The following is a 72089-nucleotide window of genomic DNA, read 5'->3' as shown; positions in this document are numbered from 1 at the left end:
ATATTCTTGCTTTGTTTGAAATAGTTTCTTTTGATGTTAGTCAACTCCCATGGGTTCGACCTCGTACTTACATGAACATTATATTCCGAAACGATTCGTGCACTTGCGAGTTTAAATATTAAAACACCCTCTTTTGGGATCAACATTTTCTTTTCAATTTTAGACAACTCATTTGGGTTCGACCTCGTGCTTACACGAATACTATTCTATAAATACGATTCGTGCGCTTGCGAGTATAAATATTTAAAACATACCCGTTTGGGTTCCATCAGGCGAACGGTGGTGGTGCTCGGACTGAGAGGAAAAAAAAATTACAGAGAAGAGGAGAAATGGCAGGGACAGACGATTCAATTGAATATATAGCATTATCACCGGCGGGACCAGTGTAATCCGCCGGCATAAGTGTTAGTACCGGCGGTTAGTCCCGCCGGTAATAACAAAAAACCCGCCTCTTCTGATTTTGAAACGGCCCCTTCTTCGTTTCCCGGGCATTTTATTAGCGGTGGACTACCCGCCGTTAATAAAATAAATTAATTTTTTTTAATTTAATTTCCCTATTATTAGCGGCGGACCCAGTACTCCGCCGCTAATAATATGTAAATTACCGGCAGACAAAGTTCGCCGGTAATATTTTCGCCTCTAAAAACGTTTTTTCTTGTAGTGTACCAAACCCCCAGCCACCCCATGCGACCCCAATCCCCTTGTACCTAGTCCCAAGCTAGCCACCTCTCATCCCCCCAACCCCAGCCACCCCCCACGATCCCCGCGACCGAACAACCTATTAGGAAACTTATATAGGATCTTGTTTATTTTCATGCTGATCTAATATTAAACAAGTTAATATGAGATAACCTAGAACATGTTTCTAAAAATGAATTCAAACAGAAATAATGATAAGAACACTTACATTATACGCAACATAATAATAGGGTCATTCCTTCAATTTCTCTAACCCTTGTATCATTTCTATGAGTTACCAAGAAACTGAACTGTTCTTCAATTTTCTTCACAACTTTCCAAAGTATCCTTAGAATCACCTAGACTAGAGTAGGCAATTCTCAACACATGAGATAGATACAGAGAGAAGAATAGAAAAGAACAATGAGTCGTAGAAAATGACTTATGTAGTAAAGAGAATCTAAAACCTATCAGAAACTTATGATTCAACTTATGTTTTCAACTCTCTCTTAGCATTCCTTTTATAGGCTCAATTAGGTCACTCATTTAATTAAAAAAATCAATAAAATAATAGCCAATAATCAACCCCAGGTTGAAATTATCATGAGCTTTAGGTCCGTGAAATTTTCCATCTGATTATAAGTCTGTTGGACTTAAAATCAAGATAAGTATTATTTTCTATTGATTTAATTAATTAAATCATTATTCAAATATTTTATCAAATTAATTATTTATAATTTGAACATTGATTTAAACTTATTTATTAATTTAGATACTAATTTATCTTAATTAATTAATCTGCCCTAATTTCTTTTTTCTTCTCTAAATTGTATAACTCTGTGAAACTATCCAAAATTGACCTGGTCAACTTTGATAATTCTAATTGATAATTAAATCAATTAATTGAAACTATCTAGATGATTTTATCCAAGGTATAGTAGGGATCATGGGCCTATGAAATCAAACTCTAACTTATTAATTCCTCGTGACTCCACTAAAGACTCGGAATTAAACTCTTGTATTCAGAGAACGTTCTATAAGCAATATAGATACGTTATTAATTATCCATTTTTACAACCATAATTTTCACTCAATCCTCTATAGACGGTCTACAATGAGATGGAACTAAAATGTCGTTTTACCCCTCATTGTATTTTATCCTTAAAACACTTAGTTTATTGTAAATGATATTTTAGTAAACAAATATTAATTATTGAAATAAGATCTCTATCATTTAGAACCTTGAACCAAACTAAAAGGAAACCATCGTTTCACTTATTCATCAGAAGCTGTAGATGTTCATATCTATGATTATTACTCTCACTCAATTATACTACCGAGTTCCCAAGATGTAAGTATGGGCTATTCCGTAGGGTAAGCTAGTAACGAACAAGTCAAAAAACTCAAATAATACAATCAGTAAGAATACTAACCACTCAGAATTGAGATTGAATTGACCTATAGTCAACTATATGATATTGTAGATTGGCAAGTCAGTGTAAATCCTGTGCACTGACTAATATTAGAACTAACTTATATTTGAACATGTAATCATATTTATATTCTACTGTGATTATGTCACTATAAATATGATTAGCTATATGCTCGGTATTTAATAGAAGTTTATATTAAACAAATAATCATGAAAATAAAACATGTGAGCAAAGTGATTGACCAAGTTAAAAAATGATTTCTATTCTTTTATTGATAATAAATGAGATTAAAAAGAAATTGAGTCTTAATTAGGGCATAAAACCCAACACCGCCTACATGACCCCTACGAACCTAGTCAGAGAAAAAAAATCAAGAGGGGGTTTTTGGGTTTTGGTTTTTCAGACAATAATCTTCAAAATAAAAAGTCTATACAAAAAATTTAAAAAAAAAACTATTTATAAGGTTCATAAACATGTTATATTCATAAATTTAACCTTAAAATAAAAAAACTGAAAAAAAACTCACCAAAATGGGTCTAGGAAGTCGGAGGCGCTGCTGGTTGTTGGGAAAAAACCTAAGTTTCGAATTTGGGAGAATGAGGGGCTCGAGGTCGATGGCTGGGATTTAATACTGGGTGCACTGTTTGCGTCAGTGGGAAAATGACGCTAACAGCGTGTTTGCGTCAGTGGGGCACTGACGCAAATAGTTAGGCAAAATGCGCGTTTTGCTTAACCGTTTGCGTCAGTACCCCACTAACGCAAACACACTGTTAGTGTCAGTTGCCCACTGACACAAACAATGTGTTAATGGCGTCGGTTGGTCACTGACGCAAACTTCACCAATTAACAGCGTCGGTGTTATCACTGCCACAAATGTTGATTCTCAGTCAACGGTGTCAGTCAACTGCGTTGACTGGCGCGTTTGACTGACACAAAATGGGTATTTTGGTGTAGTGTCGATCAAGTGTTGAGTACTTGACAAGCTATTCAGTTATTACATATATATTTCTTGTTGGGTCTATCAAATTGTATTGTCTTTTATGATTTTTGCTAGCTTTTAATTGTGATTTGTTATGGCTTGTTTTGATATTATATAGGATGGGTTTGTAACAACATGTTTCAAATTTGTTAACAAATATCATGGTTTGATATAAGTCTATTACAATATTGTTAATGTTTGTTATTACATTTGCTCTATATTATTTATTGCATATCATTTTGGTTTTTCCATTGCATCATTTAAGTATGATGGTAAGCTTTATTGTGTTTTTGCATTATTGTAATTTAGGGATGCTCATGCTGTATTTTTTGTGATTTTGGATTCTTTGTGCAAGTGTTATGGTTATTTAGAGAATAGGCGTTACTCTCTGTTTCAATCTTGTTAACACATGTTATGGTTATATAGAATCTATGTACTATTTGTTTCAAGTTTAACACGTTTTATGACTTTTTTAAAATGTGTTACAAGTTTGTTAATGTATTGACTCAAGCTGCTAAATCATGGTTCTATAGATACTAGGTACTTTTCATTTCAATCTTGTTAACACATGTTATAATTATGTAAAGATATGTAGGAAGGGGCACAGTTAGCCAATCACCTGGCATTACAAGCTTGTTAACACATTTTCTGGTTCTGTAAAGATATGTTACAAGTTTGTTATTATGTTTTGTACAGTTTTGTTGTTACAATATATTAAGTATTACCAAATCTCTTTATAATTGTTTCAATATTGTTCTGTAACAATCTGTTTAAAGTTTGTTAATACTTATTCTGAATGTGTAACGATCAATTACAAGTTTGTTAATGTGTTTGTAGTTTTTATTTTTATTTTTTGAGAGATAATGTGTTTGTAGTTGTAGTATGTTTGTAGTTGCAGTATTTGCAATAGTTACATATTTGTTTAATATAGAATTTAGTTACATTTTAACAATAGCAAAGTTTTGTTTTAAAAAAATTATATAATTAACAAAGTGAAAGTTTTCTCAAATATTTATGAGTATAAACATTTTTTCTAAACTTTTATAGTTTAATATGTGTACAATTAAACTGAAGCAAGACCAATACATAAATCTTGATCAAACCTAGTACACAAAACAAATTATGTAAATGATGGTTATAATATCATAACAGTTTGTTTCAAGTAGAGAACTTTGATGTAGCTTCATGATTTTCAATTGCAAGCATGCTTTTTCAAACTAGCATTGGTTACTATAAATTCAAAGATTTTATTTTTTCGACAGCCTTCATTGGGGCATGTTCATCTTGTAGTTGGTGTGGGTTTGTGGTTATTAGTTTTAGGAATATGGATTTAGGATGGATGGTCTTTACCGTGTAGTTTGTGTGATTTTAGGGTGGACTTTAATATATAATGGGTAGAGATGATTCTGCCATAAAAAATGTAATTAATTGTAGTTACCGTATATTTAGATTTTTTTTTCTTTAATTTACGGTATATTTGAAAATTTATGTTCTTTTTAATATCAATTAGCTTGTTGGGTCCATATTTATATTCCTTCAGAGAAAGTTGGTATATATGCACACACACGGATCATAGATCAATAAACATATTGGCAAACTTGTTCCTAATAGATCCAAGTATACAGATTTTAAAAAAATATATATATATACAAGTAAACAAAAAAAAAAATCATAAAATTAAAAATATTGCAAAAAAAGAGATACTTAAAATTTATCATTTGGTCAACAAAAAAGTTTTGGATTAAATTGTAACAATCCTCATCAAGCAAGTGATCATGATTTGGCTTCTTGAAAAGGGTGCTATGACTTGTTTTTTAGTACTTAACTAATAATGCATGTAAAAGAAAAGTATTCGAGTGTACAAAGAATTTCACTATTTAACATATATCAAGTTACACAAGATAGTGAAACTTTGATAGGGTAAATAAATTTCAAATAGTATATAATAGCATGTATATTAATATACATATATATTTGTATATTAATATGCATATATATATTTATATTTCTCCACTATTCAAAATTTAGGATAAAATGACCTTTTTGTCTGTGGCTGCACTCATGTGGCGCCGAAAGAGGCCACTAATTATTAGGGTATGTTTACAAATTGATCTCTCAAGAAAGTCAAAATTCAATGCAATAACCATTCAAATTCATCCCAACCGTGCAATCTTAATTATGGTTGTAACTTGTAGTAATCTGTAATTAACAGAGTTAGAAAACAAGAGAGAATTGATAAAGAAATGGCTCTAATGAAACTGTTCTGAGCTTAATTTGTCTCATTAAATATTTATATTATAAGTAACCATCTCACTTAATTTGTCTCATTATACAAGAATAATCATATAGGAGTCTATAATCTCACTTAATAATTAACCATCTCAGCAACCAGCTTAATTATCAAACTTGCCGAATTCTTTATGGCTGACCAACTGTCATTGATCATTACTATAAAAATTCTGCTGCACAACAACAGAATTTTGCCTTCTTTGGTTTCTCGGGTTCAGATTTTATAAGTTTTCGTTAAAGTAGAATGGATATTAAATTTGTACGATTTGTTTAGGATTGTTTTGGGATTAGGGTATTGGATTTGCCGATTGGATCGGGCAGATCACTTTAGATTTTGGGCTTTGTTGGACCGACAATTGGGTTTTGAGCCTTATGCTCTATTTTTTTTTTTAAAAAATACTATTTTTTGGCTTCACTTGACTTTTACCAATTTTTAAGGAAAAAAACAAATAAATTTTTAAAACTATCAGTTTATTTTGTTTTAGTTTTTTTTTACTAAACTTGTAAATATTTATTTTATAATATTATATGAAACAAAAATTATAAAAATTTCATTTTAATTCGTACAAACTACATAGTTAGTTATAGAGAGAGTCCACAATGTTCAATTGTGGATAAGTCCAAATACAAAATATAAAAGATCTATAAAGTCCAAATATAATCATAAAAACTTTTATATTTATATATATATACTAACAGGGAATGACTACATATATCCACTTTTTTAATAATATGGGTGTATCTTTTCTATTTTCGGTACCTGAATAAGTATAATCCTAATTTTTTTTATATGACGGTGTACATTGTAGTTATCTAGAATATCCTACAAATTTTCAAGAAATTTTGAATAAATTATGGTACCAAAAACATAGATTAAATTATTTGTTGCACGCATGCATGTTTTTTTGTATACCCATGTAAAATTTGACAGTTTGAGCCATGTTATCGGATTTGTAAACTATTCAGAATTTTTTGAAAATTTATGAGATGTTCTAAATAACTACAATGTATATTGTCATATAAAATAATTAAGATTATATCTATCTAGGTATCATAAATAGAAAAATGATGCACCAATGTTGTCAAAAAAATACATGCGTTGTAATCGCTCACTACATATATCCATAAAGTATTTATAAACATAAAGTCCAATTACTAACTATAAAAACATAAAACAAATAAGGAAGTTTACAAAAATACCTAAAACTATTACTAAAATATAGAGGACATAATCGTAAATTCAGAATTTTTTAAATAAAGTTTGCAAACTTGTAACAATATAGTTTTTATTTTGTAACCACAGTTTATAAAGTTATAACTAATGTTAACAAGTTTGTAACTTTGTGTTATAATTTTGTAAACAACATTTCCGACTAAATACAAAATTGTAATAAGTAGGAATTAAGAAGTATATATATATGTATAAATATTATTAGAGTTTACAATTATTTAAGCATGAAAATCAAATTAATTAATATATTTTAATTTTTTTTAGCTTGCAAGTCATGCTACATATATTCAACCACAAATAGATGATATGATGGCAATAATGGGCGGGGGCATTACTACCGACCATCCAAAATCATCGCTATTAAGTTTTTTATTATATTTTAAATTAGTTTGAAGTACTAAAAATAATATATAATCCAACAAATATTGTAACTTTTGCTTTTATTAATGGATATTTTTAATTTAGAATCATAATTTAAATTAAATATTGAAATTTCAAATCAAAATCTAAAAAATAAATTAATAATTAATTATTTTTTAAAAAAAAAAATTCATTGCGAGACATAATAAACCTATGTGACTTGTAATGTCTTGCACGAACATGTTACATCTCACCTGGTGAGATATAACATGTCTTGCTTGTACGTTACGTCTTGCTAGGTGATACGTAACAAATATATTGCATCAAATAATATCAGAAGTAATAAATTACTTACTTTTACGTCTGTGGCTATTGTCTCATATTCAATGGGGGTGCAATAAATTTTTTATATCTTGGGGTGTCATAATAGGGCAATTCCTTAGTCTCTCACTTGTTTTTGAGGGACTAAATCCATCATAAATTTTTAACCATTTAGATTAAGCTATAAAGATTGTCAACCATCAAATTAAATTATTTTGTAAAAATTTGTTAAAATACCACACTACCCTTAAAAACTTGTAACTGGTTAGATTTTTTTTTTGGTAGGGTCTATTACACTTTATCAATTAATTGCTTTAAAAAAAAAAAGTAAACTTTCGTCTCTCTTCTTCCCTCCCTTCCATCATCCATGCATGTCCTTCCTACTCACTTCAAAAGACCATATTTGTCTTCCCGTCTCAATATTTGTCAGCATGACTGCTGTAACCTCAAGAATGCAACTCTAATTTAGTGGATCCAGTTGATTTTCTACTCCACCCAACTGCTAAGTCGACTCTAACTTCGAATCTCCCTTTCCTATTATATCTATTATTTGTTTGTATATTTTTGGTTGGGCGTTAGATATATGTTGATTCTTGTTTTGGATATACTCCATGAATCAGTAATCTCTACTGGTTGTAAAATATCTCCATCTCTTTCATTCTCCTGGGTTGGCGGTGACAAGGCGTAGAGCACAGGCACAGGACTAGAAACGGTAGCTCAACTTTTCCATTACGATGGGTCGAGTTCTTCGCTAATGGTGGCTAACGGAGCTCTTCGCATGTGATGTTGGCCTTTAGTCAGTTTAAAATAAGGTTTTGTGTGCATTTTTATAATTTGTTTCTATGAATAATGTTTAAATTTTTTGTATATGTTGTTGAAAATGATATATATATTTATGCATATATATATTTATGCTTGATGGGGGAGAGTTAGGATTGTTGGGGAATAAATGAAACATCTCCAGGGAAAAAACTTTAAAAAATCTTATAAAACAACTACAAAATATATATAATTTTTACTTACGTGGTTATTGTTGCCTCTTACTCAACATAACATATAAATCACTTAGCGGAAGCACAATGTTTACGTTACCAAAATCGTAAATATCTCTCAAGTTTATATTAAGTTTACGATCAAGCTCTCAACTATACATATTTTTGGAGAGGGAATTATTTTTTTGCTCATAATTTTTATACCCACATCACCAACAACTTTTCAACCGGTTCACACAACTGGTGATTACGAGTCAAAAGCAAATGTGAAAAAGAGACAAACTCCTATAAAATTTTGACACTCGGCAAAAAATGGGCCCCAAACTAAAAGACTCAGTCCTGTGAGGGACTAAAGAATTCGCCGTCATAATATATATATATTTTAGTACTGGTATAACTACTACAAATATTAATCAATAATTTTATATATTTATCTCATCAATATAAAAAGTATGTATTTAATAGAATATTATAAATATTTAATGAAATATATTTTTAAATATTTATTAATTATATTAAAATAAATTTAGATATTATAAAATATAATTATTATAATGTATAATAAAAGAATAAATATTTAAAAATTATATTAATATAAAATTAAATATTATAAAATATTATTATAATAATATATAATATATAATCTCAATTTTTATAAAATTTTGGTTGAGTAAATATTTACTAATTATTTTAATATAAATTTAAATATTATAAAATATCATTACTATAATAATATTTAATACAAAATTAGATAATAATAATTATATTAATATAAATTCAAATGTTATAAAATATTATTATTATTATTATTATTATTATTATTATTATATATAATACACAATCTTAATTTTTATTATAAATTTTATCATTTATATTTAAAAAATATGTTATTTTTTATTACTTAATCTAAAAAATATTCATATTGAATGACAACGAAAATTATACATACATTATATATAATTGTCGTATGTGTACAAATAGTTAGAATAACTTTTCTCTTCATTCAATAATAAACAAGCTCGTTCTCCAATTATTAAGATGTGATTTGAATAATATCATAAATGTTTTGAACTTCAAATATGATAGTTTGTGATCTAAAAAGTTATCACATTATTTTTCTTTTAGAAGAAAACCATTAACAATGGTTTGGTTTAATTTTTCTTTTAATATGTTATGTAATTCTTTTATACATAACATTGTTTATTTATTTAAAATTTATATACAAATTAATAAAATTTAATAAAAATAACGTTTTCTTTTGTTAACTTCAACAGAATATTCCAAATATTTAACTGAATATACTTTTCAAATCAATTAAAAAAATATTTATTAATTATATTAATATAAATTAAAATATCATTAAATATTTCTTAATTATATTAATATAAATTCAAATATTATAAAATATTATTATTACAGTAATATATATAATACAAAACTAGATATTTAATTATTATATCAATGTAAATTTAAATGTTATAAAATATTACTAAAATAAATATTTAGTAATTATATTAATATAAATTTAAATATTATAAATATTTTTATTATAATAATATTTAATAAAAACCAGATATTTAATAATGATATTAATATACATATTATAAAATATTATTATTATAATAATATGTAATATATAATAAATATATTATATAAGTGTGGTGCGTGTACAAAATAGTATGATAGGGTTAGCTATTTATTAATTATATTAATATAAATTCAAATGTTATAAAATATCATTATTATAATAATATATAATACGAAACTAGATATGTAATAATTATATCAATATAAATTTAAATGTTATAAAATATTATTATTTTAATAATATATAATCCTAATTTTTATAAAAAATTTCTAGAATAAAGATTTTGTAATTTGATTACGATTTTGGCCAAAGACGAGTAGACGTCAAAACTACAGTAAGCCTTGAATAGAAAATAATGACACCAATTATTTTATAGTGGTTCAGCCCCAATTTTTTGGTAATAGCCTAATCCACTTGGAGTTGGGATATATGTGGCCTACACTTAAGATCAGATGGACCTGAGCCAATTGAGTTTCTCAAGTGTAAGTACAAAAATACAAAGTTTCTCTCTCTAAGGAATTCAAGCTTTCTCTGTCTAAGCACTCTTAGAAAATGCCCCAAGTAACAGCCCCCAAGCTTCTAAAAAGATCAAATCCCTTTAAATGATGCCATGAGCCATTTATTTATAGGCTCATGGATTGTACATGAGAAATATCCCGTCTGACGGGGTCCCTAGTTGTTCCAATCAACTTAATTAATAAAATATAAATAAATTCAAATTACAACAATATAGTTATTACTCCGGAATATCTGAGAGATTCCCGCGGCGGTTACAAGTGATTCGGGTTGAAGTTGATACTGAGATTCTGACATAACTAGTCGGATGAAACCCATTTCTGAGATGACTGGTCGGCCAACCGTATGTCTGGTCGGGCATGACACTCCACTGGTCAACCATGACAAATCACACCACTGGTTAGGCATGGCCAAAGCACACCACTGGTCGGCTATATCCTTTTTTCTGATCAGATAAAACATCTTCATAAGCTGATTGGCAAGATAAACCTGATTCCTAAAGTGACTGGTTGGCCAAAACACTTTACTGGTCGGATAACACTATTTTCTAAAGTGACTGGTCGCACATAATTCTTTACTGGTCGGCCAAGAACCTTACTGGTCGGACAAAAACCTTACATGGTCAGTCAAATTACTTTCTGACCAGATAAATCAATTCCTTGACCATTAATATCACAACTCTGAAGATTAATTTCAAACATTTGCACTTCTTGGTCAACCCATTTATTGACTATTAATGTGCCATTCACTACCATGCATTGCCACTTGTCACTTTTGATTGCCACGTCATTGAACAAAATTTTGGGGATAACCTTTGCCCCCCAAGTTTATTATATGATTTTCTCATATGATACTTTTTCTCTAGCTGATAGTTATTCACGTCGTCCAAAAGCTTCCACCCGGTCGGCAACTTTCACTTTTGTAGTAAACCCACGATTGGACTTTTCTGTTCATGAAAACGGTAGTTATCAGTTTCCCATTTCCATTGCTCCTTTCGGTTCATGGGTATAGGATGATCATTGAAGTTATCTTGAAGCTTATTGAACCCTTGAAATTCAACTTGTTTGTATGCCCCTTGAATAGGAAAACGTGTTTATGCTTCACGTTATGCCCCATACTTTTTAGCAGAACGGTTTCGTATTTAGCCATCCCCTTTTGACGTTTTAACTACTCGGATTCCACTAAACCGATCAGACCACCAAGCAAATACCTAGCCAACCAAACTCCTTTTGGCCCTCGGAACCCAAATAGCTCCTCGGGTCTTTTGCCTCCTCGGGCCCCTAGCCGCTCAGACTCTGTTAGCAGATCAGGTCTTCGACTTCCTTGGTTCTTCAAAACTCTTGCAAGCTACTCAGATACCTCCTTGCTCCTCAGACACCACTCCTCATATATGCAGCCTCGGATGTGCCCAGCTCCACGGCATGTAATCTCTTCGAAAAGCAGCTCTCAGCATGCCTGGCCCCTTGGCACGCGGCTACTTGGATGCTTGGACACGGAGCTCCTCGGGTATGCCTCCACACCTCGAGCACGTCCCAAGCTCCCTGGACATACGCTTCCGCTCGGACACGTACCCTGCTCCTCGGACACACGCTTCCGCTCGGACACGCACCCTGCTGCTCTAACACGCACACTGTCATTCGGACGCACGCACCTAGACGCTCGAACGCATGCACCTAAGCTCCTCGGACACGCCCAGTACCTCGGACACGCCAGCTCCTCGGACATGCTCCTAGTCGCTTGGGCACCACACAACATTCGAAAATTTTGCTTGTCTTTTCTGTGAATCTCTCAAAATTATTATTATTTCCCAAAAAGTATCTTTATCTGGGGTAAGTTTATTTCTATTCTCAAAGAAATTTTTTTCATTGTGTAGTGAATATTTTTACTTTGCACTCATTTTCTGCTTGGTCTACTCTAAGGACTCATCACTGTTAGTCATGCTCAACGGCGAGCAGTAGACTATAAGGAGCTGGTCAAAATCTTGAATGATCAATTGGTGGAAGCCTAGGAAAAAATTGAAAGTCTAACTTAGTCTAAGAAAGATCTCCGAGAAAAGACTGGGTAGGCTGAGAAAATAATTGCTGACTGAGGTAGATCGTTGAAGGAGTTGGTTGATGAGAACAACAAGCAAGTCCAGGCCAATTAGACATTGACCGACCAGTTGAAGGAGAAGACTCAAGAAAATGAAAAGCTGAGACAGGAGAAAGAAATTGATCTGGCTCGTTATGAAGAAATCTGCTTCAATTGCATCAAATGCGAAGCCAAGGCCGCTGAGGAGGCAGCTCTTCCAGCTCTATACCAGAGGAGGTCCCTGATGCTGAGGACGATGTTCCAACCAGGAAACAGTCTACTTGACCAGTGAGCATTTTTGGCCGACCAGAGAGCATGCGTGGCCGACCAAAGGCCATGCTCAACTTGAATAGTGAAAACTTTGTTCCCAGAGCCAGTAGTTTACTTTTTCTTTTTTTTTTTGTACTCTTGTGAAAACAATTGCTACTTAGCAACTTTTATATTTTTCTCGTACGGCCAAGTTGTTGGCATTTATACTTTAATTTTCTTTGCTAACTTGAAACATTCTAAGTCTTTTTTAGACTTAAAACATTATAAGTTTTTTGTGAATAGTAAAGTCACTCTGATGTATGCCTTATATTTTAGCATGAGTACTTATTACATTAGACTCCATGTCTAATATTCTATAAGCTTTGCTATTTTGGGCTTAACCCACAAATTCACATCTTATAGCCCTTGGACCCAACTTGGTCCTTTAGGACCAGCGCTTTTGCAATAAGAAACACACCCGCACACTTTAAGATAACCAATGTTTGGTTTTTTTCCTTTCCATAACTCATATGGAGAGATGTTATTTTTCTTCATGGGAATACGATTCAAAATATGACAAGCGGATAGCAAGGCTTCATCCCACAAACTAAAATTCAATTTAGAATGTAATAGCATAACATTAATCATCTCAATACATGTTCTATTTTTCCTTTCCGCTATACCATTTTGTTGTGGAGTATAAGGGGTTGTGCATGTTGGAAAAAGCTTATACAGGATCTTTATTTATTTTCATGTATATCTAATATTAAACAAATTAATACGAGATAGCCTAAAACATGTTTCTAAAATTGAATTCAAAGAGAAACAAATAATATCATACTTACAGTATACCCAGCGGAATTAAAGAGTCCTTCCTTCAGTTTCTCTAACTCTTGTATCCTCTCTGTCGCAGAGTATTACCAAGAAACTGAACCGATCTTCTATTTTCTTCACGATCTTCCAATGTATCCTTAGAACCACCTAGACTAGTGTGGGTAATTCTCAACACATGAGAAAGATATAGAGAAAAGAAGAGAAAATAACAAAGTGGCTTAGAAAAGGACTTGTGTTTAGAGAGAATATAAAACTATCAGAAAATCTGACTTATCAAAAACTCTTGTTTTGACTTCTCTATAAGCACTCCTTTTATAGACTCAATTAGGCCATTTAATTTAATTAAAAAATCAATAAAATAACAGCCATTTTGAAGCCCTAGGTCGAAATTATCATGGGCTATAGGCCCGTGAAATTTCCCCGTTTGATTATAAGCCCATTGGACTTAAAATCAAGGCCTGTATTATTTTCTATTGATTTAATTATTTAAATACTTTATCAAATTAATTATTTATAATTTGAACATTGATTTAAACTTATTTATTAATTTAGATACCAATTTATCTTAATTAATAAATCTGCCATAATTTCTCTTTTCTTCTCAAAATTACACAACTCTGTGAAACTATCCAAAATTGACCTGGTCAACTTTGATAATTCTAATTGATGATTAAATCAATTAATTGAGACTATCTAGATGATTTTATCCAAGGTACAATGGGGACCATGGGCCTATGAAATCAAGCTCCAATAAGTTATCATAAATCTAACAAATAAATTTACTAACTTATTAATTCCTCGTGACTCCACTATAGACTTGAAATTGCACTCTTGAATTCATAGAACGCTCTATAACAAATATAGATACGCTATTAATTATCCATTGTTACAACCATAATTTTCACTCAATCCTCTATAGATGGTCTACAATGAGATAGGACTAAAATACCGTTTTACCCCTCATTGTATTTTATCCTTAAAACACTTAGTTCCTTGTAAATGATATTTCAGTAAACTAATTTAATTACTGAAATGAGATCTCTATCATTTAACACCTTGAACCAAACTAAAAGGAAACCATCGTTTCACTTCTTCATCAGAAGCTATAGATGTTCATATCTATGATTAACACTCCCACTCAATTATACTACCGAGTTCCCAAGATGTAAGTATGGGCTAGTCCGTAGGGTAAGCTGGTAACGAACAAGTCAAAGAACTCAAATAATACAATCAGTTAGAATACTAACCACTCAGAATTGAGATTGAATTGACCTATGGTCAACTATATGATATGACTAGAATAGATAATAACGGTATGTTTACTTATCTTATCAACTGCCAATATCGGTCCTTTCCGATGTAACAAATACATCCGATCTTATCTACTTTGCTAATGTTCTGGAAAGAACATAACACTGTAATGTGTAAGTAGATCATATCGTAGATTGGCAAGTCAGTGTAAATCCGGTGCACTGACTAATCTTATGACTAACTTATTTTTGAACATATAATCATATTTATATTCCACTGTGATTACGTCACTATAAATAAGATTAGCTATATGCTCGGGATTTAATAGAAGTTTATATTAAACAAATAATCATGAAAATAAAACATGTGAGCAAAGTGATTGACCAAGTCAAAAAATGATTTCTATTCTTTTATTGATAATAAAATGAGATTACAAAGAATTTGGGTTTTAATTAGGGCATAAAACCCCAACAGTGCATTCATGAATTATTCCATGCTCTTCACAAAACAATTTAAATTCATTTGAAAAATATTCACCACCCCTGTCACGTCTAAGCACTTTAATTTTCCTTTCAAGTTGATTTTCAACTTCTCTTTTATAAACTTTAAACACATGAAATGTGTCATCTTTACTCTTAAGCAAATATACATATGTGAACCTAGAGCAATCATCAATGAAAGCAATAAAATATATACTTCCTCCTCTAGTCAACATTCCATTGAGTTCACATAAGTTACTATGTATCAAATCTAACAACTTAGAGTTTCTTTCAACACTTGGAAAATGTTTCTTTACCATTTAAGATTTAACACATAGTTCACATTTATCATGCTCAACATTATCACAATCAATTAATCCACATTTGATAGCCCTTTTGATTGTGCTAAAGTCTATATGTGCAAGTCTAACATGTCACAAATCAATAGAATTTTAGTTAAGCATATAACAATGATAAGAAGAAACTTTATTGTTCATATTGTCAATTGAAGTAAAAAGTCTGAGCATTCCATCACAAGCATATCCCTTTCCCACAAAGACATTATCCTTAGACAAAATAAGCTTGCCAGAATCTATCACAACCTTGATTCTCGGTTTGCCAGAAAAATTGTCTCTCACAAGGTTTCTACTCAATTCTAGTACATATGAAGCATTGGAGAGTAGAACCTTCTTTCTGGATGTGAAGAACAAATCAATAGTTCCCTTACCTTCAACCTTGGACCTTTTATCATTGCTCATTTGTATCTCATGACCTTACTTTGAAGATTCAAAGGTCTTGAAAAGAGTTATATCATAGTTAACATGAATGGTGGCACAAGTATCATACCACCATCCACTCACCTTTCCATGAATGGCTTAACTTCGCTTAGTGTTGCCACTAGCTCATCTTGGGTTGAAATGACTTTTTCCTCATTGTTTTGGTTCCTCTTGAACCTACAATCTCTAGCAAAGTGGCCATTGTTGCAACACACAAAGCAAGGTCCCTTAGAACTTTTGTATTGCCCCTCATTCTTCTTGGGCCCTAAGGGATTTTGACCTTTGTCCTTGTTCTTACCAAATCCTTTGCCCTTGTCAGGAGGGTTAGCCACTGCATTGGCCTTGGAAGTCTCTTCAATGGACTCCTCCTCCTTCTTATCTCCAGAACAAGATTCCTCCTCAATTCTCAAGTGTTTGAGAATTTCCTCCAATGAAACCTCCTCAGTCCTATGGAGAATTTTCTTCATATAGCCTCTCCAAGAAGGAGGTAATTTGGATATAATGGCACCAATAATGAATTGTTCCAGAAATACAATATTGGGTGTAGACAATTTATTCACAACAATTTGTAACTCATGAATTAGAAGGATAAAAGGTTTATTATCATGAAACTTAAATTCCATATATTGAGTTTTGACCCAAAAACACATTTTTAAAGTGCCTACAATTGAAGCTCAAATTTCACATTTTCGCTATGTGAAATTTACTAATTTTTTATACCTAACTTGTATTTTAACACTTATCTTTTTGTATTTTAACCAATCATAACAAGTACTACTTCGAGGACGTCCCTTAGTCCGCCGTGGCGTTGCCTGCAATTCCGCAGCCTTCCTCATCATTTTTTCGTTCAGTCGCATGACTTCAGTCAAACTTTCTCGTTGTCTTCGATTCTCCAACTTCACCATTGGCACATATCTCTTAGGATTATAATAATAATCCTCTTTAGGTTGCCTAGACCCCTGACTAGGTTCTCGTGGGGCCGCCGATGCACTACCTTCAGAAGGATTTTCCTCATTCTTCGACTATTTTCCAGGCTATTGGGGATGGTCTTCCATTTCAAGAGTGCTATTCTAAAGGATTCTTGGCAATGGTTAACCATTTCCATGGATGCTGCCAACATGTGCAACCATTGTTTTTTTGATAGAAGGTTTGAAAGAACAAGAATGCTTAATGCTCTTAATGAAAGCACCAGACTGTTGACAACGTTTTTTCGTCAACTTAATGCAAGAGCAATTAAGCAAATGTATAATTTAGCAAGAAAACAAGAATAGAGATTTTTTACGTGATTCAGCAATTAAAATCTGCCAATGTTAACGAGTCACTTTTATTAAGGTATGTGTTAAAGCATTGAGAGCAATTTCACAGAGCATTCTACAATACAAAATTGTGTGTCAATACAAATGACTAAACCCAAGCTATTTATAGATCCGGTTACCAGACTTGTCCCTTAATCTTGGGGATATTACAATATTCATATCAGGCTCAAATTTGAAATACAAATATGTTACTTAAAATACAATCAATTGCATTAATTGTAGATAAATATCCCTAAACAATAAGGTTGAATACATTGTTTGAATTAAATCTCCATGATTATAGGGATTTCCATACACGCTGCTTCAGCGTGCTTTCAAGATCATATGTTACTTTGAGCTCATTGTTCCAGTTGTTGCTACCTCCTTGCTTGATTGATCTTTCGAACTCATCTTTCGGAGGAGACTCTTATTGTCTTCGAGCTTGCAACTCATGCTCAAGTGTAAGCGATATGGCTCATTGAAACTTCATGTTTATTTGTACAAGTATAATGTTAATACTTATTAATTCTGAGAATACATCATACGAGCCTACATTTCGAGGCTATTTATTTATTATCAAAATTTGAGTGTAACAAAAATTATATAAATTGTTATAACAACACGATAATATAAAAAAATTATATAATATATATATAAAAAGCAAATTTATTGTATTTTTCTTAATTAATTTTTATTAAAGTATTAATATATATTATTTTTTATTTAATTATATATTTCATCAAGAAAAATTCAAAATATATCATTTAAAAACATTAATCCCCATAGTGGCCCATACAATGTCAAAAATTAGTGTTCGAGATGATTTCGATTGTCTTTTTTGGATGTAATTGTGCAATGTGTTAATCCTTATTTGCATTTTTATAGAAATATCTTTTTCTTAAAAGATAAAATTGGTTGAATTAGTTGTTTTCCTTTATTATAATATTCGGAAATGTTTGTTTCCCTTTATTATAATTTTCGGAATTGTTTGGTTTCCTTTATTGATATTTTCGGAAAACCACTTTCCTTTTGTGTGAATTTTGGACAATAATGTGCTTCCTTATTTAGCCTATATTGTCTCATTTTGTTTATAAAGGAAACAAAGTTTATTGCAAATATTCGGTACTTACCCAAAGTTGTTTTTGGATTATTTGCTAATATATTTTCGCGCAGCTCAAGGATTGCAATCAGGAAACTGGTTCTTAATGTCATTAATTATTGTTTCCTTTTTGAGCTTGTTTTGATCCGACACAGGTTTGAGCTGTCCCCACCGATATCGCATCTGTCGGATCAGCATTTTCTAAAAAAGGCAACTCTTCATCAATCAAGAATAACTACTGTGATTCTTGCCTTTATTAGAAGAATTCTTTCTCTGCCTTTGTGAGCACGAAAAAGACTCTATAAATAGGGCTCTAAAGGCAGTGAAAAAAGGTGAACTCTTTGGTGCATTATTCGTGAGCTTTATTGTAATATTTGTGAGAGTTCCTTTTTGTATTCAAAATCATAAGTATTCATGTGATCTTGTATAATTATGTGTGTTTAGTTTTTAGTGGTGAGTTTATACCATGTTCATGAGTGAATACACATTGTAATTTGAACACAACGTTTATAGTCTTCGGGAGAAGATTTTTACAAGACTTGCGTCGGGAGGATGCAAGCACTCGCTGGCCATTGAAGGGAGTTCAAGTGGTTGAGCGTTTCAATCAAGATCAGATTAGTGAAGAGAAGTACAACAAGTTGCGGCAAATCTCAAGAGGGAGTCTTGTTTTGTTTAAGTCAATGTTTTTGTACTTGTGATTCTTTATTAATTGGTTTTATTCTCTGGGCGTGGCCCCAAGGAGTAGGTTATCCGAAAGAGTTTTTGAACCTTGTAAAAATTCGTTGTGTTCTTTATTGTTTTGCATTGTCTTTTTATTGTGTTCAGTTTCTGTCGTGACAAATTTGGTTTCTGTCCCGACAGAACTGTATTCTGTGTAACACAGTTAATTACCATTCCGCACTTTAATTAATTCACTTGGTTTAATTAATTTGATAATTACTAAAAACGGAATTTCACAATGTTTTACTCATCTAGTTGATAAAGATTATTATTTATTATATTGAAGTATATTCTCAAAAAAAAAAAAAAATCGTGAATAGGTTATTCTCCATTTGGTAAAAAAAAAGTGATTCTCCATATATGAATTATTGACCATAACAAACACAAGGAGAAATAAATAGATTTTATACATTTTTGTCATATTATTTATTTAGACTTTATGATGTAACAAATTATTTTTAAAATTTTGTGTTTTGTAAAATGGTTTAAATAGACCGTAAACTTAATTTTGATGAACAAAAAAAATTGAATATGACAACATTGTTATTAAGCACAATAATAGTGCTTTTGTTTTGAGTTAGTTTGGTGAATAATTTCTTATTTTAGTTCAATTTTTTTTGACCAAAATCAGCTTTAGTGGTTTATTTGAATCATTTTACTAAACACAATGTCCAAAAAGTAATTTGTGGAAACACAAAATTCAAATAGGTAATGAGACAAAACACAAAATCCAAAAAAATATAAACCTAATAATTAAGATTTCCTAAAGTAAAAAAGTACAACACAAGGAAACTATTAGTTGTATAAATACGCATCTAAGATCCAAAAACTTGACAATGTTAGGTTTTTCCATAGAAACAATAAACTGAATTCTTATCTTCAAAACAAAATCTCTGTCCAATTCATTGTTTGAATCCAAAAAAAATGAAATCTCTTAGAATCTATTTATTTTCCTTCCTAAAATATGAATTCCAAATTAACACATATATAGGATTAATATATGAATGATTAAATCTCGCCATCCCAAAGATCCTCAACAGTTTTAAAAGGGCCATCTTCGAAGATGAATTCGAGCGCCGGAAATCCTCTGCGTTGTGGAATTTGGCTAATCTTTTGGACCTCTTCATTGGTTAGCTTCCAATCAAATATGTCTAAGTTGGCTTTCATTCTTTCCTTGTTAAAGCTCTTTACTAGCACACTAACTCCTTTCTCGTACGCCCATCTCAAACACACCTTTAATTAATTCAAATGCAACCACATTAATTATAATTATATATCCAACAAAAAAGATATACATTAATTTGTTATTATGTTTGATTTATGATCCTATATAGTGCACAAAATTATATAAATATATATGTACCATGTGCAAGCAATGTGTAATGCACATTTACTTATGCCCCGTTTGTGACAGCTTTTAAAAAAATAAAAAGCTGTTTTCTGAAAAAGTTACGTAATAATGGTGTTTGCTAAAGAGTAAGGAAAACAGCTAATTGAAGAATTTTTTTTCAGAATCTACAGCTAGAAGCTAAAACTAGCATAACCTAACATTTAGATTTTTTTAAAGTTAGTTTTTTTCTATATGACATACTGATATGAGTTTTCCAACTCACATCACCTTAAAATTTGTAATTTACTAAACACTAAACATTTTTTCCCCATAGAACAGTTGCAACTACTTTTCTTTAGAGCACAGCTACAACTATTTTTCCCCACAACACAGTTATATCAAATTGACCCGTAGTCTTATTTAAAAAATTATTAAATATATTTATTAAGTTTGTAGGATTGTCATATAACTTTTAAATAAATAATATTATTAAACATATAAAAAGAATAATATAAACATATTAAAAGAAAAACTAAATCTAAATGTTGTTTATGTTTTTTTAAATAAATATATATATATAAGATAATATTTTAGATCATAAACTACATTATTTAAAGTATAAAAATATTTATGATATTATTCAAATCACACATTTATGATTGGAGAAGAAACTTGTTTATTTTTTTATAGAAGATAAATATTATTTAAATTTCTTATATAGTTACATAGTCATACTATTTGTATACACATGACACATATATAATGTATTTATAATATTTGTTGTTATTTAATATGAATATATATATAGTTAAGTTACATTAAGTAATAAAAAAATATGTTTTATAATTTTTTTAATAAAATATAAGATTATATATTATATATTATATATTATTATAATAATGATATTTTATAATATTTGAATTTAAATTAATATAATTATTAAATATTTATTTTTGTATTAAATATTATTATAAAAAGTCTTGACTTTTGTCATGGTACAAGGTTAATAGTTTCTCTGTTTTAGCTCTTTGTTCTTTGGCATATTGTTCTTTGGCTTTTTGTACACTCGTTTCTTCATGGCGACGGTCAACAACATTAACCTAGGCATGAATGAAATAAGTCTAGCAGATGAGGAGACTGGTGGTTTGGCGTTGCAGGATTTCTCAGGGGAACAGGAGGAGGAAACTATCTTTGATTGGCATCTTTGTATTGTAGGCAGATTCATTGCTCCTGGGGCCATTGACTTTTCTGCAATGCAGCAAACTCTGGCTGCAATATGGCGACCAGGGAAGGGAGTTTTCATTAAGGAACTGGAAACCAACAAGTATCTTTTCCAGTTTTATCATGAAATAGATATCAAGAGAGTGCTGGATGGTCGTCCATGGTACTTCAATCGGAAAGTCTTGGTAATCTCTAGGATGCACTGTAAGATCAATCCTCGAATCATTCCTTTGAATACATTAGATCTATGGGTGCAGATTCACGATCTACCCATTGGTTTTATGTCAGCCCGAATATTGGAAGCCATCGGGGGTTATATTGGCGTCTTTAGAGAATCTTGCTCCAAAAATTTCCTGGGAACATGGCGTGATTATATGCGCATCAGAGTTTCTGTCGACTTGAACATTCCTTTGAAAAGGAGAATGCGACTCCGTACGGGCATTGACGATTGGATATGGGCAAACTTTAAGTATGAAAATGTCCCGACATTTTGTTTCATCTGTGGTCTCATTGGCCACTCTGAGAAGTTTTGTCCAAGCAGATTTGAGATCCCAGAGGAAGATATAAAACAACCATACGGGGAGTGGATGAGAGCCCCATTCCGCCGACCAACTAGGCTCATCGGAGCTCAGTGGCTTCGTAGCAGTCCGAAGCAGGAAGACTTCCCCTCAACCTCTTCCAGTTCGCCGACGTCAGCCTCAGTCACGGCGTCCGGTGCTCACTTTCATGCTGAGATTCGTGTTCCATCACAGCCTATAAACTCGGGATCTATAGTAATGGCCCCGAATCGTGGTCATCAATATCAGGAAGTTATAGCCAAAGATATGGGTCGTGGTCAACCCTCTCCTTCAACTTTGGTCCATCATGCTGAGCTGGCAGTCACTAATTTAAACCCCCAGAGTACAACTATTGTGATTGAGTCCAAAAAAAGAAGAACATCACATTTCGAAGGCCCTATTGCGCCTGATGCTATTTGTGCTGAATTGGGCCCAGACCTGATTGAGGAAGACCAAGCCCAAGATAATGTTGAAGAAAATTACCACCCAAAAAACTTGTCACAGGCGGGCCCCGAATCGCGGTCCCGCCAGGAATTATGAGTATTCTCAGCTGGAATTGCCGCGGGCTTGGGACCCCGTGGACTGTTCAATTCCTAAAGGAGTTAGTACTCCGTAAGAAACCCAACTTTATATTTCTTTGTGAGATTTTTTGCAAAAAAGACAAGGTTGACAGGATTAAGTTCAGTTTGGGCTTTGAGGGTTTATTTGTTGTTGATTCCCAGGGCCATAAAGGTGGGCTGGCTTTTCTTTGGAGGCATAAAGATGAGGCCCAACTTATTAACTACAGCTCCTCTCATATTGACCTAATTATTACCACACGTGGGACACCTCACTATCGGCTTACTGGGGTGTACGGTGAACCCAATCGATCGAGATGTCAACAAACATGGAGGCTTCTTGAATCGTTAGTGGATATCTCTACTCTTCCATGGTGCCTTGTTGGAGATATGAACAACACACTGAGTCATCAAGATAAAAGAGGTGGGCAACCTTACCCGCAGTGGTTAATAGAGGGATTTCGTAACACTTTACAAGCCTGTGGATTGAATGATTTAGAATTACATGGTTATCCTTTCACATGGGAGAGAGGCCGCACTAATGGGAACTTGGTTGAGGTTCGTCTGGATAGAGCCCTTGCAACTTCTGGGTGGCTTGCTTTGTTTCCTGAAGCTAAACTCAGTAATCACGAGGTTACTACCTCAGATCACTGCCCGATCTTCCTCTCACCCATTCCAATCTCTTGTGCTCCTAGAATCAGACGGTTTAAATTTGAGAACGCATGGTTGCGTGAACCCATGTGCCTCAAGATTATTGAAGAGGTATGGGCTGCTAATTCCAGCTGTTCCCTTCAAGAGAAAATCGATATCTGTGCAGTCACTTTGGGTCCGTGGGGTAGTGAGATTACAGGCAGCTTTCAGAATCGTCTCGCTCAGTGTAAACGTACCATTAGTTTGCTGAAGCCGCATCACGACCATCTCTCAGCTTTGAAAATGCAGGAGGCATCTTCTTCCATGTTCGAAATCCTCACTCAACAGGAGATTTTTTGGAAGCAAAGGTGTAAACAGTTATGGCTTAGAGAGGGGGACAACAATTCAAAATATTTTCATGCTAGTACCAGAATTCGTAGACGCCATAATCAGATTGATAGTCTCTGTAATGATGCAGGTGTTTTGGTGGATTGGAATTCGGGTCTGGAGCAACTCATGGTGGAATACTTTCAAACTTTGTTCAAGTCTTCTGTTGATAATTGGGCAGATGTAATTGATTGCCTTACACCGACTATCACTCAGGAACAGAATGAATTGATGGTTAGGCCTATTGATGATGTTGAAGTAAAATCGGCTCTTTTCCAGATGCATCCCGATAAGTCCCCGGGGCCCGACGGGATGACTCCTGGGTTCTACTAGAGGTTCTGGCCGATTGTAGGTAGTGATGTAGTGAAGGTGGTGCAGGATTTCTACAGTACAGAGAAATTTGATGATAAGCTCCCTTTCACTAATATTGTTCTGGTTCCTAAAAAGAAGAGACCCTTGTCTATGCTAGATCTTCGGCCTATTTCTCTGTGTAATGTATTATACAAAATATTGTCAAAGGTCCTTGCCAATCGCCTGAAACTGGTTATTGACTGTATCATCTCTGAAGCTCAATCAGCGTTCATTCCGAGTCGCCTTATTACAGACAACATCATGATCTCTTATGAGATTATGCATTATATGAAGAGGAAGACTAAGGGCAAACAAGGGTTTATGGCCCTAAAGCTGGACATGAGTAAAGCATACGATCGGGTCGAATGGGGTTACTTAAGAGCAGTTCTGGGCAGATTGGGATTTAGTCAGAAACTAATCGCTCTCTTAATGAAGTGTGTTACCTCAGCCCGATACCAGATTTCACATGCAGGGAAGGAGTTTGGGCATATTGTTCCTGAAAGAGGTCTTCGTCAGGGTGATCCTCTTTCTTCGTATTTGTTTATCATTTGCACTGAAGGTTTCTCTGCGCTTCTTCGTACCTATGAACGCCAGAAGTTGATTCGTGGCATTCAAGTGGCTCGGGGAGCCCCTGTCATCTCTCATATGTTCTTTGCGGACGACAGTTATATTTTCTGTAAAGCAACTAGCGAAAATGCTGCACATGTCTCGCATCTACTTACTGTCTTTGAGGGCGCTTCTGGCCAAAAGGTGAACTATGAAAAGTCATCGGTCTTCTTCAGTCGTAATACAGAAGTGAGCATGCGAGATACCATTTGTGGAGATTTAGGCATACATGAGGCAGATGAGAATAGTACTTACCTGGGTCTCCCCAATATATTGGGTCGGCGAAAATCTGTCATATTGGGTTATTTAAAGGATCGCATTCTTCAACGTATTCACGGTTGGGAAGGCAGATTTTTATCTCGTGCGGGGAAAGAGATATTGCTAAAAACTGTCGCTCAAGCGCTCCCTAACTATGCAATGAGCGTCTTTTTACTCCCTATTGGCTTGAGCAGGGACATTGAGCGTTTAATGTGCAAATATTGGTGGAGGTCCTCCTTAAATAAGCCTAAAATACACTGGATGAGCTGGGAAAGGATGAGTAAACCTAAGGTAATGGGGGGGCTCGGTTTTAGGTCCCTTCATGATTTCAATGTCGCTCTCCTAGGTAAGCAAGGTTGGCGTTTATTAATGTATCCAAATACTTTGGTGAGTAGGGTGTATAAGTCGAGATACTTCCCTCAAGGCAATTTTCTCTCCGCTAAATTAGGCGGTTCTCCAAGTTTTATTGGGCGGAGTATTATGGAAGCGCACCATGTTGTCAAGAAAGGTGCGGCGGTGAGGATTGGGTCAGGCGAGACAGTCTCTATACTCTCAGATCCTTGGTTGCCTGATATTGCAAACTCTTTCATTCAGACCACACATCCAGCTTTGAATGATAAAAAAGTCTCACAGTTAATGGTAAGGGGGTCTAATATGTGGGATAATGATATTTTGTTGGACATTTTTTCAGATAGAGACATCAACTTGATCACCACCATTCCTATTAATGAAGAAGACGCAGATGCTTGGTATTGGAAGATTGATCATCGTGGGATTTATACTGTTAAAAGCGCCTATGCGTTATTACAATCTGAGAAGGCAGTCGCAAATTCTAGTGATAACTCCGGTTTCTGGCGACTATTATGGCAGCTCAAAATTCCTCCGAAAGTCAAAAACTTCCTGTGGCTGGTTTCTAGAGACTGTCTCCCTACAAAAGATCTATTGCGGAATAAGGGAGTGTCTGTTAATCCCTTATGTCCATTCTGTAATTTGGTCAGCGAATCACCCTGTCATTTATTTGTATCCTGCTTATTTTCTCAAGATTGTTGGAACCATCTGCGCATTGGTTTTATCCCAGAGGCTACTGGCTCATTTGCTAGCTGGTTATCAGCTGTGTTTGAATTGTATTCAGGTGAGAAAAGACACAAGGCAGCTATGCTATGCTGGGCTTTGTGGAAGTGTCGAAATGATCTAGTCTGGAATAAAAAGGGTATTGAAGCAGCTGAGGTTGTTGCATTATCAAGAACCGTCCTTAATCAATGGAGTTGTGCTCAGGACAAGACTTTTGATCTGTCCCTTGGGTTTGTCACTCAAGAGGATGGTTGCGAGCAGTGGTCTCCTCCAACAGAAAACAGAATTAAGGTAAATTGTGATGCAGCTCTCTTTGTTTCCCCTCAAAGTTTCAGCTACTCCTGTGTTGCCCGAGGCTCCAATGGGCAGTTGATTGAGGCCATTGCTAGAAATGCGAGGGGTTCGGTATCCCCTGAGGTGGCGGAAGCAATTGGCATCAAAGAAGCATTGAGCTGGATCAAATCCAATCGTTGGTGCAATGTCGAAGTTGAGTCTGATAGCCTTCTTGCTGTACAAGCGATAAGGGGTACTTCGGTTCTGTATTCCTACTTTGGGCGGGTTATAACAGAGTGCAGGACTTTGTTGACAGAATTACAATCACAGTTTGTTTCCATTAAGTTTGTAAAACGGTCTGCTAACACCGTCGCTCACTATTTAGCGAGGACTACGTGTATAGCTTCTGATCGTCATTTGTTTGCTTCTCATGTTTCTTCTGAACTTAAGGCTGTATTATTGCAAGATTTGCAGAATTAATGAAGCTTTCTTATTTTGGGCAAAAAAAAAAAAAAATTATTATTATAATAATGATATTATAAATTCAAACATTATAAAATATCATTTGTGTGACTCTCTCTAGAAATTTCCTAACCTTCTAGCCCCTTTGATTATGTCCAATACCCTTCTTAGATTATAAGTAAGACATTTCAAACATTCAAAAACACCCATTAATTCCCTAGAGCTCTCAAACCCGAAATTTCCCGTTCTCTCTCTAGAAAAATTCAAGAACGCTATTTCTTCCATTTGTGTGACTCTTTCTCTCTTCCCACAATTTAATCACTATCTAAAGTGTTCAGAAAATATATCTAACATAATGAAAACAAACTATCCTTTGTTGAGAAATCCACTTTTAAAAGTCTATTATGAAGGAATTCTTTAATTTCTTTCAAAATATATATAAAATAAATAATGATCTTATTATGAACCAAATTTCAAATTTACTCAGTGAATTGAATTTTAAATCACGTTATAATGTCCTCTAAATGCTCTTCAACCAAAATTCAAACATAAGGACATTATGATCATTTCACAATTACATGCAAATACAATTATTTAATCTATTTAAATAATAATGTAATAAACCATATAACATAATAAAAATAAACTCACGTCATAATATTACTATTATTATGCTCATAATAATAATATTCACAATATAAATAAATAATTAAATTAACTCACATAATTAATTATTTATTAGGCATTATGCACATGCCAAGATTTTATTTCGATAATAGAAAAAATTAACATAAGAAATCTCAATATCTTAATGTCAAAGGAATCTTCTCCACAATCAAACTTACAAAATAATAATATATAAAAAAAATAAGAGTACACTCAGTGGTAAAATTACGCCGAGAAACGGATGTTACATTGACTAAATCAATGGATAACTTTATAATTATAACTTCTAATAATAAAAAACTATAGTTTTGAGAGTTCAGTTATGAATTTCTAGTGGAATAATTAATTATTAATAAATTAATTAATGAAACTATGAATTATTGAAATTAATCAAGTTATTGGAGCTTAGAATTACGGGTCCATACTGTCCTAATACTAACTCGATAACATAGAGGTGAGATTATGCTATTAAAATGAAATAATTAAAAATAATAAAGTATTATTTTTAATCTCACAAAATAATATTTTTTAAGGAATAATATTTAAAATATTATTAATCAAATAATATTTAATGGCAAATAAAATTATATTTATATTTTTGTGAAATTAATTTTTGTTAAAAACTAATTTAATCATATTTAAGTTTGTGGTATAATTGTATAGTACATAAAATAATATGATATAAGCCCAACAAATAACATTTTATAAAGTTAAAATATCACAGGGCCTAAAACTTACAGTTGTTGCCAACTACAGTCCAAATGAATTATGGCCCCAACGCATAAGCCTAACAGGATTAGGGCTTAGGTCTTCTTTTAGTTGTTCTATATTTAGAACATAACACCAAGGAAAGAATGATTATTTTCGTGTTATTTTACCAAAAGAGAAACATAGAAAGTTTTGTTCTCTTTGTTTTGTAAAAAGAACACTATCTCGTGTATTGAGACTCAAAATGTGTTTTTGTGTATCCTACCAAATAGCATAGACATTCACTTGTCTTATTCACAAAGTGCAAGCTAAAGTATGGAAGATGGTTGGTTAGGATGCTAATTAAGACGTTATTTGATCCGCACGTGCTCTACATCTAAAAATGGTATTTGTAATTTTCTATTTTATTCAAATTCATGTCGCATGAGAAAGATTTCAGTTATGGTTCCTAAAGTGATTTATTCTTAGGCTTTAATAATTGTTATTACCGCATATAAATATTATCTCATGCTCCTGCTAAATTGTCAATCACATGATCAAAAACCAACAACTAAAGCCAACAAAAATTGAGGAAACGACATCCGGAGCACCACTGACCATGGTTGGTGAAGCCTCTAGCGAGATGGCAGGGCGTTTGATGGAGCTAAAAACGTGAGCAATGGATATGTAGCTGGGCTTTATGATGAATATGGGTTTGAAAGATTCATGGACTTTTGTGTGTTGATTTGTAAGTTGTATGGGTATAAAATGTTGACAAATCTGGGTTTGTAAGACTTATGGGTACAAATTGAAGAATATATGTGAGTTTGTTTTTGAGTAATTTGGGATTATATTGATGAATAAATCTGAGTTGATTTTAATTGTTGATTAAATCTAGGTTTGTTTTGTGTAATTTCATAATTCTAAGTTTAAGTTGATGAAGACTATGAGATAATGAAGATATATATGATCGTATTACTGTATTGAACATAAACATCTGATTTTTTTTTAGTTAGAAAGTGTTGTTTTGATTTTAGAATTTTTAATTGTTTTGTTGAAGGTTAATTTGTGCTCAAGAACATAAACTGCTTAAATATTTATTTTTATTTGGGTAAATATTCATTTGGTATTATGTGTTTTATCAAAATATATATTTGATGCATTATATTTTCAATAATGTTAATTTAGTATTCTGTAATTTGAAATCGTACATATATAGTACCTTGTACTTAAGTTTGATCAATAAAGTTTATCAATATGACCAAACTATCTTCAATTATATGAGCTTTAAACTCAAATTTAATTACTTAATTACATATAATTGATGGCAGTTTGATCATATTGATAAAATTTTATTATTCACATTTGAGTTCAAGATACCAAATATGTATAATTTTAAATTACAGAGTACCAAAAGACCATTATTGAAAACATAAAGCACCAAGTTTGTATTTCGATAAAACCTAGACTAACAAATGGTTATATACTTTTTTTATTTTAAGGTTTTAATATATAATTTAATTGAAATATAAAAATGAATTTTATTTTATTTCAAGATTTTTAATTGATTTTGATTTTGATTTTGAATTTTATTTTATTTTTCTTTAGATTTGATCTCATTACTTTTAAGAAATATAATAAAAATTATTTGATTTGGACCAATCAAATGTTTACACATAGTAACCTATAAGTATATATGACTACAAGAAATTATGACAGAAAGTATTTTAGTGGTAAAAAGAATATATATTTATATATATACCAGATATAAATAATGTGCAATATGTACGTTTGCTTAGTTTTATTTATAGAATTTATTAATTATTTTTATTAAATTTATATTAATGTCATATAAAATTTGAAATAAATATCATATTTTAATTAAATAATTTATTTATTTTTGTTTAAGTTTATATTTGTTCTAGTTTTTGAATTTGGGAGTAATAACAAGAGATTATATATTATATGTTTGATGTAATATTAAATATTATACATGAATTTTAAATTTAAGTTTCTTACTAGTTTTAAAAAAAAAACAATTTGTTGCTAATTCAAAGTAGATTATATTATATGTTTAATATGATATTATTGTAATAAATAAGTTGAAGTTTAATTAAATTTTATTTAAGTTATAAAACGTATCATTTTATTATTTTTAAATAATTATTATTGTAAAATATCTTAAAAATATTATTTTTAATTTGTTTAATTATTTATTATTTTTAAATAAGTATCATTGTAAAATATCTCAAAAATATTATATTTTAATTTGTTTAAGTATTTATTATTTTTAAATAATTATCATTGTAGAATATCTCAAAAATATTCTATTTTAATTTTTTTTTAATTATTTATTTTATTTTATTTAAGTTTAAGTGTTTATAAACTACTATTAAATATAAAAATATTATGTTAAAATTAACATTAAAAAAATAAAAAATTATTAAAATAAAAAAAATTCGTTATCTAACCAATTATTAAATAGAAGAGATATTAAAGTGCAACACTTTAATAAAGTTAGGTAATTTTACCCTTAATTATTCTAAAAATTTATTATTACTGGCGCAAATAAAACAAATTAAATGAAACATGAAAGTGAGAATAATGTAACCTGAGCAATAGTTTTGCCTTTCTCATTGGCGATCTGATGGAGCACCTCACAATCCATGACCCAGGTTTGACCCCAAGGTGTTCCTTTGGCTCCCAAAGTAGAATAAGCCATGATAAGTATACCCTTTTCTTCGCAAAATTCTCTCAGCTTCTTTTGCTGCCAAATTGGGTTCATCTCCACCTTCAAAAAAGTTAAATCATTAATCACTTATTTATATACACATACTTCTTAAAGATATAATTTTTTTTTTAATTTACTCATTTGGTACCTTATATTTTTGCAAAGTATCATTTTGGTACTCTCTGTTTTCAATAATGCTCATATGATACTCTGTATTTTAAAATTATACATATTTGATACCCTAAACTCAAATTTGATAGATAAAATCTTGTCAATATGATCAAACTGACATCAGTTATATGTAATTAAATAATCAAATTTAAATTTGGAACTTACATAATTGATAGCAGTTTGATTAAATTGGTAAAATTTTATTAATTAAATTTGAGTTTAGAGTACCAAATATGTACGATTTTAAAACAGAGGGTACCAAAATGATATTTTGCAAAAACACAGGGCACCAAATGATTACCTACTTTTTTTATTTTTTAAGAAAGGATTTGTATCCATTAAAATCAATAGTGAGAGTTCATGATACAAGAAATAGAAAAAAGTTCATCCCCAAACCAATATAGCTAATACTGCAACAATGCATTCATCACTATTGTGGATGACTGCACTAAATCCCATCTTATGTATTGATGGAGATTAGGTAACATCTACGTTTAACTTCAACAAACTAGTGGCGTGTTGGTTGGTGTTAGAGGTTGGATCCTTAGCTGACTAGAATTCTCACAAAAAGGAGTAAGACCAATCTACAAATCGCAGAGTTGAGGGATGCTTTCTCTTAAAAATATGGTCGTTTCTACAGTTCCATACTTCATCCTATCCCACTGACGAGTCTCTATTTCAGAACATGGCAAACGAAACCTCATCCACAAGCTCTGCAAACTCTAGTGCTCCTATAATATCACCCTTGTCACTTACTCCTTCCCCATCTTTCCATAAGTCAACAGCCAACAAACTTGACTTTCTTTACGAAGTATCATATGTTCCTGAAGAAAACAAGATTGCCAATAACAACCTTCCCTTGATCAACCCGTACCAAATATTCCCAAAATCCATTACTCCTTTTATCCGTTCCATTAAAGAACTCATCAAACCATCCTACAAAGCCCCAAAAGAATATATCCAAGCCTCTAAATTCAGCGAGTGTCAATTAAGACCTACTCCTGAGGTCCAATTCGTCACTTTACAAATCCCTCCTGAATTTATTCCCGAGTGGATTGCGCAAGGATTTACCCCATATACACTTTGGTGCCATTCTCTTAGCTATTTCCCTTCATGGCCGAAAGGGCCTTCTAATCGGCTGCCGAATGGGTCTGCTCGACACCCGAATGAGGAAATACCAACATGCAAGCATTGCCACCATAGAAAATACATTAAACGCACGAACAGTAATAACTACACTGTTTCCTAACTTTAATATGTCTCTCAAGGACAACCGTCTGACTGATGCTTTTAAAGTAGAGGTCCAACTTTCTGGAATTGACCAAGATCTCACCTCCATTGGAGCTACTCTTCATTACCAGATGGCATACAGACTCCAAGACCACGCTCTGGATCTTTCCTTGCCAACAGCTGACGAAGCATTACTGGTCACGGTAGACTCTACCCAAGTTCCAACATGCACTCATATTCCAAGGCAAATCTCTATAGATGATCTTATGAAGATTTCGCCTAGTTCATGGATAACAAATTATGAGATGCTCCATCAACCTCAAAAAGCTGTCCAGACTCTTACTGAACCATCTTATCACAAACGAGAAGATGGCTCTGTCGAAATGTTCTTTGACAGAACTCAAACCAAGGCTCCCAGTATATGATGACATCCGTCACACCAGCTAATGTGGAAATCCAATCATTCGATTCTCAAGGCAGCCCTATACATGCTTTCGAATCTACGGGTGGACATAAGTATTGGGATGTTTGCGACTGCAAAAGTTGCCTAAAAGTGTAAGAAGACCTCCCAAAGCCAAAGCAACGTCCGAGCTCAGGAAAACGACTTAAGCAGCGGCTAAATCAAGGAGAAAAGAAAATAGGATTGTTAGGCCAGCCCTCTAGAAAGTTTGACTATATAGTCAAATATTCTTCTCCCAAAGGCTTACCTGACTCTCCTCCAAAACCAACTGGATGGGACATTGAGCTTCCTCCCACAGGCTCCCAAGAGCCTCCACTTTTAGCTCCCCAACAGAACATTTTGCCATGCTAAAAAAAGGCAGCAAAATGGATGCAACATCATGGAGAAGTTTTTCCTGCTCAAAATCAGTTACAACAAATTCCACAAGTATGCAAGATGACTACTACTGATTATGAGTCAGATTTTCCTCCACTCAAGAAATTTGACAAGAAAGATGACCAAGGTACAGTCTCTCACCAGCCAAAGGTTCAAAACTCTACAACCAGGAATGCAGACGGGTCTCTCAAAAAGATATCTCCGGCCGAAGAAGTTCTCAATTGGCAATCAGAAAATATGATTTCCCAAAACAAGGTCTTAAAACAAGTCGAGTTACAGAATACCAGAATAGAGATGACAATAAAACAATCTTAGAATACTGTCATTGACAAACTCACTGCAAAGATCCAACAAACTCATGAAGAGCTTCTAGTTATCATCAAAGCAAACTCAGTTCCGATGCCAGCATTCCTAGCAAAAGAAGCTGAGATGAAGAGCCTCAAAACCCAATATGAATCCCTCAAGAATCGGTTCTGCCAACAAGAACTGACAAAGGCACCTTCAACTAGCTATTTGGGAACTTCGTCCCCGTTCGGGATAACTACGACACTAGTCCCTTGGCAGTTTGCTACAATACCAAAAACCTCTCAGCCTTTTCCTATTACTGGATCTGTACAAGAAGACTCTGTTGTAAGACTAAGGCACATGCTTGATGAAAACCAACAACAGAAGATAAAAAAGGGGAATAAGAAAGAATCTCCAAGGCAAACGACAGATGAACTCAAGCAACTTATGGTTCACCCAGCCACAAACCCTCTGTCACAAATGATTCGCCATACAAGCACTCTCCACATCGCAGATAATGAAACGGCCTCAGACGATCAAAGTTCTTCGACTAGTTCAGACAATTCTTCGGGTGACTGGTCTGAAGAAATAAGCTCAACTTCTGATGATTCCATACTGAGTGACCCCGAGAGCTTATCCAGTAAAACTTTGTCCAGCGATGACGATGTAGAATTTCCACATCTGATGGTGCAACCAGCTGAATCAAACTTACATACCGAACCAATTATCACAAGCGAAGACGAAAGTGGAAATGAATCAACAACAACACATGTTCCCCAAAAACGAAAAAGTAAAGGTTCAAATTTTCAAACTTTTACTCTAGCTGACCTCCCTCCATCAAAATGGCGCGAAAGGTTCCAGGAGTTTCAAGCTTGGCTCAGCCTAGAATCACAAAGACCAGAAGCACAGAAAGGAACGATTCTCCTCAGCTTTGTTTCCCGTTTTACAGGCACCCTACAAGACTGGTGGACAAGTCTGGGCGATTACAGACAAATGCCGTTTTTACAACTTCCATCTGTCACCAATGCCCTGACCTATCTGTATATTGAGTTCTGCAGACAAGACGCTCAAGTCACTAAAAGACTTTGCGCAGAATTCTTTAAACTAAAATGTTGTTGAATGGATAAGAGAGATTTGGAAAAGCATTATAAAAAGATGATTCGACCATTCTACCAAATAGGTGGAATTGATGACCCAAATCTAAAACAGGCGTTCCTCTCTTCCATACCAGAACCACTAGGAGAAGAAACCTTCAGACTTCTCTCGGGAACATGAAGAACCTTAGCTGATGCTACGATTGGAGAAATCTATCAACTATTTCTAAAGGCATTGGAAAATATGTGCTCTCGGCACAAATTTATCCAAGAATTCATGAAACAATCCAAGAAGCTTGGAAATGTTTGCAGCCAAAAGGAACTACAAATCAAATGCCAGTCAGAATCAGCATGTTCCTGTCTTCCAGAAAAAAGGAAACACAACAAAAGGTTTAAAACCTTTAGGAACTTTAAATCCTCAAAAGAAAAAGGACGCCGCTCCTTCAAGTTTCTAAGGAGGAAGCGCTCTTTCAGAAAGAAGTCTGACAGATGTTTCATCTGTGGTGAAAAGGGACATTATGCCAAGCAATGCCCCAAAGGGAAAACTGCCAAACTGATCTCCCACATTCAACAAACAACGGGCATATCTCTCGAAGAGAATGATCTAGAATCCATATTCTCTACTGATGACGAGATCAATCCAGAATCCCTCTGTGCATTCGAACAACAGAAGGTCCCAGATGAATTCTACCACATGGCAGTAATAAATACAATACAACCATCGCCAATCATCTCCGTGCAGATCCTCTCTACAAAGTATGCTCGGTCAGTCAAAGTAGCAGCCTTCTTCAACACAGGAGCATCATACACCATGATGAACCCTGATGTTCTCCCTCTAGAATACTAGAGGAAAGAAAAGCAATTCTTCCACGCTACAAATGGAAGCATCTTCTGTACAGAGCTCATCAGTAAACCAATCAAATTACAATTCTTCCCAGGATGCTCTATCATTCATAGAGTAATTGGTTTAAAATTACCAGGGAAAGATCTAATTATTGGTTTTGATGTCTTCACTAAGAAAAAGGGTTTGAGAATCCTTCCTGGTGGCCTTGGTTAAAAACAACATTTTGCTCCATGGGAATCTATACCAACAGACGCTAGTGATCAGTATTGGGGAGTGGTCCTACTTGAACAAGACAAGACAGGGAAAAGAAAAATATGTGGATACAAGAGTGGTCACTTCAAAGACTCTCAGCTCCATTATCACTCTACCCTTAAAGAATTATTGGCGATAAATATGGGTATCACAAAATTTGAATTCCATCTGATAGGACACCATTTCTTGGTAGAAACAGACTTTGCCGCGTCAAAAGGAATGCTTAGTCTAAAAAAGAGCAAAACGAAAAATGCCCAACTTCTGAGATTGGCAGTTTGGTTTGACAACTATTCTTTTGACATTAAACACATTCAAGGCAAAAACAATATTGTGGCTGACTTCTTATCCAGATCACCCCCTGCTATAAATCTAGCCTTAGGATACTCACCATGAACCATCCCCATTGTCATCCAAAAATCACCACATACCATCCCAATCATATTCATGATGGCCTCTTCCTCTTCTGTCTCACACACCCAATCTTTTCCCTGGGATGCAAAGAAGATCCTTCCAAAACCATCCAACAAATTAACCAGAGAAAGAGTATCCCACGGAGCAATCTTTATCCAGAATCTTATGATCTCCAAGCTTGGACCTTCTATACAAAATGACTTTACAATCCATCCAAAGTATCCATTTTCTCAAATCCTACCTCTCCAAGATGCTATCTTCACATCAAAACCGATAGCCCACCTTTTCTGGTACCTAGCCATTGTCTTCACCATAGCTGTCGAAGTACAAACTATGGCCTTGCACACATCCATAAAATCATTCTTGGACCAAGAAAGGTTCAAGCCAGCTTACCAAGTCCAATTGGATATTTTGTCCTGGTTCGCCCCGTTGGAAGAATGGAAAAGGGTCTTATCAGCTGAATGGAAAAAGGTCCAAAATAACAGGCCCACTTTTATCTACCCACCGACCCAAATGTTGCCAGCCTAATGAACTGTTATACTGTTCTCTTTCTTAGCCTAAATGCCAAGCTCAATGGAGAACAGAATATAGTTACTAATCCAACATTCGAAGTCTACGGGTCAAAAGAAGAACCATTATGTGGTCTTGGGGCCAAGAATACATGGACATCCAAAAGAGTCTGTTTGAGAAAAACCAGATTATACCTCCTGAATTGTGGCCCAAGCCAGAAGAAGATGCTCCTTGGGAGACATTCCCTTCCAACTATACTCGCAAAATAACAAGGGCCCTTGAAGCCTTCCATATGTCAAAAAATGAAACAGATCAGGCCATCAAACTCGAAGAAACATTAGAGCAAAAATATTTGTCTCTGTACAAATTGACCGACACTGAAGGGGTAGTTTTGCGAAAAAATTATTACTTTGAAGATTAACAAAACCCATATGCTGACCCTACAGATATGCAAGACCCATATCTCTTCCATTACACAGGAGATGAATGGAACGTGATGTACACAGAATACGACGCCTGTCCTCCAGCTGGCAGTGATGAGGATAACGAACCGGCAGGATGGAACCCACTTCATGAAGACCCAACATATGACACTGACTATGAAATTAGCCATGAGACAATATTTAAATAATTATTGTGTATTTCAGCCATAAGTGTTTGTTGTTTAGCCTTTTACTTTTGTCGGGGAATCTTATCCCTTACCTATGATTTTGTCTTTGTCGGGGAATCATATCCTTTATCTTGTCTAGGGAATCTTATCCCTTATCCTATCCCGACTATGGTTGGTTTTGACTAGGATGGGTTAAGTTTGGTTAAGTTTGTATGCTGGAGTATGTGGCTATGTAAGGCCATCATCCCTCCTTGTGTAAGTTAGATAATTACGAAGCAATAAAATACCAGAGTGTTTATTATCAAAAATGTTCTTCTAAATCCTTCCTTCAGAGATTTCTGAAGTAGAGATAGCATGCAATATGGATCATATCTGAAGGCAACTACTGTTATAAGTTTTTAGATTAACCTTCGAGTTAATAAATCTAGCAATCTATCCTTTATGATCGCAAGTCACGTAATTCGGAGTATGTAAGTCGTGCAAATTGGTGTGAGAAATTGCTGGGTATATTGATTCAGTAGTTTATCTAACTAACTTATAGCAGGAACAACAAACACTTATGGCTGAAATACACAATAATTATTTAAATATTGTCTCATGGCTAGTTTCATAGTCAGAGTCATATGTTGGGTCTTCATGAAGTGGGTTCCATCCTGTTGGTTCGTTATCCTCATCACTGCCAGCTGGAGGACTGGAGTCGTATTCTGTGTACATCACGTTCCATTTATCTCCTGTGTAATGGAAGAGATAGGGGTCTTGCATATCTGTAGGGTCAGCAAATGGGTTTTGTGAATCTTCAAAGTAATCATTTTTTCGCAAAACTACCCCTTCAATATCGGTCAATTTGTACAGAGACGGATATTTTTGCTCTAATGTTTCTTCGAGTTTGGTGGCCTCATCTGTTTCATTTTTTGATATATGGAAGGCTTCAAGGGCCCTTATTATTTTGCGAGTATAGTCGGAAGGGAATGTCTCCCAAGGAGCATCTTCTTTTGGCTTGGGCCACAATTTAGGAGGTATAATATGGTTTTTCTCAAACAGACTCTTTTGGATGTCCATGTATTCTTGGCCCCCAAGACCACATAATGGTTCTTCTTTTGACCTGTAGACTTCGAATGTCGGATTAGTAACTATATTATGTTCTCCATCGAGCTTGGCATTTAGGCTGAGAAAGAGAACTGTATAACAGTTCATTAGGCTGGCAACATTTGGGCCTGGTGGGTAGATAAAAGTGGGCCTGTTATTTTGGACCTTTTTCCATTCAGCTAATAAGACCCTTTTCAATTCTTCCAACAGGGCGAACTAGGACAAAATATCCATTTGGACTTGGTAAGCTGGCTTGAACCTTTCTTGGTCCAAGAATGATTTTATGGATGTGTGCAAGACCATAGTTTGCACTTCGACAGCTATGGTGAAGAAACTGGCCAGGTACCAGAAATGGTGGGCTATCGGTTTTGGTGTGAAGATAACATCTCGGAGAGGTAGGATTTGGGCAAATGGATACTTTGGATGGATTCCAAAGTCATTTTGTATAGATGGTCCAAGCTTGGAGATCATAAGATTCTGGATAAATATTGCTCTGTGGGTTGCTCTTTCTCTGGTTGATTTGTTGGATGGTTTTGGAAGGATCTTCTTTGCATCCCGGGGAAAAGATTGGGTGTGTGAGACAGAAGAGGAAGAGGCCATCATGAATATGATTGGGATGGTATATGGTGATTTTTGGATGACAATGAGGATGGTTCTTGGTGAGTATCCTGAGGAAAGATTTATAGCAGGGGGTGATCTGGATAAGAAGTCAGCCACAGTATTGTTTTTGCGTTGAATGTGTTTAATGTCAAAAGAATAATTGTCAAACCAAACTGCCAATCTCAGAAGTTGGGCATTTGTCGTTTTGCTCTTTTTTAGACTAAGCATTCCTTTTGACGCGGCAAAGTCTATTTCTACCAAGAAATGGTGTCCTATCAGATGGAATTTAAATTTTGTGATACCCCTCTTTATCGCCAATAATTATTTAAAGGTAGAGTGATAATGGAGCTGAGAGTCTTTGAAGTGGCCACTCTTGTATCCACATAGTTTTCTTTTCCCTGTCTTGTCTTGTTCAAGTAGGATCGCTCCCCAATACCGATCATTAGCATCTGTTTGTAGGATTCTTTTCCCATCAGAGGGAATCTGCAGAGGTGGCAGTGTCTGCATTATCTCTTTTAGCTTTTTGACTGCTACAGTTTGCTCTTGTGACCATGGTGGAGTTTTCTTTTTAAGCATGTCGCTGAGTGGTCTTGTCATTTCTGAAAGTCGCGGGACAAAATCCCGTAAATAGTTTACAATTCCTAGGAACTGTTGAATTTGGACATTTGTGAAGTCCTTTTCGGGAAACTCTAACAACTCTTGGGCTATGTGCGGTTGGGCTTCATATTGGCCTTTAATGAGCTTCATCCCCAGAAAGTCAATTTGGGCTTGTCCAATGATCATCTTTTTTTCGGATAGCATGACCCCATGGGCTTCTGTGAGAGAAATGAACAGGGCCAGAATATTTTGATGGGCTTGTTCATCCTGTGAGAAGAGCAATATGTCATCAATGTAAATTAGGGCCTTGTCTAGAATAGGGCCATAGATCTTAGTCATGGCCTTTTGGAACAGTGACGGAGCTGTTTTGAGACCAAAGGGAAGGACAGTCCATTGATAGTGGTGGTTTGGAATGCAGAAGGTCGTTTTGGGCCTATCTTCTTCTTTAATACCCAACTGCTAAAACCCTGCCTTGAGGTCAAATTTTGAAAATATTTGGGCCTTTGACAGGCTTGCAAATAGGGAATTTTTATTTGGTAGGGGGGATTTATCATCTGCCAAAAATTCATTCAGAGGCTTATAATTGATGACCAGCCTATGTTTTCCTCGGGTCTATTCTGATCTCTTGTTGACGTAGAAAGCATGGCATGCCCATGAAGAGATGGTTGGTTCGATTAGTCCTTGTTGCTGTAGTTCTTTGCATTCCTCAGCTGCCATTTTCTGATGCTCTGGGTTCATGCCTGGGTGGCTTGCCTTGGTAGGGTTAACATCTTCATTGAGCTTAAATGGTAAACTGATGATTTTTCCACAGAGGGTGTTCACATTCCTGGAGGAATTCAGCATGACTTGTGGCACAAGAATTTTCTATGATCCTTTGTCTGACTTTGGAGAATGGATCAGGAGGCATGAGAAAATAGTTTGGTATAGATTCCCATGTAGCAAAATGTTGTTTGTAACCAAGGCCACCAGGAAGGATTCTCAAACCCTTTTTCTTAGTGAAGACATCAAAACCAATAATTAGATCTTTCCCTGGTAATTTTGAACCAATTACTCTATGAATGATAGAGCATCCTGGGAAGAATTGTAATTTGATTGGTTTACTGATGAGCTCTGTACAAAAGATGCTTCCATTTGCAGCGTGGAAGAATTGCTTTTCTTTCCTCCAATATTCTGGAGGGAGAACATCAGGGTTCATCATGGTGTATGATGCTCCTGTGTTGAAGAAGGCTGCTACTTTGACTGACCGAGCATACTTTGTAGAGAGGATCTGCACGGAGATGATTGGCGATGGTTGTATTGTATTGATTGTTGCCATGTGGTAGAATTCATCTGGGGCCTTCTGTTGTTCGAATGCACAGAGGGATTCTGGATTGATCTCGTCATCGGTAGAGAATATGGATTCTAGATCATTCTCTTCGAGAGATATGCTCGTTGTTTGTTGAATGTGGGAGATCAGTTTGGCGGTTTTCCCTTTGGGGCATTGCTTGGCATAATGTCCCTTTTCACCACAGATGAAACATTTGTCAGACTTCTTTCTGAAAGAGCGCTTCCTCCTTAGAAACTTGAAGGAGCGGCGTCCTTTTTCTTTTGAGGATTTAAAGGTCCTAAAGGTTTTAAACCTTTTGTTGTGTTTCCTTTTTTCTGGAAGACAGGAACATGCTGATTCTGATTGGCATTTGATTCGTAGTTCCTTTTGGCTGCAAACCTTTCCAAGCTTCTTGGATTGTTTCATGAATTCTTGGATAAATTTGTGCTGAGAGCACATCTTTTCCAATGCCTTTAGAACTAGTTGATAGATTTCTCCTATCGTAGCATCAACTAAGGTTCTTCCTGTTCCCGAGAGAAGTCTGAAGGTTTCTTCTCCTAGTAGTTCTCGTATGGAAGAGAGGAACGCCTGTTTTAGATTTGGGTCATCAATTCCACCTATTTGGTAGAATCGTTGAGTAATCTTTTTATAATGCTTTTCCAAATCTCTCTTATCCATTGAACAACATTTTAGTTTAAAGAATTCTGCGCGAAGTCTTTCAGTGACTTGAGCGTCTTGTCCGCAGAACTCAATATACAGATAGGTCAGGGCATTGGTGACAGATGGAAATTGTAAAAACATCATTTGTCTGCAATCGCCCAGACTTGTCCACCAGTCTTGTAGGGTGCCTGTAAAACGGGAAACAAAGCTGAGGAGAATCGTTCCTGTCTGTGCTTCCGATCTTTGTGATTCTAGGCTGAGCCAAGCTTGAAACTCCTGGAACTTTTCGCGCCATTTTGATGGAGGGAGGTCATCTAGAGTAAAAGTTTGAAAATTTGAACCTTTACTTTTTCCTTTTTGGGGAACATGTGGTGTTGTTGATTCATTTCCACTTTCGTCTTCACTTGTGATAATTGGTTCGGTCTGTGAGTTTGATTCAGCTGGTTGCACCATCAGATGTGGAAATGCTTCATCGTCATCGCTGGACAAATTTTTACTGGATAAGCTCTCGGGGTCACTCAGTATGGAATCATCAGAAGTTGAGCTTATTTCTTCAGACCAGTCACCCGAAGAATTGTCTGAACTAGTCGAAGAACTTTGATCGTCTGAGTCCATTTCATTATCTGCGATGTGGAGAGTGCTTGTATGGCGAATCATTTGTGATAGAGGGTTTGTGGCTGGGTGAACCATAAGTTGCTTGAGTTCATATGTCGTTTGGCTTGGTGATTCTTTCTTCTTCCCCTTTTTTATCTTCTGTTGTTGGTTTTCATCAAGCATGTGCCTTAGTCTTACAACAAAGTCTTCTTGTATAGATCCAGTAATAGGAATAGGCTGAGAGGTTTTCGGTATTATAGCAAACTGCCAAGGGACTGGCGTCGTAGTTATCCCGAATGGGGATGAAGTTCCCAAATAGCTAGTTGAAGATGCCTTTATCGGTTCTTGTTGGCAGAACCGATTCTTGAGGGATTCATATTGGGTTTTGAGGCTCTTCATCTCAGCTTCTTTTGCTAGGAATACTAGCATCGGAACTGAGTTTGCTTTGATGATAGCTAGAAGCTCTTCATGAGTTTGTTGGATCTTTGCAGTGAGTTTGTCAATGACAGTATTCTGAGATTGTTTTACTGTCGTCTCTATTCTGGTATTCTATAACTCGACTTGTTTTGGGAAATCATATTTTCTGATTGCCAATTGAGAACTTCTTCGGCCGGAGATATCTTTTTGAGAGTCCCGTCTGCATTCCTGGTTGTAGAGTTTTGAACCTTTGGCTAGTGAGAGACTGTACCTTGGTCATCTTGCTTGTCAAATTTCTTGAGTGGTGGAAAATCTAACTCATAATCAGTAGTAGTCATCATACATACTTGTGGAATTTGTTGTAACTGATTTTGAGCAGGAAAAGCTTCTCCATGATGTTGCATCCATTTTTCTGCCTTTTTGTAGCATGGCAAAATGTTCTGTTGGGGAGCCGAAAGTGGAGGCTCTTGGGAGCCTGTGGGAGGAAGCTCAATGTCCCATCCAGTGGGTTCTGGAGGAGAGTCAGGTAAGCCTTTGGGAGTAGAATATTTGACTATATAGTCAAACTTTCCAGAGGGCTGACCTAACAATCCTATTTCCTTTTCTCCTTGATTTAGCCACTGCTTAAGTCGTTTTCCTGAGCTCGGACGATGCTTTGGCTTTGGGAGGTCTTCTTCCATTTTTAGGCAACTTTTGCAGTCGCAAACATCCCAATACTTATATTCACCCGTAGATTCGAAAGCATGTATAGGGTTGCCTTGAGAATCGAATGATTGGATTTCCACATTAGCTGGTGTGACAGATGTCATCATATACTGGGTGGTAAAGCAACTGGGAGCCTTGGTTTGAGTTCTGTCAAAGATCATTTCGACAGAGCCATCTTCTCGTTTGTGATAAGATGGTTCAGTAAGAGTCTGGACAGCTTTTTGAGGTTGATGGAGCATCTCATAATTTGTTATCCATGAACTAGGCAAAATCTTCATAAGATCATCTATAGAGATTTGCCTTGGAATATGAGTGCATGTTGGAACTTGGGTAGAGTCTACTGTGACCAGTAATGCTTCGTCAACTGTTGGCAAGGAAAGATCCAGAGCGTGGTCTTGGAGTTTGTATGCCATCTGGTAGTGAAGAGTAGCTCCAATGGAGGTGAGATCTTGGTCAATTCCAGAAAGTTGGACCTCTACTTTAAAAGCATCAGTGAGACGGTTGTCCTTGATAGACATATTAAAGTTAAGAAACAGTGTAGTTATTACTGTTCTTGCGTTTAATGTAGTTTCTATGGTGGCAACTCTTGCATGTTGGTATTTCCTCATTCGGGTGTCGAGCAGACCCATTCGACAGCCGATTGGAAGGCCCTTTCGGCCATGAAGGGAAATAGCTAAGTGAATGGCACCAAAGTGTATATGGGTAAATCCTTGCGCAATCCACTCGTGAATAAATTCAGGAGGGATTTTTAAAGTGACGAATTGGATATCAGGAGTAGGTCTTAATTGACACTCGCTGAATTTAGAGGCTTTTGATATATTCTTTTGGAACTTTGTAGGATGGCTTGATGAGTACTTTAATGGAACAGGTAAAATGAGTAATGGATTTTGGGAATATTTGGTACGGGTTGATCAAGGGAAGGTTGTTATTGGCAATCTTGTTTTCTTCAGGAACATATGATACTTTGTAAAGAAAGTCAAGTTTGTTGGCTGTGGACTTACGGAAAGATGGGGAAGGAGTAAGTGACAAGGGTGATGTTATAGGAGCACTAGAGTTTGCAGAGCTTGTGGATGAGGTTTTGTTTGCCACGTTCTGAAATAGAGACTCGTCAGTAGGATAGGATGAAGTATGGCTTTGATTATGAACAATGTAGAATATCAAAGGAAAAGATGAAAGTCATCTAAATCAAAACTTGCTTCAACCAAATGTAGAATATCAACAATGTTTAAATGATAATTATTATGTATAATAGAGTGAAAGATAGTGGACTTCCAAACCTTTTGGATAGTAGGGCAACAAAGCAACCCATGGGAACAAGACACATAGAAGAACCCACACCTGGACAAGAAGATATATATATATATATATGTATGTTTGATTTTCCTTTGAAAAATTTTGATATTGGTTGGAAGTGCATCATGGTAAACTCTCCAATTGAAGTGTTTGATTTTTGGCAGAATATTAAGGACCGGGAATTTTTTTTCCACCAGAATGATTGGAGATTAGACGATGATGATGATGAAGGCTCATCAGATATAGATTGGGCTAGGTGGTAACCTAACTTGACTGTATACCATCTAGAAAAGGAGTATTTTTGACCTAGAATCCAACAGTCTTTTTGGACAAATATAGATCTACCATTCCCCATTTTCCAACAAAGCCCTTTTTTTAGTGAGTTCTTCCTCTGGTCAATACTATGTCAAACTAAAGAAGGTCTACAACCAAGACTTGCTTCTTCAAAGGAGTTGTGAGGATAATAGCAAGCCTTGAGGATGCGACTGACCAATGAATCAGGTTGAAAGAGAATGCGCCAAGCCTATTTAGCTAACATGGCTTGGTTGAAAGAGACCATGGATCTAAAGTCTAGCCCTCCAAAAAAATTGATTTACAAAGGTAGGACCATTTCTTCTGGTGAACTTTGTTATGTTCTTTTTTACCCCACCATAATTTTGACATAATGGACTCTAGTTGGTAGCAAAAATAGAAAAGAAGTTTAAAACAAGCCATGATTTAAGTAAGAATGCTTTGAATGATAGATTTGATGAGAACTTATTTACCCATTTTGGAAAAGAATCTCTCATTCCAGTTGTTAAGATAGGTCCAAACTCTATCCTTGATTTAGTTAAATGCCTTTTTTTAGACCTACAAAGCATTGAGGAAGGCCAATGTATTTGTCAATGGAGTTGCTAAATGGAACGCCCAAACATTCAGTGATAGCTTACCTTTCCTCTTGTCTAGTGTTAGAAGAGAAAAAGAGAAGATTTTTGAAAGTTAACTCACTAGCATGAGGCAAGGCTATAACTTTCCAAGAGACATTTGATAACTAAGCTTGAAGAGAGGGTGGCACGACTAAAAAGAATGTTGTCATCTGCAAAGAACAAATGAGAGATTTGAGGGGCAGACCGGGCAATCCTAATACTAAGGGAAGAGTTTTGTGATTCATTGAGTCGAATAAGAGATGAGAGGCCCTCAGAGCAAAGGAGAAAGAGGTAGGGAACAAATGATCCCCTTTCCTAATACCCCTTTTTGGGTTGACTTTTCCCAGCACCTGGTTATTTATTGAAAAAAAAAATGGAAGAAGAGATGCATTTCATTATCAAGTCTACAAAGGTTGGTGCAAAGGAAAATTTCTCAAAGACCATCTTCAAGAAAGGCCACCCGGCCCTGTCAAAGGCTTTTGCCATATCTTATTTGATAGTCCTCCAACCTGTTCGTCCCTGCTTTCTGTGAGAAGGGGAATGAGTAATTTCCTAGGCAATAATGATGTTATCATAAATGAGTAGGCCAAGAAGAAAAGCACTCTGAATGGGTGAAATAATTCTCTAGAGGATTGGTTTTAGCCTATTAACAAGAGTCCGAGAGATAATTTTGTAGAGAGTGGAGCACAGACTAATAGGCCTATAGTCTTTGAGCGAATTCGAGCAGTTGTTTTTGGGGATAAGAACCACTAGAGTGGAGTTAATGTTTGAAATATCAGTGTGATCATTCAGGAAGCTTAATGCGTCTTTCGTAAGTGAATCCTCTGTGGTTTCCCAGTTCTTGTGATAGAAAGGACCATTAAATCCATCCAAACCTGGAGCCTTATTTGAGGCAGTTTGAAAGATGGCAGTTCTAATCTCTTCCTCAGAAAAGGGCTTAACTAGAACGTTGTTTTCATCACCAGTTACTCTCAGAGAAATACCTTATAGGATGTGATCCATATGGCTAGTGTCAAGTTGTAGCGAGGTAAAAAGAGTGGTAAAATAATTTTCAAGAAGTAATGATACCAGGTTGGGTGGATACTTCTAGCCCATCTTCACAGGTTAATGATTTGATTCTGTTTCTAGATCTCCTATGGCTGGCCACCTTATGAAAGTATCTAGTATTCCTTTAAAAATATCTATAATTGTGAAATATTATATATATATATATGATAATTCTTTTATAGGCTCTCCACTTTAAGCCCTATCGGTGAGGCTCTTCAGTGTCTTCGACTCGTGAACAGTTTTCGACGCGATTTTCTTTTATAACCGTATATATTGTAGTTGTTTAGAGCTTCTTGCAAATTTTCAGAAAATTTCGAATAGTTTACAATATCGAAAACTAGGTTCAAACATGTTTAAAAAAAAATTAGTCACGCGTGTAATAACATGTTTGAACCTAGTTTTCGGTACTGTAAACTATTCAAAATTTTCTAAAAATCACGTCGATACTCTAAATAGCTACAATATACATAGTCATAAAAAAAATCACGCCGAAAACTATTCAAAGGTCAAGAACACTAAGAGTCTCACTGATAGGGCTTAAAGTGGAGCCCGAATTCTCCTTTATATATACATATTGTATATATTAGGGTAACTAATGCTGATCTCCAACAAACTCATCCACACCCTATAAGTACTAATACATACACTATAAAATATGTAGCAAAACATTACATAGTGATGTAACATGTTTTTTTAACCGTGAATGATATCTTAAATAAATAGAATTGAAAAAATTGCCACATTATTGTTTGAAATGAATTTTTTGTATAAGGTACAATTTTTTATATAACTTAATTATTTTCCCAACAAATATTATATATATATATATATTGTATATTAAACTAATGCTAATCTCTAACAACATGAGAAAGAATATTAGGGGAAAGAAAGAAAAAAAACAAACTTGATTAACAGCCGGTGGAATTTTAGCAGTAGAAAGCAGTAGTTCAAGCTTCTTGCAAGAGAAATTGCTGACCCCTATGGCTTTGGCAAGGCCAAGATTATGACACTCCTCCATATCTTCCCATACCAATTTTATATCCATGGGAACAATCTCATTTTTCTTCACTGGGAACTCATGCACACCCATCTTCACACTCACTGGCCAATGTATTAAATACAGATCAACATATTCCAGTCCCAAAGTTCTGCATATGCATGAACAAATTGATTAATAATCCTCAAGTTCGACTGTAATTTAATCTTAGTATATAAAGCTATCTTGGTTGTGTATATATGTGATAGTACTTGAGTGATTTGTTCAAGGCAGGAAGAACACATTGAGGATGAGCATCGGTACACCAAAGCTTGGTGGTGATGAAGAGGTCGTCCCTGGATTTGATAATGCCAAGGCTTAGGGCTTCCTCTATGGCCTCTCCAAGAGACTGTTCCGACTGGTAAAGAGCAGCTGAGTCGAAGTGTCGGTAACCAACCCTCATAGCCTCAACGATGGCTTCCCTCATACAGTCGGCGGTGGAGGTGCCGAAAGGGTACTCAGCGGTACCGAAGCCCACCATTGGTATCAGCTTCTGAGTTGAGCTGAGCTTCGACTCCGGAACATTAATGGCTGCCATTAGTAGTTGTCCTAATTACTCTCTTTGATTTATGATCGATCTATGGTACTCTCTAACTTGATGAGAATATAAATCATAGGCAAAAACCAAATAATTTTGTGGCCAAAACTAACTGGTTTCTTCCTTTAGCCTAGAAAGGCGTGCACTTATATGTGCGTCTGACTTCAAGATAAGCAGTGGGACAGAAATTCAGAATTGTGTGATTCAAAATTAATGTAAGGAATGGGTCACAATTATTTGCACTTCTTCTTAAATTATTACTATAAAGTCAAAATGATTATTATTTTGAATAAATCTCATTTTCATATTATACTCTTTCGCAACTATAAATTATAGGAAAATTTCAGCTATATCATATTTCACACATATGACAAATTTAACAGGCATTCCAAATATATATACTATTTTGTAAAATTTTGATAATAATGCCCATTTTATTAAATTTGCCAAAGCTTAGGTTGTTATCACCCATGTCTTCCAGTCGAATGGTAGTTAGAAAACAGAGGTGTTGGTGATGAGTTCCAAACGAACTATGCAGATAGTGTTACTGTAATCGTAATCCCTAGAAGGGAGAGCTCCTACAGAGCTTTTTTGTTCTTTTATTGGATCAAGTTGTTACTTAAAGAGTTGACAATCTAAGCACAGTGATGTTGCTAACCGAGTTTTGTATGCTAGATCTAAGCACACTAAATTAGATTTGGAGGTTATTAGGAATGTTCCAGCTCAAGGTTTCCTATTCTCAAAGGCAAACTCAAAGTTAACAAATAAGTAGTTTTTTAGAATAGGATTTCTAGTAGCTAGTGTGGCCAGCTGTGTTAGTTGTAGCAGCTGTTTCGACTAGTTACAAGTTTTTTTGGTTGTTAATTAGTTCCAGCTTTATACATGATATCGTTCTATTTATTGCTCCTCTGTACATTGTTCATTATTATTCAATACACAAAATTCTTTCTCGATCTCAATTTCTCCTTGATCTATTTCATTTTTACAAGCTGAACTAATCAGTGGGTGCCACATAGTAAATGGAGTAACTAGCATTCGGATTGCTCAGATTCAAGGCTTTTGGTTGATAGAAAAAATTGCCCAAACTAGAGATAAAGCACTTATTTTCTTCTTTTTGTTGACTATTTTCTCTTCATCAAATAATTATTATTTTACTCTCATTAAAATTTTTACCCTCTATTTTGTCTTACTAAAAAAATTTACTGGCTTATTGTAAGTTTTATATAGCCGATGGCAGTGGCGAATAAAGAGAATTTTGAAATAAAAAAATCTGTGTACTTTTAATGAAATTTTACATATGTTTAAAAAATATGTCTTTTAAAAAATAAGATATAATAAATATTTAGTGCTCATAATAATATAAATTCAAATATTATAAAATATTATTATAATAATATTTAATACAAATTAGATATTTAATAATTATATTAATATAAATTCAAATATTATAAAATATTATTATTATAATAATATTTAATGCATAATTTTAATATTTATTAAAAAAATTTGTCATTTATATTTAAAAAGAAAATATGTTATTTTTTTTATTACTTAATCTAATTTATATTTTTGACACCGTTTTTCGTCAACTTAAACAGTAAAGCAATTAAGTAAATGGAAAATGGAGCGAATGAATTCAAAGAGGAAGATAAGAAGGTTTTTACGTAGTTCAGCAGTTAATGCTGCCTAGTCCACGAGTCTATATTATTAAGACTTGGAGTTTTCTCGAAATTCTTCAGAGATGAACTACCCAGAGCTTTCTCTCCAAAAGTCAGAAATCAGATAATCAGTCCCTTACAAGTGGTGATTCCTTCTCTATTTATAGGGAAGGTTACAGAGTTCATTCCCACATATTTCGGGAAGATATTCTGTAGATCAATTGAAATAATGATATTAAATGCAATATCTCATATATACATGGAAACATCCCATGAAAATCGGGAACGGATAACAGATTAAATGGTATCCCTTAAATATTGGGATTACACAACAATAAATATGTTCACACGTAATGGGCTATCCCAAGTAACTCATCAGGTCTTCGAGACAAGTAATCGGCATTGTGACTGTCAAGACTTACGGAACTGTTACGAACTTGTCACCCAACTTCAGGCCATGCTCGGGATAGGTAGGTATTGTCGAAGTTGTCACACCCGAGCTTGCACTTCCCAAGCTTCGACTGTCTTATCTGAAGACAATCGGTAAAAGATATATCCCAGTGTTGTGCCATTTCGAACTTGAAAATATCCCGAGGTTACACATCTTCGAGGTCAAATCGACGAGATTGAGGAGAGGAAAAGGAAAAGACTTAGGGTCGCCATCTACCCAGATCCAAACCCCGAGCCTAGACCAATCCCCATCGATCCCACTCTTAGAGTAACAATCGCCTTCAAGTTGGGGGACCTTCAATTTTCACTTATGAGAGAACCATAAAACCCCCCTTCTACCTCCCAGTCAACCTCCACTCCCACCTCGAAGGGAGAATTCTTCAAGGCCGAGCACTACTGGAGCTCGGTTTCTTCACTGGGGCAAATCTCTGAGATTTTGTCTCTCCACGGGATCAGACTATCAGGCTTGCTGAGGTGTCGAGCCCCGACCTCCCACGAGCGAAGTTGTCGTGCTCCGGGAGATGGGAACCCCGACAACAAGTTGAAGTACGCGGCCTGGAGCCAGGAGCACATGCAGGCAGGGGATTTATTGCCCTTAAAGTCCTTTTTCAAGGACTTTTTAGACTTTGTCGGGCTCGCCTCTTTCCAGCTCAACACCAATTCATACAGGGTTTTGTCGGCCCTGAGGTCGCTCTTCCACGAGCTAAAGTGGGAAGGACCTTCACCAAAGGAGATTATGTATCTCTTTTGCTTGAAAAGCAATCCCTCCCGAGCTCGGGGAGGAGACGGCTTCTACTACCTTTTGAGCTATCCCAAGGAGAAGAAATTTTTTGAGGATTTACCCAACCATTCCCCCGATTTCAAAAGGCTTTCTTTTAGACAGATGGCATGGCTCCTTCCAGATACTATTCGTTCAGGCGAATTCGTAAGTATACAAAATCTCTTCTTTTTGTGCTCGAATTTTTTGCTTAGGCTCGAATCACTTATGATATGTTTATTTCTTCAGCCAATTATCATCGGCCTTCTCCCTCCGATAAGATGAAAGAGCACAAGGAGACCTTGCTCCAATTACCTTACGGTAGGCGCTCCCTTTTCTATCTTATTCATGAAGATATGCTTCGAGCTTGCGGCCTTCTGGAAAAGGATCAATCTACAAATGACTGGTCCAACAAGAATTATACCAAGTGGGATTTTATGCCTCTCCCAACTAGCAGCCTCCCTCCGAGGCGCAGTTCTAAGCCACAACCCCTAGCTCGACATCCCAAGAGTCTGCAATCAGGGAACGAGGCCAATGACGAGGCCTTGAGCTCGAGCGACAGAGGTATAGTCATCCTTAGCTCGGACTTATGGTCTCCCTCACTACTTAAGCATAAGCTAGAAAGATTAGTCTTGTGTGAAGATGATAGGGACCGCTTTTATGTATGTTCCTGGGTAGATGAGAGAGTACATAGGTTCGATAGTTGGCTAGGGATATATGACACTACGTATAGTTTGAACGAGGTATGGAACGGAATAGTCGTTCAATATGGGACAGATGATTATAGAGACCTTTCGAGGTTGACTTCCACATATAGGGAAGGTACTCCCCCCATCTCCTCTGAAGATGGGGGAATTACGTGGTTGCCGAGCACGAGCTCGGGGGAGAGTTCCAATTAGGTTTATCTTTACTTGTCCTTTTATTCCTTGCCTGTCTACATCATGCTAACTTTTTGTCTTGGAATTCCTTATAATGTGGTGTAATTGTGCAGGTGCCACGGACTTTGATCTTGACACCGTGCTCGCCAGTGGCGAGGGGGCTCAAAGGAGTAAGCGCTCGAGAGGCTTGCGAAAGTCAAACCGACCCGCCAAGGTCCTTAAGAGGACTGAGAAGACTCCTCCTCCACCAGCTCCCACTGTTACGAGCCCAGCTGTGGATCTGACTCCTCAGGTCGAAGCGTCCACTATGGTCGTTCCTCCCTTGCCTCCTCCGATCATGGTTCACTCAACGCTCGGCCCACCTCCGAAAAATTCCTCGGCCTCCAAAACACGCCTGTTGTCGATTTCTATTCACGTCGATGAGTATGTAGTCGACAATGCTGTCGGGCCCCATGGGGCTACACTTGGTTCGGACATTCTGTCCCGGGTGGGCCAGAGTTTTAGCGGCTTTGACGCTCCTCAGTGACAGTTTTTTAACAATGCTCGGGACTGCAACACACTTTACGATAAGAGTGTCGAGCTCACTGCTACGGTAACTTCTCTCATCTTATTATTAGTTGTACTTGTGCTTAGTGTATGTTCTAACTTGATTTCTTTGTGTGTCAGGCTCTTGCTGTCTCTGCTCAACTTAATTATAAGTTGAACAATGAGGTCCATTCGAGCATGTCCTATGCCCAAGAGTCGAAGGATCTCCAACTTAAGGTTACTGACGAGCTCAAGGCCGCAAAGGCAAAGATGGAGGCTGAAGCTGAACAGATGAAGGCCAAGACAGCCGAGCTCGAGAAGGTGAATACCCGGCTCGCGGAGCTTGAGAGGATCAATGCCAAGCTTGAGGAGGAGAAAGCGGCCACTTTCAAGATAATGGAGGGCGAAAAGGCTCGTCTTCTCGCAGAGTTCAAGGAGAAGAAGGATCGGGCGGTTGACCTGGCCATGTATAGGATCTGGGCTAGTAATGCAGATCTTGATACCAGCTTCCTAGGCTCTTTCGAGGAAGAACTCGTGGCCAAATGGCAGGCCCGGCTTGACGCGGAGGAAGCTGCTTGGGAGGAGGCAGAGAGGGCCAAGGAGGATGCTGATAAGGCTAAGGAGGATGCTCCTCCCTCCTAAATCTCGACCCAGGGCTGCATCCCTCTGAACCTTTTGTAATAGTTTTTATTTTTGTAAGATATTGAAGACTCCTTATGTCTGTTTATTCATACAAACATGTGGTGGATTTTAATCTCGAGCTTCGATGCATTCATGCATAGTTTACTCGACGTATCCGTGTCCGATCTCGTTATTTGTCAAGGTCGAAACTTACTTTTACCATGCACTCGAAAGTACTTATATGGCGTGTAACGTAGGTGGTTTAGTTATATCTTACTTTTTTAGTTACTTTTCCTCGTCCTTGGGTAGCTCCTCAAGGTTATGAGGTCGAAACTATCTTTTTGCAAGATATTCCAACCTCGATCTCGACTCAACTTGAAGTAGGTTTATTTATGTTCCAACTTACTGTCGAATAGTTTTAGCTGGTTTGTTCCAAACCTATTCAGGTCGTGTTTTTGGTTCGTAGTCCATACACTTTTAGTTTTGATCTAGTTATGTCTTAGATCGCACATTTGGTCATATCCAAATTACTTTGCCTCGCGCATTTGGTTATATCCAAATTATTTTATTTTTAATAATTTGGTTATGTCCAAACTATCTTAGCTCGCGCATCTGGTTATATCCAAACACTTTTATTTTTAATAATTTGGTTATGTCCAAACTATCTTAGCTCGCGTATTTGGTTATATCCAAACACTTTTATGCTTTTCGTATATGCTATTTTATTTTTTCAAGCTGACAATATATATACCACTAATGCCCCCTTAATATCCTATGAGTGTGACCATAGGTTATTAAATCAAGAGAGTTTGCAAAAAATACAACATATTGAAATGAAAACGAAGTTTATTCGGAATTGAACAATTTATTAACAGAAACATAGCAAAGATAAACAAGCATGGTTACAAGTGTCATTGTTCCTACACTATTGATAGTAAGGTCGCAGATGTTCGCCATTCCATGCTCGTGGTACCAAATCCCCATTCAATCTTGCTAATTTGTAGACACCAGGTCGGATAACTGATTCGATCTGATAAGGTCCTTCCCAATTAGGCCCGAGCACGTCAGCAGCTGGGTCCCGTGTAGCCAAGAACACATGCCTCAGCACCAAATCGCCCACACCGAATTTTCTATGTCAAACCCTCTTATTGAAATACCAGGTAGCTCGTTGTTGGTATGCAGCATTTTTTAGTTGAGCCTCGTCCCTTCTTTCTTCAATCAGGTCCAGACTTACTTCGAGCTGGGATTGGTTCGAGGCTTGGTCATAAGCGTGGGTTCGAATGGTGGGTATTTCGACCTCGATTGGCAGCATAGCCTCGCATCCATATGCCAGAGAAAAAGGGGTGTGTCCTGTTGAAGTACGGGTTGTGGTTCGATATGCCCACTAAACTTGGGGCAACTTTTCGGGGCATTTCCCCTTAGCTTCTTCCAACTTTTTCTTCATAGAACTCTTTAGGGTTTTATTTACAGCCTCGACTTGGCCATTCGCTTAGGGATGGGCCACAGAGGAGAAGCTTTTCATCATCCCATTTTTCTCGTAAAAGCTGGTAAGAAAGTCACTATCGAATTGGGTACCGTTATCGGACACTATCTTCCGTAGCATCCCATATCGGCAGATGATGTTCTTTACCACGAAGTCCAAGACTTTCTTCGAGGTAATTGTCGCCAGAGGTTCGGCCTCGATCCACTTCGTAAAGTAATCTACTGCGACTACTGCGTACTTGACTCCACCTTTGCCAGTTGGCAACAAGCCTATGAGGTCGATTCCCCAGACCGCAAATGGCCATGGAGAGGTCATCATAGTTAGCTCGGAAGGTGGAGCTCAAGGGATTGTGGCGAACCATTGACATTTATCGCACTTTTTGACATAATCAAATGAGTCTGCTTTGATGGTGGGCCAGAAGTACCCTTGGCGTATAATCTTCTTAGATAGGCTATCCCCCCAGTGTGGACCCCACAGAACCCCTCATGAATCTCTTCTATGATCTTCTTAGCCTCGGGTGGAGTCACACACCAGAGTAATGGCACAGAGTATCCTCGTCGATATAGCTTACCTTCTACAATAGTGTACCTGGGAATCTGATACATCAGTTTCTGAGCCTTGGATCGTTCTGCTGGGAGAATGTCGGTTTCGAGGTACTCAACTATCGGGGTCATCTAGGTTGGCTCGGAGTTAATCATGCAAAAATCCTCCTGTTCAGGCTTGCTTATATTGGGTGTCGATAGGTGTTCGATTGGCACCACATTCAGTTCATCGACCTCGGTGGATGATGCGAGCCTGGCTAGGGCATCTGCATTCGAATTTTGCTCTGGGGGTACTTGTTCTATCGTGTAAAACTCAAAATATTCGAGTGCTGATTTTGCTTTTTCCAAATATGCAACCATCCTTGTCCCCCGATCCTGGTATTCCCCTAAGATTTGGTTGACCACCAACTGAGAGTCACTATAGCAATATATCACCTTAGCTTTGAGTTCCTTGGCTATTCGAAGTCCTGCCAATAGAGCTTTGTATTCAGCCTCGTTATTTGACGCTTCGAAGTCAAATCTTAAAGCGGAGTGAAATTGACTCCCATTTGGGGTGATCAGTATTATTCCTGCTCCCGATCCATTCTTGTTGGAAGACCCATCGACATAAAGTTTCCACAGCTCGTGAGTCGGGGTTATAACTTCATCATTAGTCATTCCAGTGCATTCCACTATGAAGTCTGCCAGGGCCTATCCTCTTATGGTTGTCCTCGGATGGATAGTGATCTCGAATTGTCCGAGTTCAATGACCCATTTTAGTAATCGGCCCAAGGCTTCTGGCTTGGATAAGACTTGTCGTAGTGGTTGATCGGTCAGCACATGGATGTGGTGCGCCTGGAAGTAAGGTCGGAGATTTCAAGACAAGTGAATTAGGATGAGAGCCAATTTCTCCATTTAGGGGTATCTCGATTCTGCCCCCAGTAACCTTTTGCTGACATAATACACTGGCTTCTGTATCTTCTGGTCTTCCTGGATGAGCACGGCGCTGATGGAGTGCTTGGTTGTAGCAAGATATAGATACAAAATTTCTCTTGTGATAGGTTTCGACAAGATAGGAGGCTCTGCGAGGTGCTTCTTAAGCTCCTGAAATGCCAGCTCGCATTCCTCTGTCCCTTTGAACTTTTTGCCCCCTCGCAAAAGATTAAAAAAATGGAAGACAATGATCTGTAGACTTCGAGATGAATGTACTTAATGCCGCCATCCGTCCAGTTAAACTCTGGACATCTTTATGCTTTCGAGGTGAGGCATGTTAATTAACGCCTTGATCTTGTCAAGATTAGCCTCTATTGCCCGTGCGTTCACAATGAAACCCAAGAATTTTTCCGACAATACTCCAAAAGAGCATTTCTGGGGGTTGAGCTTCATGTTGTACTTCCGTAGCACGGCGAAGCATTCTTCGAGGTCGTCTACATGGTTATTGTTATGTTTATATTTGACCAACATATCATGAACATAAACTTCCATGTTATTTCCTATCTATTCAGAAAACATCACTTTTACAAGTCGTTGGTATGTGGCTCCAGCATTCTTGAGCCCGAACGGCATGACATTGTAGCAAGACAGCCCTTTGTCTATTACAAAACTCGTATGCTCTTGATCCAGAGCATGCATGGCAATCTGGTTATATCCAGAATAGGCGTTCATGAATGACATGAGTCCATGCCCGGCCGTGGCATCCACGATCTGGTCGATCTGAGGTAGGGGAAAACAGTCCTTTGGACATGCTTTATTGAGGTCAGAGTAATCGATACAATCTGAGTAGAAGGCATCTCGTATGAATCGATTTGCCTTTAACCAGTCGACCTCTTCCTTTAGGGCCTTCTTCCTATCGTCGTCCAAGAGTCTTCGCTTTTGCTGCTTCGGGGGGAAGCTCTTGTCAATATTTAGAGCGTGGCTTACCACATTCGGATTTATCCCTACCATCTCCGAATGTGACCATGCGAAAACATCCTGGTTCTTTTTCAAAAAGCAAATTAATTGCAATTTTGTTTCTTCCTGATGGTTTTTCCCTACCTTCATTGTCCTCGGGGGGTCTACTTCCTCGAGCTTGACTGTAATGCCCTGGTTACCCCAGAACAGTTACGGTGAACGGTGAACCGGAAATTTGACCCGCTACCCGAGTCCTTTGGTTAAAAACGTGATCTAAGTGTTAATATCAGGTTAAGGTGAAAAAAAAACCAGCAAAAAGGAAAGGGTACATTTCATTAAGTAAAAAAACTGCTCATGAGCCTTTCAAAATGTTTACAAGTAGTTCGTAATACAAAAGAGTCGCTACAGTTCCAAATTTACAATCCCCGCCGACCTAAGCGGCAAAAATAGGGTAAACCCCTAGTCCCTCTGAGAACTCCTTGACCGTGGCGGTCAAGCGGCCTTGTATGTACACAACATCGCTCAAGCTCTCCACTCAGGGCTGGTTAAGCTTTTCCATTCCTTTACCTGCACCACATAGCACCCATGAGCCAAGGCCTAGCAAGAAAACACAATAAGACATGATATAATATCAACAACGATCATAGTAACCCTTCAGGACTCTCAGTCCAAACAAATAGATGACATTAGCCAAAAGCCACGATAATGAGCATCGCTCCCTCTAGCCATGTGACGATAGGGTCACCAGGGCTTAATGGTTAAGTGATTCTTTTATATGTTCGACCAGGACAGGTGCATGGTGATTAGTCACCAACATAACCTTCCTCACGACTCTAGAGTCGAAGCTATGGACAACGTCCCTTAGCCACGTGACTAACGGTCACTGGGGTCGTATACCTTGGCTATAGACATCTGGTCATAGACCAGGCAAGCGCTTATAAGTTCTTCGACCTTAGGGTCGGTCCCACGTTAATGCCATAGAGCCATTCAATGCGTGATCATCGACTTTAGAGTCGGTCCCTGACTAGTCAGTGTCATAAACAGGTAATCAGCGTTCATTAGCATTTAATATGCAATCCACGTCCACATGTATCAACCAACATGCTTCAATATCAAACCATGCATGTCATATACCTATACAGGGTGCAACTGTACTCATACACTGTTTTCTTACCTCAGGTTCGAGAGAGAAGTACGATAAAGACGACTCCTGAGAACGATCGATCTTTTAGTTCCTTAGCGGTTACCTAATCACAACCAATTATAACCTCCATTAATGAGAATCCATAATAATAGGGTCTTAACCTAAGCACCACACTCGGGACCTCGAAACATGCCCACACGGTGAGTAGATTCGATCCCGGGCCTTAAGGATTGAAACCCCAAGTCAAAAACCCTTAAAAACACTCAAAACGGGGTTTGGAAGGAGCAGGGTAGCGCTACAACGCTCAACCCCTAGCGCCACAGCGCTATACACAGAACCTCCCAAGCACCAGAAAGTCTCCTGAGGAGCGCTATAGCGCCCTAGGGTGGGCGCTGTAGCGCTACCTCCAGGCCCAAACTCCCCTGAACCGACCTTCTTCAACTCCTTCGATTCTAACTCGATTTCCAAGCTTCCAAATCCTATTCTTGATGCCAAATCAACCCAAAAACCATCCCAACACACCCCAAACATCACAAGCATGGGAACCCTAGCCAAAACTCCCAACAAAACCATGAATTCACCCTAGTAATCTCAGCTGCAAAACAAAACCAAAACAGGGCAAACTAGAGAAAACCATGGTTAGAAACTTACCCAAGGCTCGGCTTATGATGGACCTCAATGGTGGAACACACTCCCAAACTCCCAAGGCTTGCTTCCTAAGCTTGAATCCTCAAAATTGGTTCAGAAACCACAAAGAAAAATGAAGAAAAGAAGGTACGGGAGAACTCTTTGCACACTCTGTTTTTCCACTACTTTCTTCAGCCATCAAGAGTTATATCTATCCTAGGGGTGAAATGTCCATTTTACCCCTAGGTCAATTAATAGTTTCTAAAGGCTCCCAAGGGCATATTTGGTACTTTCCTCCTAACTCGTTAATCATAATTAATGCTCTCCAATTCCCGCTATTCTCAATAATCATAAACACCAATAATTCACATCCCGTTACCATTTATCTCCCGGTAACGCTCTAATCATCAAAATCACCCCGAGACTCAACCCAAGTCCCGACACTTAATCCCGTTATGACTAAACCGCTACTTTAATAATCTACGATCGTCTCAAGTCGAATATCTCGAACAAACCCACATCATAATGTGGTCTCAACACATATCATCGACATGCATACAATTAACATTATATTATAATATGATTCTCATAAACATGCACAAACACATTTAATGGCGTAATTAAACAATTATGGCCCTCCCGGCCTACTAATCCAGCCATTAACCATAATAGGGAATCCGGGGCATTACATTGACCTCTTTGAACTCTTCTAATGGCTTGAGGTCAGCTCTTTTCTCTATTCTCAGATCAATTTCTTTGTCTATCTCGAAGACTGTCCTATCCTTATTCTAAATTATGACAAGTGTTTGTGCACTTGTCTGTTTCTTTCCTCTAACGAAAATGCTATAGCATTCCCTACCTGCGAGCTTATCTCCTTTCAGTGTCCCGATGCCACTAGAAGTCGAGAACTTGATGGCCAAATGCCTCACAGACGAAACTGCCCCCAGCACTACTAGGGCGGGTCTCCCGAGCAGTACGTTGTAGGCTGATGGTAGATCCACTACTACGAATTCCATCATCTTGGTTGTCGAGACCGGAAAGTCTGCCAAGGTTACAGGGAGTTCGATGGATTCCATTTAGGCAATCCCTTCTCCTGAAAAGTTGTACAATGTCATTGCGCAGGCCTTTAGGTCACGAAGCGTGAGTCCCATCTTTTCTAAGGTGGCCTTATAAAGGATATTCACTGAGCTCCTGTTATCTACCAGGACTCGGTGAACCCTCTTGTTTGCGAGCTGAAGGGTGATGACCAGTGGGTCATTGTGAGGAAACTACACATGAGACGCATTGTCCTCAGCAAAAGTTATAGGTTGAGATTCAACCCTCTGCTGTTTTGGAGCTCTGGGTTATGGTTCGTAAGGGGACCCGTCACCAGTTTTTAGCTCATTTACGTATTGTTTTTGGGCGTTCCTACCCGATCCTGTGATATATGTTCCCCCCGAGATGGTTATGACATCTTCTCCATCAATCGGAGGGGGTCGTTCGTCCTCCCTTGCTCGGGAGTTGCTGTTCTGGGCAGGAAGTGTTGTTGCTGCCCTTTGGCTGGTAGAAGCCTGATTGGGGTTTTGGTTCCTTACATATTGCCTGAAATACCCTCTCGAGATCAAGCCTTCGACTTCGTCCTTTAGTTGCCTACATTCATCGGTTGTATGTCTGATATCTCTATGGAATCTGCAGTATTTGTTGGAGTCTTTCTTCGGTTTCTGGTTCCTCGTGGGGTCCGGACGCCTGAAAGGGACCTGGTTTTCATTAGCTAGGTAGATATTCTCCTGAGACTCATTGAGCTCGATATACACCTTGTACACGGAGAAATATCTTTCCCCTTTCTTCTTCTTTCCCCCTTCCACCTCGGGATTATTCCCTTCATTCTTCTTTCTTTTGGAAAGGTTTTCCATGGGGGGTTTTGAGGTCGTAGGATCCGTTGAGGTCGAAGCAGAGTTTGCGTTTGTTTTTGTAGTTATGGGCTGAGAGGTCATATTCAATGCTAACCTCACCTCTTCTACATTAACAAACCTCTAAGCTCGTCAATTGAACTTGGTTAAGGACCTTACGGGTTGCCTCTGCATGTCCTCCCAGAGAAGACTTCCAGGCATTACTCTGGCTCGGACAGCCATTAAATGGTCGTTGTTGTCTACGTCACGAGCTCGGGCGACTTCCAAATTAAACCTTGTAAGGTAACTTTTCAATGTTTCATTCGGCTGTTGTCGGACATTGGTAAGGGCAGACGCCTCGAGCCTTATTCCGACCATGGCTTTGAATTGCTTCTTGAAATCTCTAGACAATTGATCCCAAGAAGCAATCGAATGCCTCTTATATTTTTCAAACAAGTTTTTTGCTGGTCCTGTGAGCGAGGCTGGAAACATCAGGCATCTGAGCTCGTATCCCACATTACTTGCTCTCATAATTGTATTAAATGTACTTAAATGACTGTATGGATCGGAATTCCCATCAAATGGTGGGACATGAGGAATTCGGAATCCCTGAGGAAACAGGGTGCTGGAAATATGAGAAGCGAAGGGCTCGAGTTCGAGTTCCTCGTCGAACTCTTCGTCCCGATCCTGACCTCGTTCATTTTGTAAGAGCCTGAATGCTCTTTCCAGTTGTTCAATCCTTTCTTGGACTGGATCCACGGGGGGTCTGACTTGAAACTAGTTATCGTTGATCACAACCCCAGTTTCACGCCTCCATATAGGATTCTTGCGTCCATTGAGGTGATCCCTCAGATCTGGATTCGAGGGGTTATCATTACCCCGATTATGGTTTAGGTGTTCTCGTAAATCTGGGCGATCCCTTCGATTCCCAGTATTTCTACGTCCCTGGTCATACATACTGACCGATCTAGTGTCTCCCGAGCCTTCACTGACATGGCTCACCGTGCGGTTGTTTCGAAATGGGTTCTTTGCTGGTTGCCTCGTCTCAATAGAATGAGACCGAGACATTTGGCGTCCCGTGGGTTGGGTACCTCTATGCTACCTGGCAGTCTCCCCATTCTCATGTCTTTGCCCAGCTTGCCTTTCTTTATCATCCCGAGTCGGTTGTGTGTTTCTTCGACCTGGTGAGGGATACCTTATCAGCGATGGTGGGTGCATTATGGGTGATGGTGGCTGCCATCCATTACGAGGCATAGAAGGTCCCGGATTTGCTTCAACCGGTTCAGGAATGCTCTGTGCATTATAAGGATTTTGGGTCTGAGCCTCCGTAGGGGTTCGGTTATTCCCTATCTCGACCGATACCTCCGCAATTGAGTTGGCAGGAGCTCCAGCCCGGGTACTTCTCTAGGGCTCGATGGAGCAGGCTGTTCTGCTGGTGGCGGAGGTTGCTCCATTCTCCGGGTGGCAGCATTTTTGCGCAGTCGCCCGTGAGGCCTGCGTGGTGGAACATGAACGTCTCGTGGAGGTGGAGCTTGGGCCTCTGGTGGAGGTAGGGCCTGAGCCGCCTAGGCCTCGGCAGCCAGTCTAGCCAGCTCCTCATTACGTTTCTTGGCTTCTGCCAACTGCTTTCGTAGTTGGTGATTTTCAAGCTCCACTATTGGGACATATTGTTCTAGATTATAATACATGTCCTCGTCGTCCCTGGGGGCCGGTGGTCCCGGAGAGTCGGATGACCCACTCCTCTCATCAGGGTCTGAATTCACCATGGGATGTTTGCCAGGGCGTCGGGGGTAGTCAGCTTCATCTAAAATTTCCTCATCTGGAACGTTGGGATCATTCGCTGCCATTGTTGATTCAGGGAGGCTTTTTAACTAGACTCACACACGTACTACTTAACTCTCTCAATGAAAGCATCAATCTGTTGACGCCGTTTTTTGTCAACTTAAACAATAGAGCAATTAAGCAAATGGAAAATGGAGTGAATGAATTCAAAGAGGAAGATAAGAAGGTGTTATCCAAAAAACCGGCATGGATGACGTGGCAGACATTTTTAACACGTGGCTCACACCTAGTAGAACTTCTATTCGACCATCGACCAGTGCGATTCCCCTAACATAACATTTGGGTTTTACATACGACCAGTCTGGTCGTATACTCCGTGTATTTTGAGATGATCTTGTGAAATTGTAATCATATCCGAGATTATCTCCCATGATCCGATTATTTAGGAAAGAATATCTGTAACTAATTCATGTAATCCTCCTTGAGCTTATAAATAGAGAGAAATAGCTCAAGGAAGGGACTTCTTTTTTTTTTGGCTGATTTGAGTTTTTTCTTTACAAGAGGATTATAGCTATTATCTTTCGAGTGTATTGTTCATCCCTCTAAGGCTTGTGAAACTCAGAGAACCCTAGTTCTTTGATCACTCCTTTGAGAATTAATATCAATAATAGCTTAAGTGGACGTAGGTCATTACCAATTCATGGGGCCGAACCACTATAATTTGTTGTGTCGTTTACTGTTCTTTCCATTAGATCTATTTCAACACTTCCCATCACATCAAGTATTTGACTCCTTGTCAGTTGACCAAACGAGGGTCAACATTCTGGTGCTATCATTGAGAGCTTGAGAAGAGGTTGTTGAAGCACTAATGGCAAAAACAACAAAGAAGACTGGGCAGGCGGCTGGCGCTGCACCATCTCAACCTCCTCCTCCGAACATGGCTGAAAATGAGCCACACTTGGAATTTGATGAGGAGGAACTGGACTCTGAAACACTGAGAAATACACTGGGAGTATTGCAAGATGAATTGCCCAATCTGAGGGCCAGTCAAGAAAGTGCTACGGAGACCATGGCGCGACAGCAGCAAGAAATAGAGCGTCAGCGCCAAGAGCTGAGTGAGAGACAGGCGGAGATGGACCGTCGGCAGAGGGAGGCCATGGCAGCCCTCGAAGCAGCCTTGCAATTGGCTAGGAATCAGGCTGCACCTGCCTTGGAGCCTGATCAACCCTCAAATGGGCCACCTCAAAGGGGTCCCAATCCTAGCCCTCCAATCCAGCCAACGAGCCCTCAAAGGTCGGAACAGCCACCAATGCCTCAAGATGATGTCCCACCTAGGGACCCTGAGATGCAGCCTCCATCCCAGGCTGGTCGAGGCGATCCCCCATTGCCAAGGCAGAATAGGGCTGGGCAGCAGCCCTAGACACCAGGGGGGTGAAGAGCCACACCCACCGAGCAGGGGAAATCATCCTTCTGGCAACAGAAGGAACTCAGAGACAAGCTTTGCGGTTAGGGGCCCCCCACGGCATGATAATGCACGGGGACCTACCGACCAGCGTAGGCCTCCCCCTAACACTCGGGAAGTTCCAACCCGAGGAGGCAACCGAGGAGACAGTCGGTCTCACCATAGCCAATCGAGGTTCAGAGATGGCCATGGCTACAATGAGGCCGACTCAGGCAGAGGGAATGTCGGTCGGAGGAATGAGGAGAGAGGTGGAGGCAGAAGCCCACCACCTAGAGAAGACCAAAAAGCGAGACGTAATGCTAGGGGCAGCCCAGACAAAACAACGTCTTTAGCCGGCTCGGAGCCAATGAGCAACAGCGGAGAGACGATGACTTAAGGGATGTACTCAACGACTGCAGAGAACGGCATGATGAGTACATTCCCCAGCACCTGAGACCCCGGCAATTCCTGAAGGCGTTCAGGCCCAAATAGATGCCCTGAACCAAGCAGTGCAACAGCTGGTCGGGGGAAGAACGTCTCACATCGAGTACGACAGGAGAAGGGGCACTCCTTTCTTCCAAAGGATTGCTGTGGCAGAAACTCCCAGCAAGTTTAAAATGCCCACACTTCCAAACTTTGATGGATATGGTGACCCGGTGTCTCATGTCAACAAGTTTGAGATACAAATGGACATTCAGAAGGTGTCCGAAGACGCTTGGTGCAGGATCTTTCCTGCAACACTTTCTGATGCTGCACAGGAGTGGTTCTTTAAATTCCCTCCTGGAAGTATTAAATCTTGGGAGATGTTCGTAAAGGAGTTTTACAGACAATTCTATGCGGGTCGTGTGCACCCAACTGAGGCAAACCAGCTGGTCGAGATACGCCAGCAAGAAGGAGAACCACTGAAAGACTACATCCAGCGTTTTATGCGAGCTGCGTCTGGAGCCAAAATAGTGGGAGATGAAGGAAAAATTATGGCCTTAACTGCAGGAGTTAGGCGCCGTACGCCCCTTTGGAGTAGCCTCAGGAAGCATGGGGTTAAAACTACCCAAGAATTTTTGGATCGAGCTGATCGCTACATCAAGCTCAAGGATGCCATTGCTAGCGAGGGAAAGACCCCAAATAAAGATAAGGGGACTGAAGACCCCACCAAAGCCGCCAATGGGTCAAAGCCCAACGGCAACGGCAACAACAAAGGCAATGGGAATGGCCACGGTAAGAATGGGGGGAAGAGGCCTCATAGCAAACCCTCTACTTCCGAGAGCAAGTGCGCCAAGGGCAACTGTTATGAGCCACGGTTCACCAACTACACTGCCCTTATCGAGTCTCGAGCAGAGGTGTATCAGGCCACAAGTTCCAGTGTGCCTTACAAAAGGCCGGCTGCCATTCAAAAGGATATTTCAAAAAGGGATACCACCAAGTTCTGTCGTTTTCACAACGACTACGGACACAATACGAACGAGTGTAACCAGCTGAAGGATGAAATCGAGTTCCTTATTAGACAAGGACACTTGAAAAGATACGTGCGGGCCACGGGGGTTTCCCAACGAGAGGCTCCAGGTGGCAACGAGCAGGCGCCTGCACGCCAACGCTCGCCACCTTTACAGCCTGACCCCGTGGCTGGAACTTTACTCACCATCTACGGAGGCCCGCACCTTGTGGGAAACAGCAGAAAGGCAAGGGAACGATATGCTCGGACCCTACGCCACAACCAGGACATCGAGATGATGACTGTGGAAAACCGGGCATCAAAAAAGGCTCGGACAGAGGACGGTGAAATAACCTTCTCTGACTGCAATGCCCAACATGTTCGATTCCCACATTCCGATCCGCTGGTCGTGGATGTTAAAATTGTTAATATGATGGTAAAAAGAGTGATGGTCGATACAGGAAGTTCAGTTAACATCCTGTATAAATCTTCACTGGAACGAATGAAGTTGTCCATCAAAGACTTGAAGCCCTGCAACCAAACAATTTATGGTTTCTCTAGTGAGGGACTCGCTCTAACAGGGTCAATCAGGCTTTCGGTAACAGCAGGTACAGAGCCCGCTACTAGGACATTACTCACTACTTTCATAGTAGTCGATTGTCCTTCGGCTTACAATGCTGTAATTGGAAGACCCATACTGGTTGACCTTCGGGTCGTCACCTTAATATGGCACCTGGCCATGAAATTCCCAACAGACGCAGGGGTAGGATGCGTGTTGGGAAACCAGAGGGAAGCAAGGGAGTGATATAATGCCTCAATCACTAAGGTCAAGAAGGGAATGTCGAGGAGCGCCCCCCCAGAAAAGTTGCAGATGGCCATTGATATACAAGCCCAATCAGGTGATGAAGTCACCAAATAGGGTGTTGTCCAAAGTGAGGATAGAGATTTAGATCCTCGATTTGGGGATTTTGAAGAAGATGTAGGACCTTGAGGAGGTCCAACTTGACAAAAAGTTTCTGACTAGAGTTGTAAAGGTCGGCAAAAATTTAGAAGCAATAACCAGACACGCACTGGTGGAGTTTTTGAGGAAGAACCAGGAAGTTTTTGCCTGGTCACATAAAGACATGGCTGGGATAGATCCTGCAGTCATCAGCCATGTCCTGAACGTCGACAAAAGCTTTCCACCCGTGCAACAGAAAGGAAGGCTGCTCGATAAAGACCGATCGAAAGCCTTAAAAGAAGAAGTTGAAAAACTAAAGGAGAATGGGTTCATCAGGGTGGCGTTTTATCCATCATGGGTCTCTAATCCAGTACTGGTTCACAGACCTTAATAAAGCCTGCCCTAAGGATTGCTTCCCACTCCCAAGGATCGACCAGCTGGTCAATGCAACTGCAGGACATGAGATCCTCTCTTTCATGGATGCATACTCAGGATACAATTAGATTAGTATGCATCCCCCTGACGAGGATCACACTAGATTTCGGACCGATACAGGGCTATACTGTTACAAAGTAATGCCCTTCGGATTGAAAAACTCTGGTGCGACTTACCAGCGACTAGTTAACCACATGTTTAAGGAGTTGATCGGAGTAAACATGGAGGTATACGTTGATGACATGCTGGTAAAGTCAAAAAAGGCAGAAGGACATGTGAGGGATTTACAAGAGTGTTTCAATGTTTTGAATAAATATCAAATGAAGCTAAATCCTCTCAAGTGTTCCTTCGAAGTAGGATCAGGGAAGTTCTTGGGGTTCATTGTCAATTCGAGGGGAATCGAAGCTAATCCCGAAAAGATCAAAGCCCTGATCGATATGAAATCGCCAGTAAAGATCAAAGATGTGCAAAGTTTGACTGGACGGATTGCCGCGCTCAGTAGATTTATTTCAAAATCAACGGATAAATGTGTCCCTTTCTTTAATCTACTTAGGGGCAACAAGAAGTTCGAGTGGACTGAAGATTACGAACAGGCTTTCCAAGCCTTAAAAGCCCACATGGCACATCCTCCTGTCTTATCAAAGCCTATAGATGGGGAAACTTTATTTATTTACCTGGCGATCACCGAATATGCTGCTAGTGCGGTGCTGGTAAGAGAAGAAAAAGGCATACAAAATGCGGTGTATTATGTGAGCAAGAGGTTAATCGGGGCCGAATTGAGATATCCTCCCATTGAAAGATTAGCCTATTGCCTAATTTTGGCCTCACGGAAGTTACGTCCTTATTTCCAAGCCCATCCAATCACAGTCTTGACTGATCAGCCCCTTCGGCAAGTTTTACAAAAGCCAGAGGCTACTGGTCGTTTGTTGAAATGGGCAGTCGAACTCGGGCAGTTCGATATAACATACTCACCACGAGCAGCAGTAAAAGAACAAGTCTGGGCTGATTTCATTGCCGAATTTACTGAACTCCTAGACAACGAGCAGGGTGAAAAGCCTAGTGCGCCTGAGCCTCAAGTTGAAGCTCCTTCATGGAAGTTATTCACAGACGGATCGTCCAACGAATCTCACGCAGGAGCAGGAGTGATATTGATAACGCCAAAAGGGCATCGATTTCACTGCGCAATTAGGTTTGATTTCGCCGCTTCAAACAACGAAGCGGAGTATGAAGCACTACTCTCTGGTTTAAGGTTGGCCAAAGACATGAGCATAAAAGTGCTGGATATTTACAGTGATTTACAGCTGGTAGTAAATCAGGTCTTAGGGGAGTATCAAGCACGAGGTCTGAAAATGGTGGCCTATCTGAACAAAACCAAAGATTTGTTGGCACAATTTGAGAAATATACCCTCCAGCAAATACCTCGAGATCAAAATTCAAACGCAGATGCCTTAACCGAACTCGCGAGTGCAAAGGATGCTGACACTTTGAATATAGTGCCAGTTGAACGGCTGTGCAAGCCAAGCATACAAGTAGAGGAAACCAATATGGAGGTTCGGTTGGCAGATACATGGATGGCACCATACGTGGAGTATCTCACGAGCGGTATACTACCAACAGATAGAAACAATGCCAGGACCCTTCAGAGACAAGTTGTTAGGTATATCCTGGTCGATGGGGTTCTATACCGAAGAGGATACTCAATGCCACTGCTCAGGTGTGTTACACCAGAAAAGGCTAAAGAGCTGATGAAGGAGGTACATGAAGGCTTCTGTGGAGATCATGCTGGGGGGGCAGAGCTTATCAAAGAAGATTCTAAGGCAGGGTTATTTCTGGCCGACCATGAACGAAGACTCGATGGATTTTATCCGAAAATGTGATAAGTGTCAGAGGTTTTCCAAGATCCCACGGGCAGCTCCTAATGAGTTAAAGTAGATGCAAAGGCCATGGCCCTTCGCAATATGGGGTATAGATTTAATCGGGTCCTTGCCAATAGGAAAAGATGGGGTGAAATACACAGTTGTGGCGGTCGATTACTTCACCAAATGGGCCGAGGCTGAACCACTTGCAACCATAACGACAAAGAAAGTACTCGATTTTGTCATCAAGAACATTGTTTGTCGATATGGATTGCCAAGAAAGATTATCTCGGACAATGGCACCTAGTTTGATAGTGACATGTTCACAGACTTCTGCGAAAGGCATGGCATCATCAAGAGCTTTTCTTCAATTGATCATCCACAAGCAAATGGACAAGTAGAAGCAGTAAATAAGACACTAAAGGATACCCTGAAGAAAAGGCTCGAGGAAGCTAAAGGAGCATGGCCAGAACAACTGCCTGAAGTACTCTAGTCGTATAGAACTTCTCACCGAACAGCAACAGGTCATACCCCATTTTCCTTAGCATACGGGTATGAAGCTATGTTTCCAGTCGAGTTAGATCTTCCCTCACATCAAAGAATCACATACGACCAAGACCAAAATAGCCAACTGTTGATGGAGTCCCTAGACCTGATCGAGAAGAAACGAGAGAAAGTCCAACTCCGAGTAGCTGCGTACCAGCAAAAAGTCGCTCGATATTTTTACTCCAAAGTAAAAGAGAGAAAGTTCAGCGTCGGAGACTTAGTACTTCGAAGAGTTTTCTTAAACACCCACGACCGAGCTGCTGGAGTACTCGGACTAAACTGGGAAGGACCTTACCAGATTGAAGAAGTCCTTCATCCAGGCACATACAAACTTGCACGCTTAAATGGAGATCTCGTTCTGCGTTGTTGGAATGGAGAACACCTGCGCAAGTATTATCAGTAAACAGTCCTTCTTAAAGGACTGGCTTGTGTTAATTTTTACTTTTTACAAGTTTTGAAAAAGGGTTAGTCACGTTATATGGCTAATTGCTTATAATTGTAAGATCTTTCAAAGATCACTCGTAAAGACATGTTTAGTCCATTTAAATAGGAGAATTATAAAGGACTGTGCGCAGCCAATCATTCTTGCCAAACTTTGTAATTTTTTACAAGTATTTGTTCATTACGTGTGTTGTTTTGCTGTATTATAATTTTTGCATTTTATACCGAGCAGTAATGTTCGTACAGGTTGTGGTCAAAGCAAGTGACCAAGGACCTAAAGCTCCTCAATCACTTGGGGGGCATACAAGGCACATAGAAAGCAAAGCATACCAAGAGGTATGTAAACACATGAACAAAATAAGTGAAATCATGCTACGGTACTTAGAGTATTTTTCAAAATTTATGTTTTGTTAAATCAAGCCAAAGTACTATGCTAAGTTCGGTCATGCGAACAGATATTATAATAAAATAGAAATATTATAATGTCAAAGGAATCCTTTTACACCACGAGCAGTATTGCTCGTATGTAAATGTTAAATTAAAAGTTAAAGCTACCCATGCAGTAATAAAAAAAGTAAACATTGTCTTAACATCATGACCTGTGGATCATGCAAGGAAAAGAAAAGAAAATAACATAAAAACAGGCTAAGAAGCAGCAGGAGGATCCTGGGTAGCATTTTGGTCAACTGTGTCTTCTGCAGCTTCCCCTCCGTCCATCCCCGTGGCCAGCAAAATCTCTGGGGAGGCAGGAACTCTGGCCCTTTCTTCAGCGACCAGGCGAGCAGCACAACAAGCCAACTCAGCTGTCCTGGCATCCTCTGGAAGGTAGCCGAAGTTGGCACTTTGATTGTGTTTCTAGAAGTCGTAGAAACACTAAAGTGTCGCGTTCTTGTACCTCTCCAGGTCCTTGGCGTTTGTGAGCCTGAGTTGCTCCACTTGGCTCTTGAGGACGGCAATGCTCCTGTCCTTTGAGAGATTTTCCTCTTGGAGCCTCTTGAATTCGCGCCAGTGGGTTCGGCTGACCTCCTGGTATTCATCTCTCTCTTTTCTGGCATTTTCCAGAGAGGCTTGCTTATCCGCCAGCTCCGCAACCAAGGAATCCTTTTGCTGGGTTACCACCTCCAGCTCTCTCGCGTGCTTAGCCTCCGCGGCTTGAATTTCCTCCATTAGCTTCACCTCCCTAGCACGGGACTGCTCGATGCTTGCACCCGCACGGGCACGAGCAGCCGTCATGGTCAACATTGCCTGCAATCAAAGAATAAGAGTTAGACTAACTTCAAAAGGGAAAATCAGGATCATGAGAATAAAATAGGAGGATTACTTACACTGGCCACTTCGTTGAGGGCTCTGTTGAGGATCTGGTCGACCCCCATTGTTTCCGCGTTAGCCATCGCCTCCTTGCAGCAGTCATGCTTAAGGATGTGAGCAAGGCGATCCTTGGCTGACCTTAGGGCGTGACCCGATAGTTTGGCCCCTGAGGGAACCCCCTCAGTTTGTTGGGTTTGGTCGGTAGGGGCCGGAGGTGAAGGAGTCATGGCAGCAGGAGGAGGCGGAATTTCCTTCTCGACAGGATCAGGAGGCTGGGCAGAGGCTTGGCCAGAGGGCCCATCCTTCGAAGGATCGGTAGCTCGATTCTTCTTGGCCGAAGGCACCTGGCTGGACTCACCGTCGTGTTTCCTGGCTAATTTCCTCTTTCGGATCAAGGGAACCTCTTCCTCCTCCTGAGTGCTGTATAAATCGAAAACGTTTGCAAAAGCCATTTCTGTAAAAGAGATAAACATGCAGACAGTAAGCCAAAAATAGACGACAAGTCATGTTGCATCAGAAAAGAAATATAGAAAATTACAGAGTCAAATACCCGAGCTATTACTACTGGTCGCTACATTATTGACTCTACTAGTCATACACTCACTCTCTGGCATGAAAAAGTCTGGTCCTAGGTTTGGAGAATATGTAAAATTTTCGTCCCCGTCGAATAAATGACAGGGAATTAGCAAGTTATCTAAGAGTGAAATAACAATACCGTTTTCGTCAGAGGACTCGTCTAAATCTACGACAGTCTCGGCTGCCTTTTGTTTTCCCTTTCCTTGAGGGGCAGAAGACCTTTCTGCTGGGGGAGTGCCAGTAGGTTCCCTGACTATAACCCCAGTCGGTCTCCGTCGAGGAGGAGACGCTGGTGGTTGCTGCTCGGGATTTGCCTCAGCAGTGGCACTTACTACCGCGGGTTCCCTCACATCCTGGTGAGGGGCCAGAAGGCCAGCTAGCCTCAAGTTGGCCTCGGTGACCAGAGACTTGACGCTCTTCTCAATGTCCGTCATGCTGGCCAACATGGCAGACCTCAACACCATGTCTGGTGTTGGGTCTGGTCGTAACCATGGGCCTGAAAAACACAAGATGTTTCAGAAAAATGCAAGAAAATTTGCTAAGTAAAAAACAGCGACCAGTGGAAGAAGGCACTTACCTCCTTGAGCGAAGGCCAGGTTATTCGCGACCATGTCAGGCGTGAGGAAATACTCCTGACTGTATTTCCCCACGTTGGAGATGTGGGTGGTGTCACTCAGGAAGGTTTGAGTGGTCTCCTAGTGACAAAAATGAAAGAACCCTGTACCAGATTGTTGGGGGTTGGACTTAAGGTCAAAGAGATAATTGACTTCATGGGGGGTAGGCTCTGGCCATTTTTTTATGATTATAGAGGATATAGAGTGCAACGAGCATTCTATATCCGTTGGGTGTAATTTGGAAGGGGGAGACACCAAAGTAGTTTGCCACCCCCTAGAAGAATGGATGGAGAGGAAGGGTAGCCCCAGCCTCTATGTGATACCTC

The 72089-nt window shown here is 38.1% G+C and overlaps 1 protein-coding gene across 1 annotated transcript; it reads right to left on the bottom strand.

Annotated features, from left to right (window-relative positions):
* Positions 1–19942: 19942 nt before the first annotated feature.
* On the bottom strand, positions 19943–48124 carry LOC133824337 (non-functional NADPH-dependent codeinone reductase 2-like). Its single transcript, XM_062257219.1, has 4 exons — positions 47648–48124; positions 47304–47547; positions 30828–31007; positions 19943–20393 (listed from the first exon to the last, which is right to left on the bottom strand). Exons 1-4 carry the CDS (start codon positions 47971–47973, stop codon positions 20169–20171), a joined length of 975 nt encoding a protein of 324 aa, XP_062113203.1. The 5' UTR covers positions 47974–48124; the 3' UTR covers positions 19943–20168.
* Between the last annotated feature and the right edge of the window lie 23965 nt (positions 48125–72089).

Source organism: Humulus lupulus, chromosome 3 (assembly GCF_963169125.1).
Source record: "Humulus lupulus chromosome 3, drHumLupu1.1, whole genome shotgun sequence".
Taxonomy (NCBI): domain Eukaryota; kingdom Viridiplantae; phylum Streptophyta; class Magnoliopsida; order Rosales; family Cannabaceae; genus Humulus; species Humulus lupulus.
The sequence above is the reverse complement of the archived record's forward strand: the minus strand, read 5'-3'. Positions and strand labels throughout refer to the sequence as shown.

Bases quoted from the DNA above. Each gene is read 5' to 3' on its own strand.
- LOC133824337 (XM_062257219.1), bottom strand. From the start codon at position 47,973: ATGGCAGCCATTAATGTTCCGGAGTCGAAGCTCAGCTCAACTCAGAAG. The intron at 31,008-47,303 runs GTTTGTTTTTTT...ACTTTTTTGAAG, and splicing joins TTCCACCGGCTGTTAATCAA to GTGGAGATGAACCCAATTTG. The intron at 20,394-30,827 runs GTTACATTATTC...AATTAATTAAAG, and splicing joins AAGGCAAAACTATTGCTCAG to GTGTGTTTGAGATGGGCGTA.